Here is a 55,707-nt window from a genome sequence, read left to right on the forward strand (position 1 = left end):
AATATTCTTTGCTACTTTTGATACATGTGCAAGTATAATGTGATTTGACCATCACAAGGAATACATGTGTTAATGTATGCTTACTAAACTGTCTTAACTTGTTTTTGAAATATAAAATTAGTTAGACTTGTTTAGTGTGTTTTGGATCTATGTGCTTAACATTTTTTTTGTTGAGAAATGATTTTGAGAGCTTAAAATGTTGTTTGGATCTTTTGTTGTGTAGCGTGCTTGATTGCATTCATGTCTGTGATTTTCTCTTCTTGAAAAACTATTTTTAAGCAATCTCGACAATTGTTGGACACCTCTCAACAGCTAGGCTATCTATCGAGATCCTTCAACTGCTTTTTATCACATTCTCGACAACTTCTTGATAGCTACTTCGATCCATCAAGAAACTTTCTGGATGCTCGATAGCTACCTTGATCCATTGAGATCCTTTAGCTGTGGATACCTCTCAACAGATTCTGGACAGCTCTTCGACAGATAAAACACGTGTTTTTAAAGCTTGACGCCTTTCGACACCTCTTGATCCATCAAGCTGCGAAGATTTCTATATATAGGGTCTGTGCGACATTTCTTTCATTTCTCTTCGATCTCTCGATAGTTTGTGTCTTTCCACCTCCCAAACACTTCTCTCTCACTCCAAACTTCATTCCCTTGTGATTTTCAACCTAGATCAAGAGTTTCTTCTCTGGTAAGGGTCCAAAATCCTTCTTTCTTCATGCATTTCACGCATTAGACCTAGGTTTTTGGGTTTTTGAAGAATTTTTGGGGTTTTTCAAAATTGATGAAGTTTTGGTGAAATTTTTGGGTTGGGTTATGTTTATATTGAAAGTTCAAAAACGTGTAAAAACACCTTTGAACGTTTAGACCCCCAAATTACAACTTAACCAATTCAAGCAATATGTCAAACAACTAGTGTGCGGAAACTTAACATATGCTATAATATGAAATGGGTTAAAAACTATCTAAGCCAACACAAAATAAAATCCACAGCAGATAGTAAAAAGGCAAAGATAGAGAGGAAGGAAGATGCAAACACAAAGACAACACGCGATGTGTTATCGAAGAGGAAACCGAAGCTCTCGGCGTAAAACCTCTCCGCCGCCCTCCAAGCGGTCAATAATCCACTAGAAAATGTAGTTGGGATACATGAACAGCAATAGACCCTCCAAGCCTAATCTACCCGATGTACCTAAGCTCTCCAAGCTTCTTGCTCCAACGAGGTTGCGCCGAACCTTTTTCTTTTCTAGCTTACCGGATTCCGCTACTTGACCATAGCATCTGCCATCCTTGGCATCTTCCAATACTTCCCAAAACTCCAAAAATACTCAACACTCTAAATGAGTGTGGGTAGTGTTTGGATAGAAATCTCCTCTCAATAGGTATAACAATGAGAAAGGGAATGAGAAGAGACTACAAAGATTTCTCTCTAAGAATGAGTAGCTCTCTCTAATTGGGTGGGTGTTTTGAAGAAACCTCTCTTAGGGTTTTTCTTTCTGAATGGCCACACATATTTTGTGGGAATGAGGGGTATTTATATTGGTGTGAGAATAGAATGCGAAGAGTCAGTTTTTCCAAAAACAGGGCTGGCTGGCGACTTGACCTCGCGACTTGACTGAGTCGCGAGTTCAAGTCGCGAGCTAACTTAATGGCCAGTCTGGATTTTTGTCCTGTAGTGCTCCAGGTGGCATGACTGTTCAGCTCCCCTGCATGCTCTGTGCATGTGCAACTTTTGGCGGCTTGCAAGCTGCGAGCCTCCCGCGAGATTAAGTCGCGAGTCCCTGCTTCACTGCACAATCTTGAGCATTTCTTCACACTCTCTCACACACTACCCTTACATGATTCCCACCTAAATACAGGGTTTCTAAGTGCTGTATTACAAGCAAATTTGTCATGGAATAAAGCCAACACATGGTTGATTAAATTCAACCTTACATATATGATCCTAAATGTCATGCATTTCATCACACTTGCATTATAACTTTATTGTCATGTATTATAGCATGTCACATGTTCATGCATTTTCATGCATACGTACCTTTATTTCTTTATATTCCTATATATTGATGTGTTTGGTGCTTTTCTGTGTGTCTCTCTTTCTCCCTCTCTCTCTCTCTCTCTCTCTCTCTCTCTCTCTCTCTCTCTCTCTCTCTCAGTTAGTTGCATCATGGCACCTAAACGAAAATCAACTCCATCCCAGAACCTTCTTCATTTTGGGGCATCCTCTTCCTCTGACCCCACTCCTTCTTCTGTTCGGTTTCGTGATGATAAAGCCCGAAAGGACTTTTTGGAGAACTTCTCTAGACAAGGCATTCATTCGGAACGTCAAGTCATCCTATCAGATTTCTCCGATATTGACCTTCCCACTATCATCTACAGTCGGGGTTGGGAGTCACTGTGTGGCATCTCAGTCATGTGCCCTTCCATGATCATACATTAGTTTTACTCCAATAAGCACGGATTTGATTACTCTATACCCCAGTTTGTCACTCGCATTCAGGGTATACACATTGTAGTTACTCTAGATCTTATATCTGAGGTACTGCACGTTCTTAGGGTAACGCATCTTGACTACCTTGGTTGCAATCATCTGAGGACTGTGTCTAAAGACGAACTCTTGTCTCTCTTGTGTGAGACACCTTCTTCTTGGGGTGACCGTCAAAACACCCCTTGCTCAGGCTTTGCAAAAGGTTTGAGATTCCAACATGGCGAAGGATTCATTCTTCATCCCTTGTCTCACCATAACACTATCATAGAGCCTTGTGCTCGGTTTTTGTTGTCCCTCTTAGAGGAAATTTCCATTGACTTCCCTTCTCACTTCATCCTATCCCTTATAGATTTTTATAAGGATACGGCGACCCATGATAAGCTCATTTTTCCTTCGACTATCACGAGGATCATTTGCCATTTTTCTAACCCCTGTCCTGTGTCTGATCACTTCTTTGTTATGGGTGCCATTGACGCCACTACTGTCAGACGAAGTGAGGCTCAGCTTCGCCCGAGGTGGACACAGACCGAGACGACAACTCCTCTAGCTTCTTCAGCTCCTTCTGCCTCTGCTCCTTCTTCGACGGGTGAGGCCATTATGGCATAGCTTGTGTGTATGGATGCTCGCCTTAACACTCTCAGTGATGAGTTGTGTCAAGTGAAAACCTATGTTGGTCATATCGCACGACGACAGGCTGCCATGGGTGGTTTCACTGTTGCCTCTTCTCCATCTCCATTGGCTTCTGAGGATAAGACTAATGATGGCTTCGGCAGTGATGATGCTGATGAGGATGCAGATGCTAGCTCGCCCAGTGATGATGAGATGTCTATTTGATGTACTTACCCTTTATCACTCGTGACAAAAAGGGGAAGTAGTTTTGATACACATGTTGTTATCACATTTCACCTATCTTTCCATGTGTTGCTTCTTTTCTCTCTTTATACATATGTTTCTTATTTAATGTATGCAATCTATTATTTCTGTTTCACACTAAGATGCCATGGTGAGTTTTGTTTAAAGTGTTTCAGAAATACGGGTTGTCAAAGTCTTCTTGCCATAAACTCTCTTTTTGCAAAGTTTTTCAAGAGTTTGTGTTAGGATAGATTTTATTGTAATTCAACAAGTGAGTATGAGTTAAGTGATTTATGACTTCTCTCATATGTTCATTTATTTGTTGTGGTTTTGTCATGGATTTCCAAAGGGGGAGACTGTTAGGACATATGTAAATCATGTTAGGAACATATGTCAATTTAGAATTGGCTAACCCTTTGACAAAACGCACTTTACTTGTAATTGAGAAGATCTAGGATGTGTTTAATACTTCAAGAAACAAGGTTTTAAGTTCAAGTGTCAAAGTCATCTAAGTTTGTCCAAGAAACAAGTGAAGAAGTGTTAGATTTTAAAGCTCGACAGCTAGTATCTATCAAGATTTAAAAGCTACTGAAGCCCAATACTCAACAGCTAGCTCGATAGATAAGCTATCTATCGAGGTTTATGAAAAACAGATTTTCAGCTTTGATTTTCATCCAATCCATGTGTATATGTTTGGGCCTTCTTTTCTTACAACCTTAAACATATATAAGGATTATTTTAAGGGCCGTCAAAGGTTGCGCGAGTGTGAAGCAAAGTTGTGTTCATGCAAATTGTGACCAGAGATAGAATTTGCCCTAGTTCATCTTTCTCTTGAAAAAGCTGCTGTGTTTGTACACCGTAGGGTTTTGTAACCAAGGAGCTTCATGATCTTCATCATGTGATAAATTGAAGAACTTTGTAGCCAACATCTTTCTCAATTTGGTGAGTAAGCCGCGTACTGAGATCTGTGTATTGAATTGGTTAGTCACATATTGGGAGCCGTGCATTGAAAAAGAGAGATTGTCACTACAGAACAATTCCAATTATGTATTGGGGTAAGGGTTCAACTGTAGGTTGGTATAAGGTACTGGGATTCCTTTACTTGTAACTGCTTGTTTTGATAATAGTGGATTCTCGGGAGCTTTACTTTTTTCTCATACTTGACAGTTTCATCCTTACATTGTGCAGTTCCAATATCACATGTGACAGTTCTTTTCTCACATTTGGTGGTTCCCTTATTTTTTTCTCACATTTGACGGTTTCATCCTCACATTGTGCAGTTCCAATATCACATGTGACAGTTCTTTTCTCACATTTGGTGGTTCCCTTACTTTTTTTTCTTATATTTGACGGTTCCATCCTCATATTGTGCAGTTCCAACATCACATGTGAAAGTTCTTTTATCACATTTGGTGGTTCCTTTATTTTTTTTTCACATTTGACGGTTCCATCCTCACATTATGCAGTTCCAATATCACATGTGACAGTTCTTTTCTCACATTTGGTGGTTCCCTTACTTTTTTTTTTCCTCATATTTGACGGATCCATCCTCACATTGTGCAGTTCCAATATCACATGTGACAATTCTTTTGTTACATTTGGTGGTTCCCTTACTTTTTTTTTTTTCACATTTGGCGGTTCCATCCTCACAAAAATACCACCGAATGTGAGAACAGTACGGTCAAATGTGATGTTAGTACTGCCTAATGTGACAATAGAACCATCATTTGTGAGAAAAGAAAAATTGAATCACCAAATGTGACAAAAGTACAATCACATGTGATTTTTGGTACTGCACAATTTGAAAATGGTACCATTAAATGTCAGAAAAAATACAAGTAAAACCGAATGTGGCAAATGTACCGTTTTGTCTATTTTGGCACACTTAATAAAATTGAGAAAAGATAGGTTTGGTTGAGGGTACCTATTCCAAATCATAATTTAAATTTATATAAATGACAAAAAGTAATATTATATTTTAATTGTTTAATTTAATGATTTGTGGGTTTTTGCCGTGTTGGTTTTTGTAAACAAATCACCGTGTCAACTTTATTTTCCGCTATATATTTACTTAGTTGGTGATTTGTTTGTGCTACCATGCGTTTCGCATGTTAATTGAATTAATTATGATTGGCCAAAAATGAATTGACCCCTTGTGATGAATTAATTGATTAATTAGCCAAGTTTATTAATTAATCAAATTAACATGCAAATGCGTGGTAGCACAAACAAATCACCAATTAAACTAAGTGCAGCGGAAAATAAATTAACACAGTGATTTGTTTTCGAATGGGGAAAACCTACATGGCAAAAACCCCACTGAGTGATTTTAAGGTCACCACTCCTGAAATTCCACTATTATCACAACAAACGGTTACAAGTAAAGGAATTACAGTACCTTATACCAACCTACAATTGAACCCTTACCCCAATACCCAATTGGACTTGTTTTGTAGTGAAAATTTCTCCTTTTGACGCACGTCTCCCAGTATGTGACTAACCAATTGCGCAGACCCCAATACGCGACTTACTCCTTTGCATGAATCAAAGTAGGTGACTAACTCCACAGCAACCCTTTGATTGTTGTAGTTGATTTGCAGCAGCTTCACATAGAAACACCAATAAGATCTTCAATGTTGGTGCAAGAGACTTTGCTTGGTTACCCAAAGGCTTACAAGAAACGCAACAAGAACTCTTTCTTCTGTAGGAGGAGGCTAGTGTTTTAAAAAGAAAACCTTATGAAGCTATCTAGGGTTAGAGTTTTTCTTTTTCCACATCCTTTAAATAGGAGCTTAATGGGCTCTCCTATTCCAAATAGGTTTACACAAACCTTGGGCTTTCCTAGTCCAATAAGGATTATGCAAAACCCATAAACAAATAACCTTTTAGAATATAAATGTTGCTAGCTATAATCTAAATCTCGAGGAGTTATTGAAACCTGCAGATTGCACTTTTTTTGAGCAGTTCTTGAGTAATCTTCATGTCTTCAATTTAACCACTTGTAATGATCATCTTGAACCTACTTAGATTTACCCAAATACAAGAAAAGTGCGTTTTGTCAAAGGATATGCCAATTACATAGAAATATGTTCCTAACAAATTAATTAACTTGGCTAAATCAATTGATTAATTTATCATAAGGGGTCAATACATTCTTAGCCTATCATACCGGGTTATTACAGGGAACATTTGGGGTATATTTTGGCCGGTCTAAATTCATGAAGTTGTATGACCCATCAGGGTTCATCACTTCGTATTGTCATGCCAGAAAATGAGGATATGTCTCCATGAAAGAGTTAGAAGAGTCGTCAACATGGCTAGGAGGATGACTCTTATTCTCTTCAGAGGATAAAGCCTAATGGTGCAACATGCAGATATTTTCACAAAAGTTAGAACAAAGAAGGTGAAAGATAAGGATGCAAGACATTATGCAAATTGATTTTGGAAAGAAAGAAAGCTATCGAGATTACAGGAATGCTAGCTAAACAACCCTACAATTGAGTCTAGCCAAATTCAAGATAGTTCCTGGTGTCCTCAAAACAACATGGTTGACTTGAACACGAGCAATTTCTTCATTAGCTAAGAGGTCTACCAACCGGATGGACGGACAAGGATGAATAGGAATTTCTTAGGAGGGCATACATGTTGAACTTGAGCCAATACCTGATCACCAATATACCAATATCTCGCATGGCTACACTCAAACAGTACTTGACGGCCATTTAGCTCTTGAACCCATGCGCGCTCAGCATGCTCCTTACACCCAAGCCAAGGATTCAAAGACATCTAAAAATCACAAAGAATCCAAAATAAAAGGAAGCCAAACCATACAAAAGGGAAAAAAAAAAAATGAGAGAAAGAATACAAAATCTCCAACCAAACACAAAACCCTAAAAAAAACTCACATCATCAGCAGTTAAGTTATTGACCACCATACGCCAAGCTTGCAATGAACGCTTGGGAGGCGTCAACAGATGATACTTAGGCAGCCAATGAAGATACCTTGGATACACGTCACCAACATCTTCTAAAACTTGAGGACCAACCCCAAAATTTTCATACATACAGGCCCGAAAAAGAAAAATAAAAAAAATCGACACACATCATCAGCAACATGACAACACAAATAGTCATTACAAAACACACATAACCAAGAATTCAAAACCTCACCTGCCAAACAAATGGTGCACCTCCTAAGCTTGAAAGGCTACACCGAGAAAGCTGAGTTGTGAAATGCAAAAGGGTTGCATAAGCCATGCCACCCCAATCATAATTTTTGATCTGGCCAATATCCCTCAGACTCCACAAATAGCGCAAAGTCATAGTGCTCCCCAAGTCTGGACATAAGAGAGTTCCAATGAAGAGAGGCATGAACATGCGAGTATCGGTTGCTACGATCTGGCAATCATCAATATTGGAGTACAACCACAACAAGGGTACATTTTTACTCCTGACTTTTGAAGGCATTGCACCCAGAAGACCTCTAATTTCTGCTGAGGTGATTGAATCTTTAACTTTAATTCTTTCACCACCCAATTTTAAGCCAGTAATGGTTGAGAAGTCATAGGGTGTCAACATCATCTCACCAATACCCAGAAAATGGAAAGTGCAAGTAGTGTCTCAAAATCATTTTGACAAAGCAAGGAGCAATTGGAGGTTCTTATACTCATTGGTATCATGGTCCAACAGAGCTCGGAAAAAGGTCTGGAAGCTGGCCTCATTAATGACATTCTTTATGTCCAATGACAATACTATGAGAGACCGCTATGGTTTTGGGGTGCCCTTAAAAAGAGATTTGGGTGCTTGGAGCACCTTTCTTTTGGGTAATTGTGTGGAGTCGCCACTTATTTTTTTATACAAAAAAATAAGAAAAAATAAAATATAATTACATGTCCAAAAATTCCTCGAATGTTAATAATGGATTATGGAAATACAATTACATCATGGTAGAATAACTTTACAAGGCTTTGGTCAGCATAAAATCTATGTAAAAATTACAAAGCTTTGATCCTAGTTACAATCTACCAAAACAAAAGACAAAACACTAATATACTAACCAAAATCCTAAGTTCGGGGGTTAGGTTACGGAATGGGAAGGTGTTAGGCACCCATTCCGCCCTTATGAAGTTTGGTCTTTTAGACTTTAATGACCATTACAAACCCTTCTGTATGACATTGAATGATATGTTGTAACATATGTAACAAGCACTTTCTTGACAAAATTAATTTAAACAAATTTTTCTTATGAAAATTACAAAGTTTTGATCCTAGTTACAATCTACCAAAACAAAAGACAAAACACTAATCTACTAACCAAAATCCTAAGTTCAGGGGCTAGGTTACGGAATGGAAAGGTGTTAGGCACCCATTCCGCCCTTATGAAGTTTGGTCTTTTAGACTTTAATGACCATTATAAACCCTTCTGTATGACATTGAATGATATGTTGTAACATATGTAACAAGCACTTGCTTGACAAAATTAATTGGCGTAACTACACTATTGGTCCTTGAAGTTTACCTTGTGTGCGCAATTAGTTCCTCAAGTTTGAAGCAAGCACAATTAGTCTCTTAAATTTTAAAATTGAGTTGTATTGGTCCTTTTACTAACTGCTGTTAACAGTGTTACTTATGTGGCTATCGGTGTTACTTATGTGGCTAACAAAACAATGACTTGGCATTTTTTTTTAATGATGTGGCATGTTTTTAATTAAAAATTAAAAAAAAAAATAGTTTCCACATTAGATGAAATTGAAAAATCATATTTACTGGATTAAAAACAAATCTGATATTTGTTTAACAAAGGCACAATGGAGAGAGAGAAGGGGAAGCGAGAGATTGACAGCCACAAGAGAGCTGCCTGGGAGGGAGTGAAGGAAAACCCAAGCCTAGCCACCACCGGTGGAGACCAAATCCCTAGCTACGCGACAGCACTGCTTCTTTCATATTCTATTGAAAACATTTCTGGCAAATCGAACATTTGTACAGTACTGGACGCACATTCAGATCATTAGCTCTGTCATTGCCCCATCTAACAAGAGTGTTACCCCTTGTCTGCTTAGCCACAGACCTCACGGTGTTTTCAGTCTCTGGTAAAGTTGAAACATTGCGGTGGCCATTGTTAAGCCCACGGTGGTGTTGTGTACGATTGGCTGGGTTTTCCATGGAGTTCCCATTTGATGGTTTGGAAATGGAAGAGAGAAAGTTGATTGTATCGAGGAATGGAAGACTCTGGGTATATTTATAGCCTAGGGGAAGCCCAAGTATCAACTATTAATGTAATGGCCGAATGGATTTTCTTCCATTTGGACCCACATACTATTATGCTTTTCTTTCTGGAGAAGTCAGACTCAACACTCAATTTGAAGAATAAATTTTAGACTTTGTTAAACAAATATCAGATTTGTTTTTAATCCTGTCAATATGATTTTTCAATTTCATCTAACGTATGGAAACTATTTTTTTTTTTTTAATTTTTAATTAAAAACATGCCACATCATTAAAAAAAAATGTTAAGTCATTGTTCCATTAGCCACGTAAGTAACACTGTTAATCGCAGTTAGTAAAAGGACCAACACAACTCAGTTTTAAAACTTAAGGAACTAATTGTGCTCGCTTCAAACTTGAGGGACCAATTGCGCACACAGGGTCAACTTCAGGGACCAATAATGTAGTTTCGCCAAATTAATTTAAACAAATTTGTATTATGAATATCCCCTCTTTTTAAAGAAAAAATCAGATATGTTTTGGGAAGTGTAAAAAAAAAGTGAAATTTGGTTGCTGAAAATCAGATCTATTTTGTAAGGGATAAAAAAAATGGGATTTTGTTAATAAAAATCAAATCTGTTTTGTAAAGTTAAAAAATGGGATTTGGTTTGTAAGAAAATTAGATCTGTTTTGTAAAGTTAAAAAAAAAAAAAAAAAATGAGATTTGGTTTGTAAAAATCAGATCTGTTTTGTAAAGGATAAAAAAAAATGAGATTTTTAAAAGAGAATTCATAATTCAAATCTATTATGCATGCACCACATATTGTTAGGTTCTAAGAAATTAGGAACTAATGTATTAGAACTTCAATTTGTAGTATGTTGGCAAACCATGATCAAAACATAGAGTCTAGGTTTAGGCTTGCTCAAAGTATGTTTATTTGTGAAATTAGAATCGAGTGATTGCAGAATTTATTGGACTAAATCTGCAAGGCTCGATCGATTGAACCACGTGCAGATTTATTTTTCTGCAGAGTACCAGTTCAGCCCAAACTCTACTTAAACGTATTAGGGTTCAAGTAAAACTCTCCTATATATAAGGGAAACCCTAGAACGTTTTTTAGTGTGGTTTTTAGAGAGATTAGAGTGTCTCTTGTGCCTCTTTTTATTTTTAGGGTTTTGTACCCAAAGGCTCTCTAAAGGTTGCGCATATTGCGGTTTGTGTAAATCTCTTGTGAGATCTAGAGGAGCTTTCCTTTACACAAACTTAGGGTTTTCAAGGAGGAGATATTTTCTACACCTTGATGATCAATTCAGTTGCTGCCATTAAAACTTAAAGAATACACAAGCGGGGGTGCTTGTAGCTGGTGGGAATCCAAGAAAGAAGGAGTCCATGGATTCGGAGCTTGCACGTGGTCGTGTCAGTAAGTTCTACTGGTTGGTAGCATTAGGAAGTCAAGCGGGGGTGCTTGTAAGTCCTTTTGTATGAACTTCGATTCTTTCAAAGATAGTGGATTCAAGTTTACCTTGAGGATAGCTAGGTCAAATCCTCCCTAGGTTTTTACCGGTTTGGTTTCCTGGGTGATCATATCTTGTGTTATTTATTTTTCGTTGCTTTGCATGATTTAATCTTTATTATTGTGATAACCTAGACTTGTTTAATTGGACTAAGTAACAACTTGGCTAATTACCTAGGTTTAATCAATTGTTTAAGGGGTCTAAAAACTGACACATATTTATGGAATGACATAAAAAAATAGACTTTAACCTAACTATTAATTCACGCTTTAAAATTCAAAATCTATAGTTTTTTTTGAGAAGAAAACTTTTTCAAAAAAATTTTCAGATTTGTATTTAATGAATATACAGATCTGTTTTGTATGCTTGAAAAATTCAGATCTGTATTTAATGAAAATACAGATCTATTTTGTGACCAAAAAAATTTTCAGATCTGTATTTGGTGAAAATATAAATCTGTTTTGTGACTAGAAATATTTTCAAATTTGTATTTAGTGAAAATACATAACTGTTTTGTAACTAGAAAAATTTTCAGATCTGTATTTAATGAAAATACAGATTTGTTTTTATTTTTATTTTTTTTAAGTTTTGGTGATTAATTGCAGATTTTGAAATCAAAGAAGAATTAAAACATGTTAAACCATTAAAGAACATTCTAACTACGCATACGAACATGGCATATATAAATTATGAACAAGACATAATAAAATCAAACACTTATTAACAAAAATCATGCAATGAACAACCCAACATGTCAATTAAGAAAAAAGAAAAATAAACATAAGAATGAGACTAAATACCTACTTGCATGAGCATACCCTTCAATGGAAGAATATTTTAGAAATCAAAGAAATTTTCACTTCTTTGAGGTCTAAAATACTTTACATACAAAAAAGAAGTTCTTAAAGCGAAGGCTTCCAGAACGTCTTTAACGTAAGGGGAGCAAAAAGGTCCAAAAAGAAGGGTCTTGAATTCTGATATTTTTTCTTCATTTATAGAAATTGGAATGCTTAGAAAATAAGCTGAACAAGATTAGAAACAAATTGGAACGCGTCCTTATCTCTAAAATGTTGAAAAAGATAGTTTTATCTTAATCAGGAGGTTCCTGGGCCGGGCTAGGCATTTGGGCATGTGCCGATTGGCACTCCTAGAGTGTCGACAAGCCCTCTTGGGTGCCAGGCCTGCTTTTCAGTTTTGGTTCGATTTGGACTCCTTTCTTGAGGATTTTTGAGCCGAGAATTACAGCTAGACGCGTTTTTAATTTGTATTCTAAAAATTAATCCCTTTTTCTTGAAATTCAGGTCTTTAAAGTGGTAATTATCTAATGGATAAATATTCTAAAAAGACTTAACTATCCAAAACTTCTTTGTTATCTAATTATCCACTTTATTCCCATGTAAGCAGGCTTATTTTTGACACTAACAAACAACCAATCGCAAAATTATTTAATTAATTTTATTTGTTTAACCAATCATAACTAATTCAAATTAATCATGCATGGTTGGTTCCACCCAAACAAAATGCATGCAGACCGTGAAAACTTGATCATGCGATATCTTTCAATGCAACGATCCGATTTGGGAATTGGGCATACTGTTGCGATCGTTAGAACCTCAAGATCATTTTTATGATATGAAATGAATGAATTAATGCATGTAATGAAACTCTAAATTTTAGGTATATGAATGGTCACTTTAGCCATCTTCCAAGATTAAATTATGGGTGCAAAATCGAGTGTTTACAAATACCTCCTACTTGCCCTTCAACATCTAGAGACTACATCGACTCTTGAGGTTCTACAAAAAAAATTTTAGCCAATTACTAAGATGTTCACTAAATGCCAAGTCCCAAATACTCATTCCAAAATCCCAACAAATAAAACAATGCCCCTAAAAATTTTAGCCAAACCCCAAAGGCCATTCCATAAATTCAAATCCAATGGCATCCCAACAATACCCACCATTAACCCAAAAATCCTTCATCTCCGTAAGTCTATTAAAAAATAAAAATCCCATGTCCAACAAAAAATTCCATGTCCAACAAAAAAATCCCATATTCAACACAAAAAAAAATCCCATGCCCAACAAAAAAAAAAAAAAAACAATTCCATGTCCAACAAAAATCTTTCATGCTCAACACACACACACACACACACACACATACAAAATCCATACCACCACAAAAAAAAAAAAAAAAAATTCTTTCATACCCATACCCATAAAAATTTCCATGCTCATGAACTAAGATCTACACATTCCAACAAAATTTCGACACTCATCAAAAATGAGTTTACTCAACCATGCCTACACATCAAATTCTCATGGTTTCAACGTCCACAAAATTCAAATCAAGATTCATCCGACAATACCACAAGTTACATACAACACCGAGCTTCATGAATCATCAACATTGTCCAAGTTTCATGATACCAAACAATTCAACAATTCAAAAATGCCTCATAACAAAGGAAACAACATGGTCACACAATGATTTCCAACCAAATCTTATAATGTTCAAAATTCCTACAAAAACAAATAATAATAAAATGACAATGTCTCACCATCAAACTCTCAACAAAACATGAAATCAACAAATTTGCCAACAAAAAATGAAATGAGCTCACCTTGAAATCCCTTTTGGATGAGTGTGGAGCATGGGTTTTAGGGTCTTGAAAGAGCCCTTCTTTCTCATTCCATTCAAGGGATAGATGATATTTCTTCCCATTGAAAGGAGATGCCATAAAAATGCAAAGAATGATGGCTTGAAGATGGGTTTAAAAAAAAATGGGTTTTTTTTGCAAAGATGGTCAATAACTGTAAGATTTCAAAAGATATTTTGGGGAATGGATGAAATCAAGTTTAGAAGCCTAAAAAAGTGATTTTCTAAGCAAGAAATGGTGTGGAAATGAAGAAAATGCAAAAGGAAGAAGCTTGTGAATGGTGACAATGGAGGAAGAAGAGAGAGTGAAGAAGGAGAAGTGAAAAAAATGATGGAGACAAGCACAAAATGGGGGCCAAAAATTGCCCCCCCACCTCCCTTTTTGAGTCACATGATTTGCTAAGTCAACTTAGGTTTGATTGAGTTGACTCAGTCAACTCACCCAAAAAAAATTGTTTTCTTTTCTTTTTTTTTTTAATAAAAAAAATGAATGAAAATGAAATGATGATGAATGGATAAAAAAAAACTTTTCAAAGATTTCCATAGATAGATGGTATCAATTTCAATAAAATTTCAATTTTGGAGGAAGAGAAATAAAAATTTTCTTAAGGATGATCAAGAACAAAGAGTATCACTTTTCAAAGAAAATTTCGAGTTTCAAAAAAAAAAATGATGAAAAAGAATTTTTCAAAGGACTTCATAAAAAAATCAATGGGTTTTCCTTTTGAAGAGGAAATTCAAATCTCAAAGAAAAAAAGAAGGGAAAAGAAGAAGAATCACACATCTCAAAATAGTAGGACAATAAAGCACTAATATTCTAAAATCTAATTCCAGACTTTGGCATTTTGCATGCAAAGCCCTGGTTCAAACCAAGATAGAGAAGCCTCTTGGTTACCTTTCATTCAAATCAAGATAGAGAAGCCTCTTGGTCACCCCAAATTCAGATTGAGATAGAGAAGCCTCGCAATCACCCCAGGTTCAAACCAAGATAGAGAAGTCTCTTGGTTACCTTCCATTCAGATCAAGATAGAGAAGCCTCTTTGTCATCCCAGATTCAGATCGAGGTAAAGAAGTCTCTCAATTGCCCCAGGTTCAAACCAAGATAGAGAAGTCTCTTAGTTACCTCCCATTTAGATCAAGATAGAGAAGCCTCTTGGTCGCCCCAGATTCAAATTGAGATAGAGAAGCCTCTCAATTGCCCTAAGTTCAAACCAAGATAGAGAAGCCTCTTGGTTACCTCCATTCAATCAAGATAGAGAAGCCTCTTGGTCACCCCAAATTCAGATTAAGATAGAGAAGCCTCTCAATCGCCTCAAGTTCAAACCAAGATAGAAAAGCCTCTTGGTTACTTCCCATTCAGACCAAGATAGAGAAGCCTCTTGGTTACCCAAGATTCAGATTGAGATAGAGAAGTCTCTCAATCGCCCTAGGTCCAAACCAAGATAGAGAAGCCTCTTGGTTACCTTCCATTCAGATCAAGATAGAGAAGCCCCCATTCAGATCAAGATAGAGAAGCCTCTTGGTTGCCCCAGATTCAGATTGAGATAGAGAAGTCTCTCAATGGCCCCAATTTCAAACCGAGATAAAGAAGCCTTTCGGTCACCTCCAGTTTCAGATCAAGATAGAGAAGCCTTTTGGTCACCACCAAGTTTAGATTGAGATAAAGAAGCCTCTCAATTGCCCACAGATTCAGACTGAGATAAAGAAGCCTCTCGATCACCTCAGTTTTCAAGATTTAATTCAGTTTTATCAATTGTCAAGTAGATCAATTATTCACAGTTCTCATTTTTCAAAACAACAAAACACTAATTCTATGTCCCAAGGTTTTAGGTTCTAGGGCTAGGTAATCTTTAAAAAGTCAATCTCGATTAAATCATGGCTACTAAAATCAGTGTCTTTGTTTTACATTGACATTCACTTTGCTAGCTCTGTCAATGAGGGGCATTCTATAGACACTCGATTTTGCACCAATAATTTAATCTTGGAAGATGGCTAGAGTTACCATTCATATACCCAAAATTTAGAGTTGCATTATATGCATTAATTCATTCATTGCATATCATAAAAATGATCTTGAGAATATAATGGTCACGATGGTATGTCCGATTCCTAAATCGAACTGTCAGATTGAAAGATATTGCATGATCAATTTTTCACGATCTGCACGCATTTTGTTTGGGTGGAACCGATCATGCATGATTAATTTGAATTAATTCTGATTGGTTAAACAATTAAAATTAATTAAATAATTCTGTGATTGGTTGTTGGTTAGTGTCAAAAATAAGCTTGCTTGCATGGGAATAAAGTGGATAACCTGATAACAAAGAAATTGTGGATAATTAAGTCTTTTTAGAATATTTATTTATCAGATAATTATCACCTTAAAGACTTGAATATCAAGAAAAAAAGGATTAATTTTTAGAATATGAATTAAAAATGCATCTAGGTGCAATTCCCGACTAAAAAATCCTCAAAAAAGGAGTCCAAATCGAACCGAAACTGAAAAGGGGACTCGGCACCTAAGAGGGCCTGTGGGCACTATTAGAGTGCCGATCGACACATGGCAAGTGCCGATTGGCCCAAATGCCTGGCTCGGCCTGGGAACCTCCTGATTACGATAAAACCCATCTTTTTCAAATTTTTAGAGATAAGGACGTATTCCAATTCATATATGATCATATTCAGCTTATTTTTCAAGCATCTTAACCTCTGTAAATAGAGGAAAAGGATTAGAATTCAAGGTCCTTATTTTTCTGACTTCTCTGCTCCCCCTTACGTTAAAGACGTTCTGGAAGCCTTAGCTTTAAAAATTTCTTTTTTGTAAGTAAAATATTTTAGATCTCAAAGAGGTGAAAATTTCTTTGATTTCTAAAATATTCTTCCATTGAAGGGTACGCTCATGCAAGTAGGAATTTAGTCTCATTCTTATGTTTATTTTTCTTTTCTCTTAATTGACATGTTGAGCTATTCATTGCATGATTTTTGTTAATAAGTTTTGATTTTATTATGATCTTGTTCATAATTTATAAATGCCATTTTTATATGTTTAGTTGGAATTATCTTGAATATGTTTGTGATTTAATTCTTTAATTTCAAAATCTACAATTAGTCATCAAATTTTTATAAAAACAAAAACAAATCTGTATTTTCATTAAATACAGATCTAAAAATTTTTCTGAATTTTTTGGTCAAAACAGATCTATTTTTTCATTAAATACAGATCTAAAAAATTTTCTGGTCACAAAATAGATCTATATTTTCATTAAATATAGATCTGAAATGTTTTCAAAAATACAAAACAGATCTGTATTTTCATTAAATATAGATCTGAAATTTTTTCCGAAATAGTTTTTTTTTTTTTAAAATAAAAATTGCAGATTTTGAATTTTAAAGAATGAATTAATAGTTAGGTTAAAGTTTTTTATTTTATTTATTTATTTTAAATGTCATTCCATGAATATGTGATGCATGCATAGTATATTTGAATTATGAATATGAATCCTCTTTTAAAAATCTCATTTTTCTCAACCTTGCAAAACAGATCAGATTTTTATTAATCAAATCTCATTTTTTTTTAATCTTACAAAACATATCTGATTTTTATTAATCAAATCTTATTTTTTTTAACCTTAGAAAACATATCTTATTTTTTTATTAACCAAATCTTATTTTTTTTAACCTTACAAAACAGATCTGATTTTTATTAATCAAATCTCATTTTTTTTTTAACCTTACAAAATAGATCTGATTTTTATTAATCAAATCCCATTTTTTTAACCTTACAAAACAGATCTTATTTTTTTAATAACCAAATTTCACTTTTCTCAACCTTCCAAAATAGATTTGATTTTTCTTTAAAATGAGGGCATATTCATAAGACAAATTTGGATAGTAGACTAGTGTTTTGTCTTTTGTTTTGGTAGATTGTAACTACGATCAAATTAAACTTTGTAATTTTTACATAGATTGTATCTAGGACCAAAGCCTTGTAAAGTTGTTATACCAAATTGTATTTTTATAATCAATTAATGACATTTGAGGTATTTTTGGACTTGTAATTGTATTTTATTTTATCTTTTTTTTTTTCATATAAAAAATAAGTGGCGACTTCACACAATTACCCAAAGGAGAGGTTCTCTAAGCACCCAAATCTCTTTTTGAGAGCACCCCAAACCATTGGTGGTCTCTCACTGGAAGTCTTGATGAGATTTGAATCAAGGACAATGGATATGCCTTAATTTAACCCACAATCAAGGAATTGGCTAATAATGCTAAAAATATGTATAAAATTAAAAATATGAAATATGTGTGATGATGCGGAAAATCAATAGTTGAGATCTTCATTAGTGTGGATGGACGAAGGTAATGGATTCATCCAGGGATGAACTTGCAACAGATCTGAAATAGAGGAAAAGTGATACACCGATGTGGCGTTTGCCAAAAACCCTCCAATGATTAAGTTAGAATGGGATTTAATCGAAGTATATTGCAAAAGAATTCAACTTGGGAATAGTTTTGGGGTGAGAATTTTGTGTACCTGTTGGTGCTGTTTCTTCCTGACTTTATAGTCATCATTGTCTTTAATGAGCAACAGATCTCTGCATTCATTCTCCTTTGTAACGGTTGAGGTGTTACAGACTGGTGCTTTGACTTGTGTAACATCTTCTTTCCCATTGCTTCATCTGTTACTCATTGTCATAAATGCTTGCTATAAATGCATAACATATCTTGGATTTGTCCATTATTTGAATGATGAAGCCGTTATTTTTTGGACTCATCAGTTGCCCACTTATTCTTATCTTCGTCTATGTGACAAAGTAGGAATAATTTGAAATTTCATCTCTTCTTTTTCCGTGTACTCACATTTTTTGTGAGATGACATTTTGTTTGCCCTTGTGACACATGTAGGGCTAAGATTGCTTTGTCGTACCATGGAGCCGCCTCTTGGATTTCCCGCGCATGCTTCCCATCAAACTTTTCTTTCTAATTTTCCCTCTTTCCCTCTCTTTTTGCTTCATTTTCTCTTTGTGTCTATTTTCTGGAGCTCTCCTCTTCCTTTCTGCTTCTAGAGATTCTGGTAAGTCTTTTCTTCAAAACTTCTTCTTTTTCTTCGTTTTTATGGTGGATTATTCTTTGGTTATTCTAGAGTACCTTTCTATTTCCTTCTTTTTCACTTGCTTGTGTGGTTTTCTTGTCTCTAGAGGTGGAGGACATCCCCAAGTTGGGCATTTTGTGGGGCGAGATTCTCCCTTTGGGGATATTCTCGTTCTTCTTTTTCCAGCGAACCCTCATTCGATGAGTTTTACCCAATGCTTGTCGAGGATGTTAGGTGAGGGGGAAGTTCGATCTAGTGAGCTTGAAATGGGCTTGTCTTCATTCGAACAAGATAATTCTTCTGAAGTCTCTTCTCAAAAAACCCTTTTTAAGGCTTTAAGGGTGCTCTGCACTCTCAAGGAGAAAGATGAATCTAGGATCAAAAAAAGATTCCAACTTCCTCCTTTTGTAAAAATTAGGATTCCTGGTGCTAGTGATAGAGCTTGTTCCTATTTTCTTGATGTAGTTTGCTTCTATGAGGTTGACTTCATTAGTAGTCTCTACTTTCCTATTCATCCCTTTATTAGAGAGTTATTCCTTCGTCTAAAACTTGCTCCTACTCAGCTCGTTCCCAACTCATGAAGGACGGTTGTATGTTGTATGGTGATTTGGATGTCTACCAATGAAGGGGATATCCTTAGAGTAGAAGAATTCTTACATTTTTATTGCTTGGGGTGGTCCAAGCTTCCTAGTTATTGGGAATTTAAACCTTGGGACGAAAAATCAAGGTTAGTTTTTGATTCACCTTCTTCCTTTCGTGAGTGGAAAACTAACTTCTTCTTCATGTTTGGTGGTGGTTAGGAAACCCCTCTGAGTGAAAATTTAGAAATTGCTCCCAAATTGCTTCGTAGGTGGGGGACTCTTAAGTCTGGTGTGCTCTTCATTCTTTTGTACATGTATTCGTGTATGCACGTGTTTACTATTTCTTGACCTTGTGAGAATTCTTTACATGTGTGTGGGGTTTGCTCGTCCTCACCTGGAAAAACGATATCATCATTGTTTGAAGAAAGTTAGGAAATACATTGAGAGCGTCCCTGATTTTGACAAACTCATTTCTCAGTAGTCTCTTTTTCTTCACTTCCTCGGACCCAAACCTTCTATTTTCATTCAAAAGAACATTGAGACTGTAAAAAAGAGTAAGTACGTTGATTTTCAAATGTCACATTGCCCTTAGGTTGTCTTCCTTTTTTCTGATTCTCTCTCTCTCTGTCTCTGTCTCTGTCTCTGTCTCTATCTCTGTCTCTGTCTCTCTGTCTCTGTCTCTCTCTCTCTCTCTCTCTCTCTCTTTTAGGAATAGTGACCAGATATAGCAAGGGGAAATTGGCTGAAGTCTAGGAGAAGAAAGCGAGGGTGGGTTTGAAAGAAGGCCTTCTATCAAGGAAACATCGTAGAGACAACGAACCATCCAAGGGGGAAGATCTTGTGGTCACTTCTTCTTCTGTTCTGCTTGCTTTCCAACGTCGTGCTTCTCCCACATCATCATTGGAGATGATTACCCCTATTAATGTGGCAACCCGAGGCAAAGGGTAAAATAGGGCAGTGGTTGGAAACTTTTAGGATGATGCCGATTTTGCTATGGCAAGGGCCCATGATGTCGTTTTTGTTAAGGATTTGAAGCCTTTGATGACCAAGCCTTTGAATGAATTGATGTCGTCTCACATTAAGAAGATTATGCAGGCATGCTTTTTACCTTCGTCATATATTCGTGTGAAGGTTTTTTCTTTAATTTTTTGCTATCTTTTTGTGCTTTAGGTGTTGGGTGAATCTCTGTACATCTTGGAGAAATATTCAAACTATGAGGAGAAGATCGCGGTGGCTTAATCTAAGGTAGATTCACTTTTCTCTGAGAATAAAGTGCTGGAGACAAAGGTTAAGTCCCTTTCTGATGAGGTGGAAAAAACTTAGGATCGTCTGAAAACTTTTAAAGGGAGAGGTGAACACCAAGAAGGCCTTCTCCAAATTGAAGGATAAGTAGATCGACAATGACCAATTGAAAATTTAGAAGGCTAGTCCTAAAGCAGTGGAGAAGTTTAAGAAGTCTGATGAGTATTTAGACAAACTGTGTGATTAGACGATTGTGTTCTGCTTTCGCTTAACCTCATAAGTCACGCATCAATAACTTTTTATGATGATTTAGTTATGCATTAATAACTCTTTGGTCATGATTCTTTTAGTCGCGTATTATGTATTAACGACATATTAATGGTGGCTTCGTTATGTATTCAAAACTCTTTTGGTCATGACAATTTAGTTATGTATTAATAACTTTTGGCCATGTATTAATGACTTCTTCGTTATGTATTCTTTTGGTCATGAAGATTTAGTTATGTATTAATAACTTTTGACAATGTATTAATGACTTCTTCTTTCGGTCATGACGATTTATTTACGTATTAATAACTTTTGGCCATGTATTAATGACTTCTTCCTTCAGTCATGATGATTTAGTTATGTATTAATAACTTTTGGCCATGTACTAATGACTTCTTCTTTCGGTCATGATGATTTAGTTATGTATTAATAACTTTTGGTCTTGTATTAATGACTTCTTCTTTCAGTCATGACGATTTAGTTATGTATTAATAACTTTTGGCCTTTTATTAATGACTTCTTCTTTATTTGTATTAATAACTTTTCTGAATAATACTGCTTTTCCTTAATGCGAAAATGGACGCGAAAATGGACGTGTGCTAATGACTTCTTTTCTTCCGAATAATATTGCTCTTCCTGCTTTGTTTGTGGATGATAGAAATACTAGCAAAAGGAGGAAATAAAAATGGAAATACACTTAACGTGAAAATTAAAATTCTTCAAAGTTTCTTGTTGGTAGTAATTTTCTAAGTACTTTATGCTCTATGGACAAGCATAACTTCGTAAGCTCCTTCTGTTTGCCTCCAGCTTGTCTGTTATCATCCTTACTTCACTTGTGGGAGCCTTGGTAATGTCTATCTCTTGCCCCCGATTCTTTCTGTCTCTCTACTGTCGTCTGTGTGAACCCGTTTTTAATATAAACTTCCACAGCTATCCTTGACAAATTGAGGCCTCTATTTGCCATTTTAAATGTCTGCATTAGTCCGTACGATGTCTGTGATCTTGATGAAACCCACAATACTTGCTTATATCCCTGGCTTCTGCAAAGCCAACATAGTTTGAGGCCATTGAAAAGATGGTTCATCTTTTATCTGCACTAACACCTATCTAATGGGCGTTATAAAAAGAGTAAAATTAGCAAAACTTGACCTTTGACTTAGGACGTTTCTCTTTCCAGTAGAAGTCTACTTTGAGCTTTGTGTTTCTTTCTTCTTCTTAGGGTGGCAACTTGTTCCTTCATCTCTCTTCCTTTTGCCAGTTAGTTCCTTTGCGACTATTGCATCTTCTGCATTCGTGTACTTCTGGGTTTTGTAAATCAGCTCTGCTACCAACTTCAGTGGAAGAGATCAATTCAACACCTTGGTGGTGAATGGTGAATCTGTGCTTCGAATCGTTGCATCCAAGTTCCCCACATCTTTTTATCTTATGATCCTCCTGAGTTCGTCCATCTCTCTCCTTATGCTACGGAGTTCACCTTCCATCCTAGATGGATTTTCTTTTGAAGCTCTTGTTCTCCTGTTACTGATTCCTTCCGTCCTCTTAGGTTGCTCATATCCACTTTAGGTCTCAACAACTTTTCGCAATTCTCCATTCTGGCTTATCAATTCTGCTACACCGGCCATGAAAGCCTGAATCTATTGTGCGACTTGCTTATGGTCTATCTTACATTATGGAGATCTCTTTTGTCAATTCAGGAAACTGAATGGCTTTGCAAATATTTCCCACAGACGGCGCCAAACTGATGATGCGAAAAATCAACAGTTGAGATCTTCGTTAGTGTGGATGGACAAAGGTAATGGATTTGTCCAAGGATGAACCTGCAATAGATCTGAAATAGAGAAAAACTGATACACCGATGTGGCATTTGCCAAACACTCTCCAATGATTAAGTTAGAATGGGATTCAATCGAAGTATATTGCAAAAGAATTCAACTTGGGAATAGTTTTTGGGGTGAGAATTCTTTGTACCTGTTAGTGCTGTTTCTTCCTGACTTTATAGCCATCTTTGTCTTTAATGAGCAACGAATCTCTGCATTCATTCTCATTTGTAATAATTGAGGCGTTACAGACTGGTGCTTTGACTTGTGTAACGTCTTCTTTCCTATTGCTCCATTCGTTACTCCTTGTCATAAATGCTCGCTATAAATATGTAACGTATCTTGGGTTCATCCATTATTTGAATGACAAAGCCATTATTTTTTGGACTCATCAATGTGCAAAATATGCGAACAACCTCTAAGTGGTGTTTTGTCCAATAAATTCTCAAAATATATTTGAGTTTCATTTGTTTTGATCTCACATAAACAATAAGTATAATTATTAATTACATCTTAAAATTTCACAATATTTTTCACAATTGATGAGGTGACAGGTGATGATTTGTTTACATCAAAAGTGATGGTGGTCCAAGTAAAAATGATGTTATGCTAACTACGATTTGCCACTTCAAAAAGTGGAAAAAAAAAAAAAAACTGTTGTATGCATAATTAATTGTTTATTTATAATTTGATGGTTGGTGGAGGGTAATTTGAACCCTATATATCTCTATTGAAAATAAGATGAAATGTTAGTTGGGCTACAATCCTCTAGTGTGTTTATATGATTATATCATTATTAATCACATAAATATTATCAGATAATGAAATTGATTCGTTCTGCTTCATTTACTCCAATTCGCTTCGTCCATGAGGCTCCTAACTAAAGTCCATTGTTATTTTTTGAAACAAAAAATATGATTCACCATCTCTAAAAATATATGAAAGTGTGGTTTTCGGAAGAAAACATATATCCAAAGCTTCTTTTTGAAATTCTGTTTTGCATGCATGCCACGAGCAAGCAAGAACAATAGCCATAGAAAATGAGCTAGAAAATGTTTCAGATATGAAGTCTATCAGGTGTCTTGTACTATATTTCTTGTATATCTAGGCATTTATAGAAGGATGATTTTGAGCTTCGTAGTTCATTGAATCACTTTAAAAAGAATGGTTTGCAAGGGACTCCAAAAATTTTCAGACATTTTCAAATCTCAATAAAATTTGAAAAAGTATCGGAGACATTATTTTTATCTCCTTGCTTTTGGGCATTAATCTTGATGAACCAAGAAAATACCATTGTCCAGAAAGGCCTTTGAACAATGAACGAACCATAAATACGCCTTTAATGCGTCTTCTGTTACTAAATGGAAGAATAAAGCAAGCATGACCTTTGGATGAACATTGAAAGCACTGCACTAAACCACCAAAGGCATTACCAAGGACTTTAATGCTCCCATTAAAGACCTCCAATGGCTAGAAAAGCAAATAACTATATAAGCTACATCAAAACACCAAACAAAGGCACTCAGAGATATAAAACCCCTATCAATCTCATATAGTTCTTCTCACTCAATATTTGACTTTACTACCGGAGGCTCATTGGCTGGCACCACGTTGGTAATCTTTCCGAGGGAAACACAGTTCTTTGATCTTGTGCAAGATTCTAGATTCGTTTGGTCATACTCCATCTGGACGAATCTATCAACTAATGAATTTGGGTTCATCAGTTTGGCGCCATCTATGGAGAATGACTTTTGAACTCCAGTTTGAAAATGTAGCTTTACCATTCTTAATATCCAGATGGAATCCAATGTACCACAAGATTCAACAGCATTGGCTTTGTAGGTCCAAACACTCACGGCTAGTATAGAAGAACTCACCAAGTAGAATCAAGAGATGAGGCAATAGCTATAACAAGAGGAAAATCGCTCACCAAAAGGGATCGAAACTAACAAGAATGAAAATGAGCCCAAGGCTCGGAGAATAGCTGCAGGAGAGATGGTTTAAGAAGGATGGAACAATGTAATGGGGTGAGTGACGACCTTCTCAGAAGCATGAGAAAGGAGATGGACGAACTAAAAAGTGCAATGAAAGAAAAAATGGCTAAGAATTTGGATGGAATGGTAAAAAGGACTGATTCACCTTTCACAATGAAGGTCCTAAAGTGCCCTTTATTGGCAAAGTTCCACCTTCCTCAGCTTGAGCCGTATGCCTAGATTTCTTGTATATCTAGGCATCTATAGAAGGATAATACTAAGCTTTGTAGTTCATTGAATCACTTTAAAAAGAATGGTTTGCAAGGGACACCAAAATTTTAGACATTTTCAAATCTTAATGGAATTTGAAAAAGTATTTGTGACACAATTTTTATCTCCTTGCTTTCGGGCATTAATCTCCTTTTGCTTCCTTTAGAATTAGACGTCGGTGTGATCAATTAGTTTTGCTTTTGGGCATTAATCTCCTTGCTTTCTTGACATTTGAATAGCCAAAAGCTGGGGAAGGGGGGAAAAATAAGGCAGGTTTGCTCTCCTTGTTCTTTCTCTTTCTCTCTCTTTGCTTCGTCTTGTTTTTCCTTTTGGCTAAGGCTATGTTTATTTCGAGTGAAAAACATATATAGAAAATATTTTACACCCTACGAGGTGTTTAGGTGGACTGGAAAACTCGGCCAAACTGAAATTTGATTTCAATTGACTATATATTGAGCCTATTAGACTGGAAAGTATTTTACACTTTTATTTTCCCTGCATTCATTTTACATCTCACTCAGAAAAACCTGAACCAAAGAAAGAGAGAAGAGAGAAGAGGGAAGAGCTTGAATACAGATGAGGAGCATTGAGAGAGCAAAGAGGAGCCACCAAAAAACAGATTGAACCATTGTGCTAGTCAAGTGAGCCACCTTTGAGCCGATCGAACTACCATGAGCAACCCACCCATGAACTGATTGGACCAATGTGACCACCCACCTAACGAGATCTCGCCGTCGCCTCTGCATAGAACAACTGATCTCATTGCCATCGCCTCAAGCTCATTGCTACTGCAATTAAATCGAACCATCAACCCTTTCGTTAATCTCTCTCTCTCTCTCTCTCTCTCTCTCTCTCAGGTGTCAAGTTTGATGTAACAAAGAATTTTTTTTTTTTTTTCGTTTTATTTTTTTGTTTCTTTGGGTTTATATATTGAGATTTTTTGTTATAATATTTGTTTGAAAGCTAGGAAAATGTGTAGAAATGTTCATTCTTATTAGTTTTTGAAAGTTTGCACTCCTAATGATAAATGTTGTTTTAGACCCACAGTTTTAGTTTTGGCTTCATCAATTATGGCTAATTAATTATAAATAAGAATTTACATAAGTAATTGATTAATCAACCAAAGCACCAAACTATTGGAAAAATACATATTTGTATCGCATATAAAACATATGCAGCGGAAAATTAACGGATCTACTTTATTTGCAATTGATAACATGTACTATGTAATTTTCAGAATATAAGAACAAGAGAGTGTACCTTGATGTAGTGAAATTCAAAAGAAAAGATTAGAAGTACTCGGCAACACTTTTAATCTTCACTCCAATTCCACTTGTGCTCAAGAAGTGTGGTCTCTTAATCAGTTTATATGTGTATGTTCAAGGGAGAATTAGAGAGTGTCCAACACTCACATACAAACCATTTCATTCTCATACAAAATTTTGTATGTTTCTCTTCTTATAACTGATTATCTAATTGGGCTAGCCTCTTGGGCCATTCCAATTGGGCTTTAGTATGTGGCTTGAAGTGAGACCAAAAGGGAACAAATAAGACATTAGCTTTAGTGGGCCTTGGGTTTTTCTGTCAACTCTTAACAAGTCCAAAGTTACCATTAATTATATTTAATACCACTATATAAATAAAATTTCACTCTAGGTCTTATTAATAAATTATATCCCAAGACTTTATTGTACATGCAACCCCTTCATAAAATATTCGTAGTAATACAAAGTCACAAAAGTAGACTGCCACTTTGAAGATTACTACATCTTAATCCTTGAGTACCCGGTTTAATCCTTTAAGTTATTCATCATATATTTATGAAATCCAATTTCATAAATATATACTTTAGTAACTCTTTACTAAAGTGGTTACACCTAACACTCTAAACAACTAAATCCATTAAACTTTTCTCAAGTGAATATTTTATATCTTCGTTAAGAGATTATAAATTTCATCTTGAGAATATATGTTCCATCAACAATAAATGTGGCTGCCCAACATACTGAGGTTTTGATCGTGACTTTAGATCTCACTCCTGATATATCAAAGCAACCTACATTTCATGATCAGGTCCATTATTTTCTCAGGATTAAGAATTCATGTAAATAAAAGTCGTGAGATTTATTATTCATTTGACAGTCGTTAGGAGAATAATAAATCTCACAACGGTCTAGTTCAATATGTCTTAACTCTTAAAACATATCAACTAGAAGTCTCCACTTCCATGATCAAGACAAATCATCTTAGTTGATACGTTATAGTCTTCGTAGATGAAACACCCAATTTCATCACCGACTACAAACTAAAATTCTGAGTTTACAAAAAACTTGTGACTTATATCTTTTGTGACTAAAGCACATAAATCACATACTATGCATCTCATGGACTATATGATAATGTTTAAATATTCATGTTACCATTATTTTAAATAATAATAAAACAACTTTATTAACTACAACATTAAGTCATACGTAATGTCATACATAGCATCATACAATAGGATTTAAAGGACACTAATCCTAACAGAAACAATTGCATGGATGAACATAAATGTGCAATGCAATAATGTAAAAGGTAGTAGGGAAAAGAAAATGCAAACCAAAGATAACACCTAATGTGCTATTAAAGAGAAAAATCGAAGAACTCAGCATAAAAACCTCTCTGTGGCCTCCAAGCTAGAAATGATCCACTAGTAAAATAGTTGGATTACAAGAATACACAAAGACCCTCCAAGTCTAAGCTACCTAATGTACTTGAGCCCTCTAAACTCCAGCTATTAACAAACTTCATGAAGTCTTTTCTTCACTGGTTTTTCGGATCTTGCAACATCGCCTAGTTGCACCACCACGCCTTATCGGCTAAATATGTGGTAAAGGTCCAGTGCATCCAAATGAACCAAGATACTCTCAACAGTTAATTTGTGTGTAGATTATGTTTGGGTAAATCTCCTCTTGATGTATGTAAATTAGAAGAGGGTAGAGAAAAGACTACTAGGGAATTCTCTCTTAAAAAAGAGTAGCTCTCTCTAGAGGTGGGTGTATTTGTTTTTCCACAAAAGTGAAGTGTGGGAAAGAAGGGTATATATAGTAGGGTTAGGAAGGGTATAGCAAGAGATCCAAATTAAGAAATTTTTCTACAGTTCAAGTCACTTGTGGGTCACTTTGCAGTATCCAGTTTCTTTTCATGGATTTCTAATCCAACCATTTCTAATCTAGCCCAATTACAATAAAAGGCCACCTGATACATAGAATTTATAAAATAAATTTGACACAAAATATAGCCAACATAAAACAAGAAAAATCACAACTTAACTGTTTTATAAATCCAAAATAAAGCAAAATCAAGGGCAAACTCCGAACAAGGTAAGATTACAATATATATATATATATACACACACACACATGCGCTCACACACATATAATTACCACATCAAACTCTGTTAAATAGTAAACCCAAGGTAAGCATGTCGAAGACCTCTGACATGGGTGCTCTTTCAATAGAAAGCTCAAGGGAAACCTCCTGCATGGTTGGCCTAGATTTTGGATTGGTTGCCAGGCATGCAAATGCAAGCTTTGCTATTGATACCACTTTCAATGCAACTTGATTTTTAGGAGGTTTGAGGCGTTGGTCCAAAGTGTTCTTCAATAGTATATCATGGGCAGTTGATGTTGCTGTTAATGATGGTGATGATGATGATGAGAGAGACAAGATGAGGTCTCCTGGATGCTTTCCCATGATCACTTCCAAGGCTAACACTCCAAAGCTATAAACATCACATTTTTCATTCACCTCCATTCCATATGCTAGCTCTGCAAAATAGAAGAATCTAACTTATCCAACACTTGGTATGATACCATAGGAACGTTGAGTATAATTCATTATACTTACCCTTGTAAATTGTTATTTTTCCTTTCTACTTGCAACTAACGCTATACTATTGTAGCATTTGTGATGTGTGCCCTAACCTTCAAAAAAAATTTAAATCTACACGCCATCCAAATTAGAGTCCAAAAAAAATGCTCTTATGGTTTAGGGTTGCACGAAGCCCATGATCTCACTGTGTAGGGTACACATTTCTAATGCCGTTAGAGTTTAGGGTGGCTAGGCCCAATAAAGTGTTATTTAAACTAATTTAGACAATGTGATGGAAATTGCTATTTTAACGTTGAATCACGGTGTTGACTGTAAAGTTTTTGAAGTTTAAAACGCATATCCATATGATTTATGGTGGATGCTTATAATTAGTCCCTTTTTTTCCCCTTTTAGGGCTAACACCCCTGCAGTTTGTCTTCATATTTAAATACAAGTATTTTTAGTGCAAGTGGTGGTGGTGGCAGAGGTAAGGGGTGATGATCCTGCAAAAATCTTGTGTCGGTCTCATTAGAACACGGTCTCACTAACATGTGGGTCCCATGCATGTGGGATTCATATGTCAATAAGACAATAGTCTCATGAGACCGGCACATGAGATACTTTCTCCATGACCCCTGGCTTTTCAAATTCCTCCCTTACCCCTCTATCTATCTATCTATAATCATATATATATATATATATATATATGAGATGGGTTGGTGTAACTTGACAAGTGTTACACCATTTTTAAACTGTAAATTTCTAATTGATCTAATGGTTAAAAATATAGCACTAAATGCGAATTAATTTACACCTTATTCACTTAATTAATAGCAATTTTGTTTCTTTCTCCTTATTTATTATTTGAATTATTATTTAAAACTTCATTAAACAGCACCCAACAATTTTAGAAAATATTGACAATTAATAGGGTATTACCAGCTTAAAGAAGAAAAGAAAATGGTTTTAAAATAAAAAAAAAAAGGAAGAAAAGAAAATGACATGAGTATTACAGTTTACAAACTCAAGCACACTCAAAAAAGAAGAAGAGAGAATTTTTTTTTTTTTTTTTCATTTAGGCCCACCATTAATATTACATTTTCATTTACCAATAATCATTCACCACATCAACAGTAATATCACCATACCAAAACCCTCTATGCAGTTTACCATTTCTCTGCCATTTCTGCTCCACAAACCCTTTGTCGTCAAGCCTCAAGGTATATTTTACATGAATTTCTCTTTTGTAGTTACTCTTGTTTTTCATATTTTTTTTTCTTTAAATTTTGTGTTTGTGTATTTTTTTTTTCCATATTTTTACTTCCATTGCCCATATGGCATATATTTGTGTAATATTTTATGAAGAACCAAACTTCTTGACACTCTGTTTGATTCTATAGTTTTTATAGATGGAGTAAATGCTAAAAGAAAGCTAGAGGTAATGGATGCCACCAAAATATCTTGATTTTTTTATTCTCATGTTTGACATCTTAGTTTTGTTGGATGAATACTTTGTGTTCTAGAATGTTATTCTCATGTTTGACATGTTAGTTTTGTTGGATGAATACTCGGTGGAACTCAAAAATTTTCTTTTGTCAAAAAGTTATTGTATTTTGTTGTATCATGTTTCATAAAAGTTTTAACATGGTTGAAACTTGAATAGTGTGGCTTTGTTTCATCATAAAAATATATACAATATGATTATTTTTTCAAAATATGTATACCTTTATTTCATATTATAAAATATTGATTTTCATTTATTTTTAACTAGTTGTAGCATTGAAGATATTTAACAATTGTTAACTATTTGGTGAATCATATGGGTTAGCGCCTAATACTTTATAATTAAAATTAGGCTTAGAAACCATGGTTGTGCCACGTGGCTGCACCAAATTACAATTTGGGCTTAGAGGTCATGATTGCACCAAGTAACTGCACCAAATTGCAATAATTTTTTGTATAGAAACAACAACCTAATTGTTCTTATCAACTTTTTCTCTAATATTTAAAAAAAAAAAAAATTATTTAAACAAACACAAAAACTCAAATGTTGATATCACAGTTTTTTATGGGATAGCTTTGTAAATATCGTAAACTACTTAAAAAAAAAAACTAATGTAGATCTATTTTGGATAAGCTTAAAGCACATTAAACACCATATATATATATATATATATATATCTCACAAACACAGGTAGACAACTTAGATTTCAGTCAAACCTCAAGTAGGTAAAGTATCAAATTTCAAATCACAGGTACGCAACTTAAATTTCAACCAAACCATAGATGGATAAGTTGTAATTTGTCCTAGAAATAATGTGATTTGTGTTGTTTTGCAATTATTGGACTAAATTAGTGTTTGGTTATAAAGAAATTGCAAGAAAGGAATTGGAATGAAATTTTTTTTTTTTAGAAAGAATTTGTGAGAAAGTAAAAAATAATATTGAGAAAATTAAAATGAAATTCTGAATGGATAAAAAAAATTGTAAGAATATTGAAAGAAGAAATAAAGAAAAGGAAAAAAAAATTTAAGTTAATGTGGCTTTTTCTTGGCCATCTAAGAGGTGATTTGGCCACATTAGCCACTAGAAATTAGACACATCAGCATTTTATTTAATATTTTAATATTAGACATGCTAATTGTGCAAAATATTTTGCTACATAGAAATTTTCCATTAGTGAGTTAACGGTAAATACCAAATTAAGTGCAAGTCAAAAATAACATGGACTAAATTGACTGCTACAAAAAATGTAGAGTCCAAATTGATTGTGATCCCAAAATGTAGGGACTAAAATGATGTTTTCGCCTTAAAAAATTCACATAATTTACAGTTATATAAATCAGACATATGTCAAGTTCATTGCTTAAATATTTCAATTAAAATAGGCGTTATTAGAAGACTCCAAAAATGTGTAGTTTTGCACTTTTATTTTACCCTTTATAGCATTTTATATTTTTGAGAAACCTTTTACTGTATTTTCAAATTACCTATAAAAAGTTAGTAATTTTTTTTCTTTCATTTATTATATATTTATAATATATTATAAAAGTTGGATCCCTTAATTAGTGAATGCACACAACAATAACAACTGACACAATCTTCTATCTATTTAGAATGATATGGACATATAGTGTCACATGATAAGTAACAATTTTTCCGAACATACTATAATGACATATCATCTCTTCTTAAAACTAAAAGGCTCATAAAGAGATTTTATTAAAATTGACTATTCATTTACTACTAAATTCTTTCATTTCTGATTATCAAAAAAAAAGTCCTTTCATTTTCTTTTCTAAAAACGAAATTCTTTTATTTTCTTCGAAATCCTTTCATTTCCTTCTAAATCATACATACATATATATATATATATATATAATTATAATTTACTAATCATTCTTTTTCACTTTTTACTATTCACATTCGACCATTTAATAATGAACAATATATATATATATATATATTTAAAAATAATAATCACAATACTAATTATCTTTAACAAAAGGTTTTATAATTATCTAATTACATATGCTAATTAAACATACAACATTATTTATATTTAACATTCTTAAAATAGAAAATTAGTAAGTGTTTAAATATTTATTATTCCTTTTTTTTTTTTTACACGATAGAATTCTACTCTAACATAATCTAAGTGTATATGTATATGAAGTTCCCTTCTGGGGACTTGAACCCCAGCCCTTACCCCCCACACCCCACAAGCATTTATACTTGTGGAGTGGTCATTGTACCAAGGGTGGCCACCACGATGTTAGGGAAGGTACCTGGCCACTGCTGGGTCCCTCAGGGACCCAGCAGTGGCCAGGTATCTTCCCTAACACAGCGTGGCATGCTCTGCCTTAACGGTCATCACGTATCAATGGGTCGTCACGTACCAAGGGGTCGTCATGTACCCAACGATCGTCAGATACCTTCCCTGACACTGCGCGACACATTCCGCCCTGACGGTCATCATGTGTCAATTGATCATCAAGTACCAAAGGGTCGTCAAGTACCCAGCGGTCATCAGGTACCTTCCCTGACACCATGCGACACGTTCTACCCTGACAATCGTCATGTATTAATGGGTTGTCAAGTACCAAGGGGTCGTCAGGGACCTAATGGTCGTCAAGTACCTTCCCTGGCACCGCGTGACAAGTTCCACCTTGACAGTTGTCATGTATCAATAAGTCATTAGGTACCTAGCTGTCGTCAAGTACCTTCCTTAACACCGTGCGGCACGTTCCATCCTAACAGTTATCACATATCAATGGGTCGTTAAGTACCAATGGGTCGTCAGGGACCCAGCAGTCGTCAAGTACCTTCCATGACACCGCATGACATGCTTTGCCTTGATAGTTGTTACGTATCAAGGGGTCGTTAGGTACCCTACTCATCACCCAGAACATGCAGACACTAACTCGTTTAAATCGATGAGACACTTTTGGAAGATGACCTACTATACTCGTCCAATCAACAAACCAACTTGCACACTAATAAGGGTATTTTCATCTAAAAAAGTCCTTTGAGCACTTTAACCCATTAGGATGGAATACTTTGCCACAAACCCGTCAAGGTTTGTGCCTCTTCTAGTGGGACTTGCTAACTACGGACCTGTCGGGATGAACTCCTCATTTGACTTCCTTGAAGTCTTTGCAAATCAGTGCTCCATGTATGTGCCCAACAGATGGTTGCATATGTACTGGTTGCATATGTACTTGACGGATGGTCATGTCTTATCCTCTATATTCATACCGACGGACAGATGGTGATACCGACGGATGGATGGTCATACAACGGTTGAGTAACTGGGTCCCACAAACCTTTACGTATTCTCCACTCATGCATCCCTGTATGGAAATAATTTGTACTACACACCCAAAGACCATACTCCACGCTTGTCTCTTCCCTATATGGGAAGAAAAACTCAAGATCTTGGGGTCTTAACTCCAAATCTTCTCTACAAGGAAAAACCTTACATTTTAGGGATCTTGGTCAGCTCTACACCACTATATAAGTACTAGGCCTCCTCTTCCTTAAGGTACATGAATTCTCCCTAGCTCTTGTATTCTTGAGTTCTTGGAAATTCTTCTATCACTAACTTAACCTTCGGAGGGTCTTTGGCTGGTACCCTACTGGTGTCCTTTGATTGGTTCTTCTCTTTGTTCTTTAGGTACACCCATTGGCACATGTGTGGACGATCAACTCACTGACGATTTTTGTGCATCATCAGTTGTCATCCATAAACAAAAGATTTTTTTTTTTTTCATTTGGTTGTTATTAACTTTGTATTATATTATTCATATATTACGTTGTATAAGTTAAGGCATATAAAAGTGACATTTATTATTTAATTTATCTAATTTTTTTTACAAGATATCTTTGTTTTTTTTTAGAATCCATTCCATAGGAGTTTTTATTAATCAAGAAAAAGGCTTATCCGCCAAAACAAGAATACTAACATCTGGAGGAACAGACTCCATCCAAACAGTTAAGGACGAACAATATCTAGCTTTTTTGCCAAGGCATCGGCAACACAATTACCTTGCCTATAAGTATAAGAAAAACTAAAACTCCATAGAGATTTTGCATACAACAAAGTGTCTCAAAAAAGACGGCCAAAAGCAGATTGAAACGTATCACCTTTTTGAAAAGCTTTGATGACAGTTTCCGAGACTCCTTCAAAATGGAATTATGAAGACCTACTTCATGGAAAAAAATGGCAGCTCGCCTAGCTGCTAATAATTCCAAGAGAGTAACCGAAGAGGGCTATGGTATTCTTTCTGACAGGGCTGCCATCACTTCACCTTCATGGTTTCAGATCACCACACCTAAAGCAGCCTCACCTGTATCGTGGAACATGGCGCCATCAAAGTTTGTTTTGTAGTCACACTGGTCTGGTGGTCTCTATTTTACTCCTATGGGCCTAGGTAGCTTCAGCTTTGTCATCCTAACCGAATTATGGAGATATAAAAATCTCTTTGCTTCAAATACAATTCGATTCAATGGAAGGACATCCTCCTTCAACCTGAGTTTGTTTCACTATGACCATAAGAACCATGCGATGACTGCAAACAATTCCATCAAATGTGGCTTCTCAAGGACTAACTCTACGAGGTTTTCGAAGGTACCATTGGAAGCAGAATGATGATTAATCCAATGGAAGTCTGCATCCCAGACCTGTCGAAGTGGCTCACAATCCTATTGTGCATGAAGACAAGACTCGGACTGAGTAGAACAATGGTGGCAAGTGTCATCGTCAATAATCCTTCTTTTCTTCAAATTCTCCTTTGTCAGTAGCAAATTAGTGCAGGCTCTCCACAAGAACTGTTTTATCTTTCCAGGCACATTTGCTTTCTAGATTTTTTTCTAGAAACCTCTAGACCCCTCAAGATTCGAAACTGATGTTGTCTCAAAATTTTCCTCACTACGCAGCTATTATTAACTCAAGCTTACCACATAGGACCCATCACTACTCTTCGGCCAGAACATATAGTCGGGTTGTCTGGTGGTGCATAATGGGATAGCTTTTATTTTCTGGGCTTCAAAGGGTAGGAAAATGCTATTAATAAGGCTGTCATTCCATCCATTTTTTTGTGGGTCAATTAGGGCCGAGACAGTGGCATTTCTAAAGGCAAGGGAGGGGGGTGATAAGACTCGGCCTTGTGACTCCCCAGGCAGCCAGTTGGACAAATAGATCAGGATTTGAGTCCCATTGCCTGTCCTCCATTTTGCTCCTGTGAGATAATTCTCCTAGCATGGAGGATACTTTTCCATGCAAATGTACTTTTCGTCGATCACCCCATTGTCCCCACCAAAATTTCTGAATCATCATCTCAATGTCTTTACAAAGGCCCACTGGTAAGTGAAAATAGCTCATAGCAAAAGTGGGGATTGCTTGTGCTACTACCTTAAAAAGAACTTCCTTCCCTACTTGCGATAATAACTTCTCCTTCCACTCTTGAATTTTCCCCCACACCCTTTCCTTGATAAAGTTTAGGCTTGCCCTTCTATTCTGACCCACCACTGCTGGAAGACCTAAGTATTTTTCATATTCTTTTATCTCGAGGACCCCAAGATAATTTTTTATAGAATTTTTAACCTCCAAAGAGACATATTTGCTGAAGAAAAAAGTTTTTTTTCCTTGTTGATCCGATGCCTAGATGCTTTCCCATATAAATCTAAAATTTCTTGGATAGTTTGAATGTCATTGATCTGAGCACTAAAAAAAAGTAGACTGTCATCAACAAAAAATAAGTGAGAGATTTTGGGCCCATACCGACAAAGGTAGTAACCTCTTATCTTATCTTCATTCACTGCTTTTTGGATTAGGGCATTAAGACCTTAGAGCAAAGGAGGAAGAGGTAGGGTGACAAAGGATCACCTTGCCTAATACCTCTTGTAGGAGAAATATTTCCCTTAGGTTTGCCATTCACTAGTATGGAGTAGGAAATAGTGCTGATACACATCGAGATCAGATTTATCCACTTGCCATCAAACCCCATTTTTTCCATCAACTTCAATAAGAAAGCCCACAACACTCTATCATAGGCCTTACTCATGTCAAGCTTGAGTGTCATAGAGCCTAATTTTCCAGATTTCTTTGTTTTTCTTGTGGTGAAGAGTTTCATAGGCAACAAGTATATTATCTAAAATTGCTTTTTCAGACTGAAATGCACTTTAAGATTCAGATATAATATTAGGTAATATCACTTTTAATCTATTCGCTAACACCTTGGAAATATGTTTATACAAAATATTACACAAGGCTATAGGTCGAAATTGAGATACCTGCTCCAGGCTTTTCACCTTTGGGACAAGTGTGATGTGAGTGTGATTAATACTTCCTGGAATATGACCCAAATTCCAGCAAGAGAAAACTGCCTTAGCTACAACATCACCAATTTCCCCCTAATAATGTTGGAAAAAAATCGGGGGCATCCCATTGGGACCCAGTACTTTCAAAAGGGCCATTTGAGATAAGGCTGTGTCCACCTCTTCCTTGTTGAACTCTCAACCAAGAAAGGCATTCATCTCCTCTGAAACTAATCTCGAAACATGTAGCAAGACTGAATCAATCTCACAAGGTTGCGATGAAGTGAACAAGTCTGTATAGTATTCCACCATAAGGTTTTCCACCTTATCGTCCCCGTTACACATCTCTCCCTTAGAATTTCGAAGCCCATGGATAGTATTAAACCGAAATCAATGAGAAGCTCTATTGTAAAAGAAGCTGGTATTCTTGTCCCTTGATTTTATCCAATGAGATTTTGATTTCTACTACCAAAGCTTTTCCTCCACTAATAATAAACCTTGAATCTCACATTTTAATTGTTGGACAAGCTCAACGTTGCCCCCCTGTACAGCCACGGTTTCTGCATGCTTCAACATAGTTTTTTTCTCCATCAGTTGACGTGTGATATTCCCAAAGGACTTCTTACTCCACCATTTGAGACTAGTCTGACATTTACTTATTTTACCAACAACGTTTGTCATGGGAGACGTCCCATAGTTATTCCTCCAAGCCGAATGTACAATTTCATGACAACCTTCGTCTTCCAACCACACCTATTCAACCCGCCATGGTCGATTTTTCCTAACTGGAATTCCCATTGGGTGAATAATAATGGGTTTATGATCAGAAGTGCCACATTCAAGAGTAATCACCTTAGTTGCTGGGAATAGACTCAGCCAATCCTATGTACCCACTGCCATGTCCAATCTCTCCCATATAGTAAGCCCATTTGAGAAATTCTTGTACCAAATGAATTTGTTTCCCACAAAGCCCAAATCGATAAAGCCACACTCATCAAGAACATCCCAGAAGTCTTGCATTTGTTGATTTGGTCTAAGTCGGCCACCTGATTTTTCATGAGATTTTGTGATCTCATTAAAATCACTAGCACATAACCAAGGGAGAGAAGATTTTGTCTGAAGCCATCGCAAAATTTTCCATGATTCCCCATGATTCTGAGTTTCCGAGAAGCCATAGAAAACCTATAAACCTCCAGCTATCCTCTTTTCCTTTGTTTATAATAGCATCAATATAATTTTGTGAAAAGTTTTCCACCAGTAAATCAACATCCTTTTTCCAAAACAGTGCTAATCCCCATCCTCTCGTAATTCTGGAAACACTGAAAGTACCACCAAACCTCATTTTATCTCGTAAACCCGTCAGCCTAGCTTCATCTAGCCATGTTTTGGCTAAGAACATGACTGCACAATCTTGTGCCCGGACTAGATCATTGAGCTCATGAATTGTCTGCAGGTTCCCAAGCCCACGACAATTCCAACATAGTAGACTCATTGTCCTTGGCGAGGCTGTGAAATAGCCTCCGCCAATCTAGATTCTGCCACTTGATCATCTTGAGACACTACTCGTTTTTTCCTTTGAAAATCCAGACATTCATCTGCAACATATGGGCGTTTCAAAGAAGGAGGACCACTCGGAAAATCCTCTCCCTCCTTTGAATGTATAATTCTCTTCCATGTTCTAGGTATTTGATCACAGGTTTTTTTTTTTTTTTTTTTTTTCCTGAACCATGACCACTCAAGATGTCAGCAGAGCTAGAGAGGGAAGCATGCTGATGCACGTGTTCAATTAAAACCGAAGGTTGGAAAGATGTGGTGTTATTCTCATTAACCCCTTCCAAATCAATATCAACACATGTTGCCCTAGCATTTAAAATTCCCTTTCCATGATATTTGGCTTTCTCACTATCAAACTTTTGTAACTCCCTATCAATATCTTGTATCTTATCATTAAATTCTTTCCCAAAAAGTTCGCTATCCGTAACTCCCATCTATTCAGGATTTTTTCCATTACGTCCCGCATTAATTCTACCTGCAACTTCCACTGATTCAATCTCCTTCTCATGATTGGCCGGAGCTGAGTCCATCGGAGTTTCAGTTGTCGTCGTCCTAGGGACTGTCGTGGCTTGTTTATCGTTCAACTTTTTCCTGAACTCATAGTAGCCAGGTACTTTAATAACCGACTTCCTTGGCATGACATAGGGAGATGCATGAATCCATGGACCATATTCTTGATCTTCCTGTGACAAAGATCCCTCACTCTCAATCCATCTATTGCAGTCTCTGTCAATATGATCTAGGCATCCACACCAATAACAAATGATTGGCAGCCTCTCGTATTTGAGACTCACCCACCCTGCTTCTCCATTCTCTAGAGATATCCTTCTACCACGACACAAAGGAACTGTCACGTCCACTGTAACTCTTACATAGAAAAAGTTTCCCCTTTCCATCTCAGAGATATCACTATCCTTACTGAAAGCTCGAAAATGTGTTGAAAACACAAGAGCTTGTTTAGATCCCCAATTTTAAAGTTACGGCTTGGTTGATTTTACACTAACTTAATACTAAGTGCGGAATAGTGTAAACACAAGCATACAAGCAAGAGAGCTACTCTAATCCATATTTAAAGCAACACAGCAGTGAAATGAAATGAACAAGAGTAGAGAAAAGAGATGCAAATACAGATAACACGCCGATGTGTTATCGAAGAGGAAACCGAAGAACTTGGTGAAAAACCTCTCCGCCGCCCTCCAAGAGGTAATTGATCCACTAGACAATCAGTTGGGATACATGGGTTAGCAAGAGACCCTCCAAGCCTAATCTACCCGATGTACCTAAACCCTCCAAACTCCTACTCTAACAAGGCTTCTTGGAACCGTGTCTTGTCTAGCTTTCTAGATCCCGCAACAAGCTCCATGTTGCATCCGCCAACCTTGGCATCTTCCAATGCTTCCCAACAACACCAAAAACACTCACTACACTCTGAAAAGGTGTGGATTGTGTTTGGGTACAAATCTCCTCTCAAGGTATGATAATGGGAAATCTCCTCTGAAGGAGAAGAGGCTACAATTAATTCTCACTAAGGATGAGTAGCTCTCTCTCAAAAAGATAGGTGTGTATGTTGTAGAAAACCTATCTATGGTTTTTTCTCTCTGAATGGCCTTTCTTACATTTGTGGGTAATGAGGGTATATATAGTATGGGTGAAGGGTAAGGAATTCACACATAAAAATCCTCCAGGCAGAATGTTTCGCGACTGTCTCGCGGGAAGGCCTTACCCGCGAGACACTCGTGAAAACGACAGCCTGGCACAACTCTTAAGTTTCCAATCATGTGCTCCTCACATGCTTTTTTGTGGCTTAGCTTCTCACGAGTTTCTCGCGAAATCCACTGATTCTTCATTTAAGCTTGAGTTTTCACCAACTTAATACTAAACCCAATACAATAAAATCCCACAAAATACAAGGAACAAAATTAGAGCAATTACAACATTTTTTGTCATGGAACAAAGCCATCATAAAACATAGTTGTAAATCACAACTTTACACTTACACACTTCTCCCACTATATCGCAAATTTCTTCATCCACGCCCCTGTTTAAAAAGCGTATTGGTATGTCTGGATCTAAACCCACAACGATACTTTATTGAAACAAGGTTCACTAATCAGGATGGCATTTTCATAACGACAAAGAACCACCAGATGTTTATCAAAACTCCAAGGTTGGAGTGCTAGAATTTTCTCAACTTCTTCTCAATTGTCAAAGACAAATAAAAGAATGTGATCTCCTGCAAACCAAACCTGGAAACCATGTTTTGAATGCCATAGTGGGTTGAAGGTTCGAATTACTGCCTCAGTATTCAGCGCTCGTTTTGAAAAGAACTTCGCTACCAGAATTATCTCACCAGAGGACCTCTCCTTGGTCAAACGAAGCTGACCATCCTCCCTGTCGTTTAAAGTTAAGTTGCTCCAATGTTTCGTTAGCCCCTCCATTGCTAAAAGACACTCGTGTTTCCCAAAACCCCTGAAAAATAAAACCACAAAACCCTACAGGTATACACTGATACCCTAGGGACATAACAACCTCACTAGAAGGGACAGACAAATTCCACTGTGTAAGAGAAGTTTGGAGCTCCAGAACTTTTCCTAGCACAGAGAAACTCTTGTATTCTATGACTTGGTGGTAAGAGTAATTACCAAAACTCTGGTCGATATCAATTTTTTACAAGATATCTAAAATTATTTGATTTGTATGCATGTTATGTTTTCCAAAAAACCTTAAGTTAACATGTTTAAAGAATATTAATTGTGATTAATATTGAACTGACTGGATGAAACTTTTTTATATATAATAATAATAATAATAATAAGTATTAATTACACATATACATGCACATATATTGTGTGTGACAGTGCGAGGGAGGTTTAAAAATTATTGATATATTTATCTTGCCCCCTTATGAAAATTTTTTGAGACTTCACTATTGTTTCAGTGAATTATTATTTTCATAATAAATTTTAATTTCATAATCTAGTTTGATATATCATTTCATACCGAAAATGCTGTAAGGTATTCATAAATTGATCACTAAGCCATTAACTATGCAATAATCGAAACATTGAAATATTTAGAGCGAATCGTGATCCTTATATTTGCCCTCACGATGATCCTTTAACCAAAAAAATAGGATAATGAAATGGCTACGACATAGCTTATAGTGAAATTAAAAAAAGCCTATGTTATCACAATGCATTATATATGATTGGCACTACATTAAATGAAATAGAGACAAGTATTTCAAGAAGAATAAGCATGCGGATAGGGAACAAATTATTACCTGGAGCCGTGTAACCAAATGTTCCAGCAAATGAAGTCCAATTGGATGAGTCAGGCTTCAAAAGCCTAGCTGTGCCAAAATCAAAGATGTGTGCAACGCATTCTGAATCCAACAAGATGTTCTTGCTAGATATGTCTCGATGAACTATGGGAAGTGAGCAATCATGATGCATATAGGATAAAGCATCAGCCACTCCTTTGACAATATTTGCCCTTTTGATCCATGTAAAATTAATTGCCTCTTCTTTATTGCTCAGTAACTCTTTTAGGCTTCCCCCTTCTAAGAACTTGTAAACCAAGAATGAGTGTCGTGGATGTGAGCAAAAGCCATAAAGCTTTACCACGTTACGATGCTTGATTTCTAGCAGAGCATGAATCTCACTTTTGAAAGCCTTTGCATTGGTAATCTCATTATCTTCTATTGAATGAAGTTTTTTCACAGCAACAACTTGACCTGGCTGCAAGTAAGCTTTATAAACATTTCCACACCTTCCCACTCCAACACAATGTTTGAAGTCAAATTCCTCCGTTGCTTCAAGGATTCTTTCATACACCATTTTCCCATCATAGCTCCAGATTGCAAACATGTTACCATTGTTTGCTTCCCTTGGATTGCTGAGCTTGTTCCTCAACCTCAGGCGCTTGAGAAAAGCATAGAGAATCCCAACTACAATCAATGAGAGAACCATTATGCCTAAGATAGGAACAATAAAGAAAATCACAACTTTATTTCGCCTTTTCTCACCAAGATTCTTGCTCCACGTAATGTAAGACGGGCATGCCTTCAAGCTAGAGGCATTACCACACAAACCTTTATTATTTCTTAATGCTCCAACTGAGGCCTCACTGAAGGCTTTATTGTTGGGCAGAGGACCTTCCAAGCAATTATAAGATATATCAACATTGGTCAAGCTTGACATTTCATCAAAAGTGGTTGGAATGGAACCAGAGAGCTCATTATGGGAGAGATTCAATGTTTCTAAGCTTCGCAATTCTCCTATTTGTGGTGGTATTTTTCCAATCAACAAATTCTCACTTAGATCAAGCATTTGAATAGACTGCATGTTGCCAATCTCAGTGGGAACACCCCCCGTAATTTTATTTTTGCTTAAGTTCAAGTTCAATAATTTTCTGCACCCTTGTATTTGTTTGGGAATTGATCCTGTTAAATTGTTGGCTGAGAGAACAAGAATTTGCAGATTAGATAGCATCCCAATTTCCAACGGAATACCACCTGAAAGTTGATTATCACCCAGATCAAGGATATACAATGACTTCAACTTTCCTAATTCCTTTGGAATCTGCCCAACTAGATGATTGAAGGAGAGATTAAGTAATTGTAGTTTGGGGGATCTTCCAAGCTCAGGAGGTATTACACCAGAAATTTTGTTATTGAAGATTTTTAAGCTTTGCAGACTTTGGCACTGCCCCCACTTTTGAGAAAGTTCTCCATAGAAATTGTTATAACTCAAATCGATATATATCAAATTTAGGTAAATGCCAAGGTCTTCTGATAAATTTCCTGTTAACTGGTTTCCCTCAAGCCTCACTCGTACTAAGCTGGTACAGTTTCTCAAACTAATTGGAATGGAACCTATGAAATAATTGTTATATGCTGTGAAGTTTTGAAGGGATCCACCATTACAAACATTTTGTGGAAGATAGCCTGAAAACATGTTTTGCTCCAATGCCAAATGCTTCAGATATGTAAGATTATTAAATTCAAAAGGGATGGAGCCATTAAGGTCATTTTTGAACAACCTTAGACGGGTAAGAAGTTTGAGCTTTCCTATTTCTAATGGAATATTGCCTGATAATTGATTCATAAAAAGTTCCAAGATTGTGAGATCCTTCATGTTCCCAATAGAGGATGTGATAGATCCCCAAAGATTGTTGTCAGAAAGGGATAACATAGACAGGTTGGTCAGGTTTCCTATTGAAGTAGGGATTGGGCCAGAAAGATTGTTCTTATACAAACCCAAGACACGAAGAGATCCCAACTTTCCAATTTCTTGAGGTATGGGTCCAGAAAGCTTGTTGTTGTCAAGGTAGAAAACACTCAGGTTGCCTAAGATTCCTATAGAAGTAGGAATTAAACCTGAGAGATTGTTTTTACCTAGATTAAGCCAAACAAGAGATCCCAACATCCCAATTTCATGACAAATGGATCCAGACAGTTTGTTTACACTGAGCTCTAAATGGGTTAACTTGCCCAAGTTTCCAATAGATGCAGGTGTCGAGCCTGAGAGGATGTTATGGTGCAAAGAGAGCATCTTAAGAGGTGTTAGATTTCCGAGTTGATGAGGAATGGACCCAGAAAGTTTGTTATCACAAATAATTAGAAATATTAAGTTGCTCAAGTTTCCAATTGACACAGGGATTGAACCCGAGAGACCGTTACTAGACAAATCTAGCTCATTGAGCAAGTGTAACTTCCCAAGTTGATAAGGAATGGATCCAGTGATGTTATTTTCATGGAGATTTAATATGTGAAGGCTTGTTAGTTGGCATAATTCATATGAAATTCTTCCTGAGAGATGATTGCCAGATAAGTCAAGGTAGATTAGCTTAGAAAGGTTGCCCAAGTGTGAAGGAATGGTACTATAGAGTAAGTTGTTGCTGAGATTAAGACTTATGAGACAGTGTAAGGATGAGAAGTTCAAAGTGTGGAGGGTACCTTTTAAAGCAAAATCTGGGAGGTTGATATGAGAGATGCTGCTAAAGTTGTTGCAAGCTATTCCAACCCAATGGCAAGTGATGTTTCCAACCCACGAAGACAAACGAAACTGGCTTTGGTTGTCAAGGCTTGCTTTCCATTCCAGAAGAGCCTCTGCTTCTCTCCCCATCCTTGTCGCCATATTGGGAGGTGAAGTTGCAAAGGAAGAAGAAAAAACAAATTGGGAAGAAGAAGCCAACACAAGAATGGTAATGATAGTGGTGAGCAAAACTCGAATTAGAACACTAATGCAATTGGGAAGCGGTTTCTTTACTAAGGACATCATGACTTTTATAAGTTGGGAGGATGTAAAATGTTGCTAAAGACCAGAAACGAATGGGTGATCAGAGAACGAATGGCTTTATGGTTATGTAGTTGATGAAGCCTGTATTAAAGCCATATATAGCCAGGTCTGCCAAGAAATCTTAATGATATCTCAAGTCTTTCTTAAGTCAATTAAGCTTGCATGGAAAAATTAGCCAAAAAAAGACAATTATCTAGTAGTTGCTAACAACCATGTGAGAGTCTAAATCATAGTCCACCAATCAGTATTTCAAATGATACAATCACCTGGATTGAGATCTTGTGCAATCCCTAGGTATAGCACAAATCTCAACCGTTAAAGCCATCCAATGTAAAAGTTGGGGGAAAAAATCACTTAGGAAAATTCACAAAGCGCCATGGAACGGTTGAAAGTTTGCTTAGTCAACTAGAGAAAGAGGAGGGTAAAAGCAGAGAGGAAAGTGGGCATGTGGATGTGGTTTGGGTAAGATGGAGAAACTGAGGGTGACAGTGGCGGAGACAGCAGAGGGGAGGAGGACTGGAGAAGTGAGAGGTTTTTTTTTTTTTTTTTTTAATTTTTATTGGAGAGAATTTTTTTGAATTAATGAGATGTAGATTGTAAAATATTTTGGCAGCCGGGTTTTTTTAACTTTTCACGCAGATTGATGAGTTGGCACTTCACAGGAGCCATTGGATGGCTTTAATGGCTGAGATTTATGCTATTGCACACCGTGCAATACCTAAGATATTACACGGGATCTCAATCCTTCATCATCTTATCAAAAGGAGCCAAAACCTGCACAACACTCTGAGTATGCAATATGTGAATTTCATGTCCTATGTTACAACCAACTTTTTCAAAAAAAAAAAAAAAAAAAAAGGTCCTATGCTAGTATGCTACAGCCAAACCCACCTGCACAACTTAAGTGTATCATTATTGTGTCTGTGGTTATCATCATCCACATTTTTATTTTTATTTTCCTTTTCCTTTATAAATCTTGTAATGCTAATCATTAATTAAATGGACCTAATGAATAATTATAACCATTTGAATTATGATAATGTATAACCATCAGAGATTCAAAGAATGAATTTTCACTCATGAAGTACCGGCACAATTTAGGTTTATATAGATGGCCGATGGGTAGTTTTCTTACTTTAACAAACTACGTTGTCAAGTTGACACATGGAAAAAATTATCCTAACTCTGAGTTATATAATTTTTTTTTTTAAACCATTCTTCCTTTGAGTTTTTATTTATTTATAAATTATAAGAATAGCATAAACTTTTATTATAACAAAATAATCATTTACAATGGCCTATGCTTTCACTTAAAAAGTAAATTAAGAATGATGAATATAATTATTTAACAATAATTCTAACATTAAAAAAAAAAAAATACCTTATTTTGTAATTGTGGATGTTTCTTCATCATGTAGGAGTGGCATTAGGGGACAGTTGGGTCTCCCATGAAGAATTTGTGGTACATAGTTGTGATTTTCTTTATGTCCAGCTCATACGCTTTCACCTAATATTGATTCTCTGTGGGTTCTAGTTCCAATTAATCCAAGTCAAATTTCCTAGAACCGTGACTTCAAGCACTGCAACTTTCTAGTTTTGAATTTTTTTTCATGACTTTTTGAAGGCCAAAATTAATCCACAAGTGGTTGCTAAATATCCGGGTGAAAATAAAGAAGTCAAGAGTTTTACTCTTTTTTTTTTTTTTTTGAAGTTAGGGTTTCAACAACGACTGCGGAAGAATGAATTTCAGAGCCACAAAATTTGTAATTTCTCATTCTCTCGTGGCAGCCTAAGCCCTTAGGTGGGGCTAGAACGCGTCAGGCATGGGTTCTCTCTCTCGAGAAATTATTGGGGCCTCCTAGAGGACCCCTGATATGGTCCTCCCAGGTCCCAACACCCAATAAGAAAATGCCATGTGGCCATTTTTTAAACTCAGCTCCACATCATCACTTCCCATTAACTTAACTATTGTTAGCAAAACCAAACCAAGGTTAAAACTTAGCTCCACTTACTAACTTACCCACAACCAAATTTAACCCAAAATCAACTAAACATATTCAAAATTTTTCTCAAACACTTAACCTTATCTGCCTCTTTCTTCCTCTCTCCCTCTAACTCTATTTCCCCAATATCTCTCTCGAGAAGATATTGGGCAAACCCAGCCGATACACATTGTGATTATGCTGGAGATGCGGAGCCCAAATGGGAGGCCCGTTGGATTCGTGTAGTGGAACTGGGAAATGTCCTTAGAAACCATCACCGGCGGCAACAACAACAGCGATCCTATCTCCTTGCTGCTGCTTCTTCTGCCTCTTCTTCTAACCACATATATCCCAGCATACACTATATAGATCATGGAGGATATATCTAAAGAAATCTCGTCTGTAGAACATCAGATTTTAGAACTTAAAGAGGTAGTTAACAAGATAAAAGAAACCTCAGATAGCCCTAAATTATATAGATCTAAAACTGGAAACAATAGAAGATATAATAAAAGAAGAGACTTAGGTTCACATGCTTTAGAAATAAGTCTTAAGAACTTTAAGACAACTATAGTTAACAGATTTGATCAATCTAAAAACAAATCTAAGATTATAGAAAACCTTCAAGGATTGATAGATTTCCTAGTTAAACAACAAAAGTATGAAGGAAGAACCCAAGATTACAAACTAGAAGACAGATTCTCACCGGTAGAAATTAAAGAACTCGAATAATGTCTCTATACACTACACTAGATATGATCATAGATTTGAAAAACCAACTAGAGGAATGAATAGAGATCTTAGAACAAAAATTAGAGTTACTAGCAGTAAAAATAATAATAATTCTGAAGAAAAGATTCCCAGGAAGAGAAAATATTTTAGAAAGAGAAGACCTAACAAAGAAATTAGAGGAGATCTTACATGTTGGGTTTGCAACCAACTAGGACACTATTCAAACAATTGTCCAAGGAAAAAAAAAGTTTTAAAATATGTACCCATTACTAGAGAATGAATAGTCAAGGAAGAAATTAGAAAATCCAAGATGGAATATAACTCAAAGCCTTGGACAACTTTGGGTAGAAGAAAGAATAAAACTTATCAAACAAATAATTGACAGAAGTAAGGAAAATCTAGATCCTAGATATACCAGATGAGTACTCTACCAGAAACTCACCCGGTAGAATTAAGTATTAGATCCCCTACAGGAACGATAATACACACTAAGACTATATTAGCCAAAGATTTAGATAACATGGAAATTACCCAAGAATATAATAATATCCTTTTAGGATTAGATGAAGAATTCAGATCCAGATGTCATTTAGAAAAAAATATTCAGATTCCAGGAGATCAGGTAGTCCGAAATCTTAGGATTTGGATGGAAACCCCGAATTTAAATAGATAAAATCCTGATATAATTTTACAAATCTTTTTACTGTATAATGTAAGTAGTTTGTTTCAAATCTAGTATTAGGTATTTTAAACCTAATCTTTCTTGGGTTTCAGAAATTGGGTGAGAAGTGGCTAATTGATTTTGGGTTTCCGACTGTGGGTAAGTGGAGCTGAGTTTTAACTTTAGTTTGGTTTTGCTAACAATAGTTAAGTTAATGGGAAGTGATGATGTGGAGCTGAGTTTTAAAGAAATGGCCATGTGGCATTTCCTTATTGGGTGTTGGGACCTGGGAGGTCCCAATAATTTCTCCTCTCTCTCTTCCATAGTTTGACAAACTATTCATCAGGGGCGGCGTTACGTGCTGGCCAGGGGGTTCAAATGAACCCTCTGACCGGCTGGAATTTTTTTTATATATAAAATTAAAAAAAAAAAAAAATTGTTTTGACTCCCTTAAAATAAATATTTGAATACCCTCACCCTAAATTTTGTTTAAATCCAACTAAAATAAACTTGAATATGATTATTTTAATGCTACTTTCATAATATTTCCATAATAATTTCATAATAGAGGTTAAGTGACAAGTTATAACTAGTTTTTATTTTGACCCACAACTAACATCACCTTTCTTTTTTTGCTAATGTATCACTTTTTGTTTTACCTACCTTTAACAACTTGTCACCTATATTTTGTCGTGAAATTTTTGTGTAAGTGTTGTGTCAACAACACTACTCTTAAAATATTTAATTTTATAATAAAGAAAAAAATGTTTCAAGTTTTTGCTCATTCGTTAAAAAATAAATAAATAGATAAACCTTCTATCTGGGGCTTTGGCTTACTTTTCCATTGACAGAAAAATGAAGTTGTTTTTCCCTACACTTTTCTTCTTCATCAACAAAAAAATAAACTATCATTCCAACCAATATATCTATATTTATATCTGTAATTATTTCCTCATTCTCTCTATCTCTCTTTCTCTGTTCTATGTTTTCTTAGCTTTTATCTTTGTTTGATCAAGTAGTTTTCTTAGCTTTATCTTTGTTTGCTCCAATTCCAAGAGAGTGATCATGTGTATGGTTAAAAAGTCATACACTTCAAAAGTAGAAATTTATATCAATTTTTTTTCTTAGTTTCACATTTACTCCTAGTCCTACTCCTAGGTTTGTTATTATTCTTCTTTATCATATATTTTTATTTAATTGATATTACATATAAATATAATAAGTTATTATGCATTCAATGGTTGTTGTCTTACTAATCTTTCAACTATTAATAAATTTTTTAGACTATTATATGATATAGTGGTATTGTATACTAAATTGTATTTTTTTTAAGATTATTGTATATAATATGAAAGTTTTATATATAAAAATTAATCATTTTATTTTTTAATCGCCTCCATGACAAATTCTTAACTTCACCATTACTGACCCCTCTAAAAAAAAAAAAAAAATCATGGAGCTGCCATTGCTATTCATACACTCTCTCTATGTTTTTTTTCTTCTTTGAATTTCGAGAATTCAAATTATTTGATTAAATCATTAAATGGGGTTTCTTTTTTATTAAACTGATTATATGGCTTTCAATTTGTACTTTATTTTTTTGTTAAATCTGTTAGTTTTTTTTTTCTTTTCTTTTCTTTTTTTTGGAGAATGAAGCTTACTAATATCATTAATCACAGATGGCTAAATCAGCCTGAACAATATGGCGAATGTCTGGTGGTACATCTTCCATTCGGACAGTTAGATTTGGCTCCCTAATAGCCCTTCTTGCCAATGCATGGGCGGCATTATTCCCTTGACGACGTACATGAGAAAAACCAACATATTGAAAAGAATTGGACAAACATTTGACATCCTGTAGTAGGTGACTGTGTAAAGCCAGAGAAGGAATAGGATCTTGGAGCTCCCTACAAATGGCTTCTAAATCTCCTTCAATGATGGCTCTAGTTATACCAAGTTCTAGAGCAAATTTCACAGCTCTCCTCGCAACTAAGGCTTCGACCTAGGCTACTGTTGTTGGGAGTGGCATTTTTTTGCAACATTGATGCCATTACAGCGCCTTCTTCATTTCTGATTACGACGCCAACACCAGCATTCTCTTGCTGGGAAAAAATGGCTCCATCATAATTAACTTTGTAAAGGCCTTGGTCTGGCGGCTTCCATCTTGTGTGGTTCCTGTGTTGTGGTGTCCCTACGGCTAGATGAAGGAGTTGGAACTCGTTCTTCCTATCTTTGTACAGAGCATGTATCTGATCAAGTGGGCACGCCGCTTCCTGGAGACAAATCTAGTTTCGTCTATTCCATATTACCTAGCCCGTGAATGCCAACAGAGCCACATCCATCTTTTTCGCAAAAGCTCGTTTGAAGATATCCTTGATGCCGCTGCCTTTCATCTCCGAAAGCTACCTCCAATGGGGGTCTGCATTCCACATTACCTGCACATCAGAGCAAAAAGAAAATAGCGTGTGAGTAGTCTTCGTCCCCTGTTTTGCATATTTCGCATTGGCCATCTTATGTAATCTTTCTATGGCATAGGTTCGATTTCACAGGCAATGCTTCTTTGTTAGCTCTCCACGCAAAGTTTTTTATCTTGCTAGGCACCTCTAAGCCCCATAGATTCTTCCAGAAAGCTTAATCTTAGGGCTCTCTAGGATTGTACAGAACTCTCATGTAAAAATCGGTATCCCAATTTTACTGAATAATTGCCCAAAGGAGTGAAAGGCCAAACTAGTACATCCGTTTGTTTTGTGGAACTCAAAAGGATGTTTTTAATGGTCTCTGCTTCCTGCACATTAAACACATGATCAATAACCTCAGTCCTCCACCTTCTAGTCATTGGATTTATTAGCACCTCCACATTCGAGTTCTCCTGACCAAACATGTAGTTATTTTGGCTAAAGATTTTGATGGTAGCCAATTATCCCCCCATATCCTTATCTTCTTCCCATATCCCACTCTCTAAAGTGCCCTTTTGAGAATGACTTCCCTGCCTTTTAGTATACTTTTCCATGTGTAAGAAGCGGAGGAAGAGTCATTTGCTTCTAGAATGGAACCTCTGGGAAAGAACCTAGCCTTGAAAACTCGGTAGAACAAAGAGTTGTCATCGTGAAGTAGTCTCCATGGTAATTTAGCAAGCATCGCCTCATTAAACATTATAAGATCTTTAAACCCCATTCCCCCTTGATCTTTGTGTTGGCACATGTCCTCCCACCTAACCCAATGTATTTTCCTCATATCTCCCCTTTGCCCCCACCAAAACTTCCTTATAAGGGATTCAATTTCATGGCACAAAGTGATAGGGAGTTTAAAGCAACTCATCGTGAAGGTGGGTATTGCTTGGATAATTGATTTAATGAGTACTTCCCTACCAGCTTGTGACAAGAGCTTACCCTCCCACCCTTGTAACCTCTTCCAAACTCTTTGCTTCAATTGGTCAAAGCTTGCTCTTTTGTTCCTACCTACCATAGCCAGCAAACCCAAATATTCTTCATATTGCTTCAACTCATTAACTCCAAGGGCTCCCATAATTTGCCTTTGCATTTCGCTTAGGGTAGATTTGCTAAAAAAGAGGGTTGTTTTGTCTCTATTCAATTTATGCCCCAACGCCTTTTCATAAGACGAAAGAATATCCATCACCTTCTGACAATCATGAGTGGTGGCCCTGTAAAATAAAAGGCTATCGTCTGCAAAAAATAAGTGGGTTAGTTTAGGGCCATTGTGACAAACAGACACACCCTGAATGTCACCTCTCTCCGTTGCTTTTTGAATCATTCGGTGTAAGCCCTCTGAGCATAGCAAGAATAGATAGGGTGATAATGGATCTCCTTGGTGTATACCCCGACTTGGCTTGATTTTTCCAAAAGGTTCCCCATTAATCAGGATTGAGTATGTGACTGAGGTAATACACTCCATGACTAAGGCCACCCACCGATCATTAAACCCTATTTGTGCCATCACCGCCTTCAAGAAAGACCATTTAACTCGGTCATATGCCTTGCTCATATCAAGTTTAAGAGCCATGAACCTTGAATTTCCAGAGTTGTGATTTTTCATATAATGCAATGTTTCGAAAGCAACTAGGATATTATCTATAATCAAGCGACCTTTTAGAAAGGCAATTTGAGGTTCCAAGATAATATTGGGGAGAACTCTCTTCAACCTGTTTGCAAGAACTTTTGAAAAAATCTTGTAAAGCACGTTACATAAACTAATGGGTCTGAACTCGATAACATTCTCTGGATTTTTTGTTTTAGGAATCAAAGTGATGAATTTATGATTTAGGGAATTAGGTAGGGAACCCGAATTTAAAAAACACAACATATCATGAATTACATCACCTCTTATCAACTCCCAAAAATTCTGATAAAACAATGGTGGCATTCCATCCAACCTCGGCGCTTTAAGTGGTGCCATTTGCTTCAAAGCCAACTCAACTTCCCATGCATGAAAATTCCCAGTCAAGCTCTCATTCATTTTAGCAGTGACAACTCGTGGTATGGAGTCCAACTCGTGGGTTAGAGGATGAAATTTTTTTTGAAAATAGATTAGGAAGATGTTCAAGACCTCCTCTGGTTATGTGCACTAGGTATTGGATTGGTTTCTAATCCTAGTGATGAGATTCTTGCACCTATTCTGAGTTGCTCGGCAATGGAAAAAACGGGTGTTACAGTCTCCGTCTTTGAGGTACAGGGTGCGTCACATTTGATGCCACATCCTTTCTTCTTTATCCATAAAAGAGTTGATCTCTTTTTTAAGCACAATTAATCTACCCGAACCCCCTCCCTGAAGAACCATTTTTCCTAACCGTGTCAGCTCTCTTCTTTTTTTCTCTAGTTCTTTCCTGATGTTGCCGAAACAGTCCCTACTCCATTTGGTTAGTGCTTTCCCACAATTTTCTACCTTTCTGACCACCCTGGTGTTTCCCTTCTCTTCATAACTAACCTGCCAAACTCCTTCCATAGTTTCACCACAACCTTTATTGCCTAGCCACATTTCTTCAAATTTGAACAGTCTCTTCCTCGGTGAACAATCCAATTCTGACTGCTCTATCCATAGGATCTTATGGTCTGATGTTGTGCTGTCCACATGGTGAACCTGAGTACCCGGGTACTTTGCAAACCATTCATATGAGACCACCGCTTTGTCTAGCCTTTCCCATATCGAGAGCCCATTGCTATAATGTTTACTCCAGGTAAAGGGAGAGCCCTTGAAGCCTATGTCCATAAGTCCACATTCATCCAATATGTCTCAAAAGAGTTACATCTGACCCAGCGATCTTGTCTGCCCCCCAAGCTTCTTACTTTGCTTTAAAATCTCATTGGAATCCCCGACGCACAGCCAAGGCAGTCAGTTTTGGTGATGTAAATGGCGAAGTAGGTCCCATGATTCATGTCATTTGTGAGTCTTCGACTCACCGTAGAAACCAGTGAAACGTCAAGCTGCCTCCATATCTTTATTGATGATTTCATCTATATGATTCAAAGAAGAGGAGACCACATCAATCAACAAGTCATTCTTCCAGTAAATAACTAAACCTCCACCTTTGTTAACCCTCTGAGCAAAGAATTTTTTGTCAAAACGAATCTGATCTTTCACATAAGCTAGCCTTGCTTCGTTTGCCAGTGTTTCGGCTAAGAACACGACAGCAGGAGCTTTTTCCTGCACTACATCCACAAGCTCTTGAACTGCTAGTTGGTTCCTAAGCCCCCTACAGTTCTAAACAATGCAACTCATTGCGCTTGGCAGGGCTGAGAATCAGCCTCCGCCATTATCAGGTAGTTTTCTTTGACTTCGTTTGAAACCAAGATTTTCTTGCATGGTGACTCACTAAGATCAACAACTATATCAATAGGACATTTTGAGCCAATCCGATCTTCTATAATGGGTGCTTTGCGAGCAAATTCACGAATCAGGCACTTCCATTTTGTCTGGGATGGGTTCTCAACAGTCATGGGAGCATGGGAATAATTTGTTTCATATTGGAGTGGAGGTGCATGAGACCTGTGAATTGGTGTTTCACATTGTGGGGTCCCTGTCAGATTTTGATTGGGTGCCAACTCAGTCCTTAATTTTTCCATATCAAAAGATTGGGAATTTTCCTTAGAAAATACTACATTCTCGATAAATCCCAAGTTTTAGGGATCCTCATAAATCCCGAGTTCCTTGTCAGTTTCCTTTAATTGCTGAGCAAAATCCCCTCCTTTATTTATGTGATCCTATACAACTAGAATGGGAATAACATTTGCAGACGTATGCTTATGGGATTTTGTATTCTGGGACTCCGCATAATCCACCTCCATATCAGTTGTTTCCTTGTTGGTTTGAAACACTGATTTTGACTTTGGAATCGGCTCTGCCGCCGGACTGAATTTCATCTCCCTCCGCCGCCATGTAGACATGTTCTCAGCCCTATCCTCATAGAAACCCGATACCCGGACAACACTTTTCTTTGATGAACCTGACTGCGTGGCTCGAATCCATGAGCCAAATTGCTGTTCTTCCAATCTCAGGGTGCCCTTACTTTGAATCCAAATGTTGCAGTCCCTATCACCATGGTCAAAACAACCATACCAATAACAAATATTAGGTAAACGTTCATACTTGAAATTTACCCATATTTTTCCACCTTCCTCAAAAGTGACTATCCTTCCTCGACAAAGTGGCTGGTATACATCCAAGGTGACCTGTACTCTAATGTAGCTGCCTCCCTCGATATCAGAGGCACTAATTGATCAATCAACCCGACCTATCGCTTCACAGACATCTTCAGTGACAGACTTGTTCCTATATCCAATTGGTATATTGTGTACTTGAACCCAGAAAGATGCCTTATCAAATTTCAGATCTTCCAGGGGGGTTTGTCTTTCATATCTCTCAAGAACCACCGAATATTTTTCAAAACTCCATGGCTCGCTGGAGAGGATACAATCCACATCTTCCTAGTTATCAAACACGAAGAGAGCCTTATGAGACCCTTCCTTGCTCACCATAAAACCATTATCAGCCTTCCAAAGCAGCTTAAAAGTCCTTGCTACTACCTCCTTACTCAATGCATGTTTGGTGAAAAATCGAGCTGCTATAATGTACTCCTTAGAGCACCTATCTTTTTTGAAACATACATCATCCCCTTCCTTTTTGGATAAAAATAGACAGTTCCAGTGCCTTGTGAGATCTTCCATGGAAAAAAAAAAATGAAAAAGAAAATGAAGACAAGTTTGTCCTAGGGAGAAAGAAGAACAAGGGAAAAACTATTTCCCAAGCCCCTGAAAAGAGAGTAAACCACAAGCCCTACACGCAACGCTGTCACGCGAGGGGAGAAGAAAACCTTACAAGAAGGTACAACAATTCTACTGCCTAAGAGAAGGGGAGGACCACCTTTCTTAGCGACAGAGAAACTTGAGTTTCTATGCTAAAAGAGTTGAAGTTGAGGAACCTGTTAAATCTGTTAGATTGATTTATTATCTAGGGGCAATTTTTTTGCTCGTTCAAAATATGATATATTGCCTAGAGCACTAACATCTTGCTTGTATAATAGAAAAATGACCATATTTTACCCAACTAAACGCAAAATTTTAACCATGTAAATTTACAGTGGTACTATTTATTTTATATTTAATTTTTTATTCTTTTTTTTTTACATATCCTTTTGACTTAAAAAATTGGTTGGGTGAGGAATAGAACCACAAAAATTTGGTTGGGTGAGGAATAGAACCACTTCAGGTGAAGTAGCCAAGCTAAAGAATGAATGAAGAGAGCAAATGATGGTTTTGTGTGTAAAGAAAGAGAAACAAATAAAAAAAAAATCAAGAAAATTGATATTTTAATGAAATATAGTGCAAA

General features: G+C 36.4%; 1 protein-coding gene across 1 annotated transcript; it reads right to left on the bottom strand.

Moving 5' to 3' along the window:
- Positions 1-28,397: 28,397 nt before the first annotated feature.
- LOC115958979 (probable leucine-rich repeat receptor-like protein kinase At1g35710) lies at positions 28,398-44,579 on the bottom strand. Its single transcript, XM_031077264.1, has 3 exons — positions 42,219-44,579; positions 41,475-42,140; positions 28,398-28,777 (listed from the first exon to the last, which is right to left on the bottom strand). The coding sequence occupies exons 1-3, from the start codon at positions 44,473-44,475 to the stop codon at positions 28,398-28,400; spliced, it is 3,303 nt and encodes a 1,100-aa protein (XP_030933124.1). The 5' UTR covers positions 44,476-44,579.
- Between the last annotated feature and the right edge of the window lie 11,128 nt (positions 44,580-55,707).

Source organism: Quercus lobata, chromosome 2 (genome assembly GCF_001633185.2).
Source record: "Quercus lobata isolate SW786 chromosome 2, ValleyOak3.0 Primary Assembly, whole genome shotgun sequence".
NCBI lineage: Eukaryota > Viridiplantae > Streptophyta > Magnoliopsida > Fagales > Fagaceae > Quercus > Quercus lobata.

Excerpts from the sequence above, each read along its gene's own strand:
- LOC115958979 (XM_031077264.1), bottom strand. The coding sequence starts at position 44,475 with ATGATGTCCTTAGTAAAGAAACCGCTTCCCAATTGCATTAGTGTTCTA. Across the intron at positions 42,141-42,218 it reads TACGTGGAGCAAGAATCTTG|TTGGGATTCTCTATGCTTTT; the intron begins GTGAGAAAAGGC and ends CATTGATTGTAG. Across the intron at positions 28,778-41,474 it reads ATTTGGTTACACGGCTCCAG|AGCTAGCATATGGAATGGAG; the intron begins GTAATAATTTGT and ends TCTATTTTGCAG.